Below are 72,089 nucleotides of genomic sequence, written 5' to 3'. Positions count from 1 at the left end.
GCCAGGCGGTCCCTTACATGGTCTCTCTGACATAATGGCATCCACAGCCAAAGGCAGGCCTACGCTGGTACTGAGAGGAGGGCCACACCTGAATGTCAGTGATGTCAGGTGGGTCTTTATGAAACATTATGGAAATGGGTGGCAGTGTGCATGTGGGGAATGCCAGGCTTTGTAAATAGTAGCCTAGTAAGTTGTCAATTACAGCCTATGGCAATAGTAATACTATGTTTGAACTAAGCAAGGGATGACCAGGGGATCCTCTGGTGGGTCAGTTCATGCCTGAGAGTATGCCTTGTGATGATCCATTGTCTGCCCACCTTGACATGCATTGCCTATTCTTGACATTTATTTATATATTTCAGGTACTTATATAGCACTGTCAATTTATGCAGCACTTTACATATATATTGTACATTCACATCAGTCCCTAACCCTCAAGGGGTGTACAATCTAAGGTCCCTAACCCTCAAGGGGCATACAATCTAAGGTCCCTAACCCTCAAGGGGCATACAATCTAAGGTCCCTAACCCTCAAGGGGTGTACACTCTAAGGTCCCTAACCCTCAAGGGGTGTACAGTCTAAGGTCCCTAACCCTCAAGGGGGGTACAATCTAAGGTCCCTAACCCTCAAGGGGCGTACAGTCTAAGGTCCCTAACCCTCAAGGGGTGTACAATCTAAGGTCCTAACCCTCAAGGGGCGTACAATCTAAGGTCCCTAACCCTCAAGGGGCATACAATCTAAGGTCCCTAACCCTCAAGGGGCATACAATCTAAGGTCCCTAACCCTCAAGGGGCATACAATCTAAGGGCCCTAACCCTCAAGGGGTGTACACTCTAAGGTCCCTAACCCTCAAGGGGTGTACAGTCTAAGGTCCCTAACTCACATTCCTACATACACATACTAGGGACAATTTAGACAGGAGCCAATTAACCTACCAGTATGTCGCTGGAGCATAGGAGGAAACCAGGATGCCTGGAGGAAACCCATGCAGGCACAGGGAGAACATGCAAACTCCAGGCAGGTGGTGCTGTGGCTGGGATTTGAACCAACGACCCCAGTGTTGCCAGGCAGAAGTGCTAACCATTTAGCCACTGTGATGCCCATAATTGGTAGGACAGCATTTTCAGAAGAGGTGGTCAGCAGTGCAGACTCAGTATTAGTACAGGACTCCTTTAACGGCCGGTGTGGACAGACTTTGGGTTTGTGTCGACGACATCAGTTTGAGATGTTTGGCGGTCGGCAAATTCATTGAGTATTTTTGACCTGCAGTTGACCAGGTGTACATTCCCATAGACTTGTATGGAAATGCAGAACCTGTCTGAACCTTTTATTTATTTATTTTTAATTTTGGCGGTTGGGGTTCACCTTAAAATCTATACCAAACCCGAAGGGTGTTTTGGTGAACAATTTTGGCGCCCTTGCTTTGCTCCAAAGATGATGAACATTTTGCTGGTTGGTATGACCACTCAATCTCCTGGTGGAGTCTCCGTAGCAGAATCCACTTTAGAGAAGGTGAGCCGGGAGCTTCACGTACCGTAATGCTCTGGGTGTCAGAAAAAAGATGAACCTCTGAAAACATGGACACAAAGGCAATAAAAACCATAAAGCCGTTTTACATCCTTTCCAAAACATAAAAGTCAACTCTAGCATGTTGTAATAAATACAGTAAGGTATAAAGATGAAATAAGATGATGATTCCTACTTTTGGTGTTTGAATGGAGGTGGGTCCATCAGAAATTCTAAATCGTAATGAACTAATCTGAAATTAAATTTGTTCCATTTGTTCTTTTGAATGCACGTGGCTCCAGTTGATATCGTCCAATCAGCTCATTCCATAGTGAATGGTGCTGTGGTTGGGATTCGAACCAGCAACCCTTGTACTACCAGGGGGAAGTGCTAACCATTTAGCCACTGTGCTGCCCCATAACCCCTCCCCACTCTACTAAAATTGTGTTTTTGTCTGTGTGCCATTTGCCGATGATTCTAATCACTACTTGTCCTATATGTAAGTAAAAGGAACTCTTCCCAAGAAAATCACAGATGGCAATAGAAACCTAACAGAAGATGTAACCTTTCCCTACTTTATACAAAACAAAACCTTTTGGCTGGAGTTGGGCTTTAGGACATTTCCAGCTTTTCCTGGCTACATGCCTGTTCTAGGTGAGGCTGGCCATACATTCTACAATTTTACTGAGATTTTTGCTTTAGATTTACCAAAAACCATATAATATGAGGTCAAACCTAAACAACACTTTCAATTGTATCCAATTAGGCCGGCCCTTGCGCTACATAATGGAAGGTAAATCTAAAGGAAATTGGGCAGAAAACTGTAAGAAAATTGTATAGTGTATGGCCAACCTAAGCAAGCCAATAGCCTATGCAATAATTATATCTAAAGACAGCATTTTTTTTTTGTTTGTGATAGTGTTAAGGGGTTAGAACATATGTCAGGTTTTCTGCATCTGAAATGCCCTGAAACTGCGAGCACTGATGTGAACTATGACATTGACAACCATATAACCTACTTTCTGTGCGTTTTGGATGCAGAAAAAAAGCAACTGAAACGCATGTAGTGTGAATTGGCCCTTCACGCCAGATGCAGTTCAGTACGTTTTTTTTTTTCTACATCACAAATGCATGTGCAGTGTTTTCCATGTATTCCAATGACCCTAGTTCACACCAGTGCAATCAGTTCCGGTGCAGAAATAAAAGTAGAACATGTTGCATTTTTTCTGCACAGCCATGCAAAGCAGTGTACAGGAGTAGACAGGGGAGAGAACTGTATTCAGAGGCGGACTGACAACTCATCGTGCCCACACTCAAACCACACCCAAAAAAGCCTATGAAAGGTACCAGGGGCATCTCATGGGGCCCCCTACTGACCCCGGGCCCTCGGGCAGTGCCCGAGTTCCCAAATGTATGTGTAAAACACTACTATTCCCAACTATTTAATAAGCACACTTCACCTCTACCCTTAGAGGTGTACAATTATAAATACAAATATGCTCGGTGATCACTAATAAATACTTTTCCCTATATAATCTCACATCTATAAATAAAGTCCAATTTTAAATTAAAGTCCAATAAAGCAAATACGTGTAGTCCAAAAAAATAGTTTCCAATATAAACCAACGAAAACTCTTCACTGCTTGTAAACCTTGATTACCTCAAAAAAACAAAAAGATTCACATAGTGCATTATCCTTTATAAAAATCTCATTACCCTATAAGGTTAATACAATCTTATTCACCCAAGTGAGAAAACACGTGTATATATCCAAAACGCATACACATGTGATATATTGTGCAAAACCATGCAAGTGAGACACTCTACCGTGCTACAGACTCCTAGCACAGTGCACACTTCTATTGGGGTAAGGAATATATACCCTTACCAATATTTAAGATAATATATGCTTTATTATCTTAATCCTCAGAAAATTTCTCTGGTGGTGTAGATCTTTGTATGGATATCCTCCGGATTAGCTTTATAAGGATCCTTCCACCCTAGCAGCCTGGAAATGCTTTCACCAAACACATCAGCCCGATTTCCATATATAAGGAACAGATCATAGCATAATACTGCCACATACTTTGATCAAAAACTTTTAATTATCTTGCTTACATTTAAAATCATCTTTAACCGCACATAATAAAAAACCTGTCTGCCATCCGGAATGGTTTTTTATTATGTGCGGTTAAAGATGATTTTAAATGTAAGCAAGATAATTAAAAGTTTTTGATCAAAGTATGTGGCAGTATTATGCTATGATCTGTTCCTTATATATGGAAATCGGGCTGATGTGTTTGGTGAAAGCATTTCCAGGCTGCTAGGGTGGAAGGATCCTTATAAAGCTAATCCGGAGGATATCCATACAAAGATCTACACCACCAGAGAAATTTTCTGAGGATTAAGATAATAAAGCATATATTATCTTAAATATTGGTAAGGGTATATATTCCTTACCCCAATAGAAGTGTGCACTGTGCTAGGAGTCTGTAGCATGGTAGAGTGTCTCACTTGCATGGTTTTGCACAATATATCACATGTGTATGCGTTTTGGATATATACACGTGTTTTCTCACTTGGGTGAATAAGATTGTATTAACCTTATAGGGTAATGAGATTTTTATAAAGGATAATGCACTATGTGAATCTTTTTGTTTTTTTGAGGTAATCAAGGTTTACAAGCAGTGAAGAGTTTTCGTTGGTTTATATTGGAAACGAGTTCCCAAATGGTCAGTCCGCCCTTGACTGTATTGTTTACATACAGGTCTCTCCCCCGTTGGAGATGCTCGGCAATCACTGGGTGCCGGCGAGTAATCACCGGTCTGGACTCGGTGACTGACAGCTGCAGCAGCGAATTGCCCCACACAGCGCCCCCTACCTGGAAATGCAAAATCATGTATACTGTATATATGTAATTTTACGCACCCGCACCACCCTGTAGCAGTACTCTTGCAATAGGGCGGATGGGAAGCGGTTAGTTGTTGTTAGAGGGACCGTACTAAGAAGTTTTGACAAAGTGAAGAGTGTCCTGGTGTCCCTACGTTGTGTTGCTGGAGAATCTTACAGCTTCCCTGCATATTATTCAATTTCAGCTTTCAAAAAGGCATCAAAAAGATACCCCTAGACTGTTCATTGACATTAGGCTCTCCATTCACATTAGGGCAATGCAAATCACGGGCGGAATCGCCATGATTCTGCCTGCTATTTGAAAACACAGTGTAATCATGGAGCAGCACAGTGACTAAATGGTTAGCACGTCTGCCTGGCAGCACTAGGGTTGTTGGTTCAAATCCCAACCACAGCACCACCTACCTGGAGTTTGCATGTTTTCCTGTGCCTGCATGGGCTTTCTCCAGTTTCCTCCCACACTCCAAAGACATGCTGGTAGGTTAATTGGCTCCTGTCTAAATTGCCCCTAGTATGTGTATGTATGACTGTGAGTTAGGGACCTTAGATTGTACGCCCCTTGAGGGTTAGGGACCTTAGATTGTACACCCCTTGAGGGTTAGGGACCTTAGATTGTACCCCCTTGAGGGTTAGGGACTGATGTGAATGTACAATATATATGTAAAGCGCTGTGTAAATTGATGGCGCTATATAAGTACCTGAAATAAATAAATAATCATGTAAAAACACACAATTGCATTTGGAGGTGCCATTCATTTCAACAGCCCATGAAAACACAGGGCATGTTTGCCATGATCACAGCGCATTTTTCCATGCGACAAACACACAGCGATCATGCAACAAAATCGCCGGATGCGCGATGCCCAAAAAAGGTTTTGGAACCGATTTTGTTTGCGCGATCGGGGAAAAACACCCCGTGTTCTCGGATGCCATTGAAATTAATGACACCTCCAAACGCAATCACATGTTTTTACATTGTCACACTGCGTTTTTCAAATTGCAGGCAGAATCACAGCGAATCCACCCGTGATTTGAAACGCCCAAATGTGAATGGAGCCTCAGTGGACAGTCTAGGGGTATCTTTTCGATCCCTTGTGGAAAGCTGAGCTTGGAGGGAAGCTGTGAGATCCTCTAAAGTGTATGATATTCTAATGTGAGTGGAGCCCTGTGTGTGTCTGTTGCAGCACACGTTCGGGAAAAGACCCTGGGGCAAAACAGCGGGCCCTTTCGGGGGTGAGCGCTACAATTAAATAAAAATTACATTACAAAATAGCAATGAGCCCACATGTGTGCCCTCACAGTATGTTCCTAAAGGGACAGTTTACTAAATATTCCATCAAACTTCAACAGGTAAACGGGAAATAAGAGAAAACCTATCCAAAGTCAGGGAACTCATCACTTAGAACAGGAACAGGTTCCCCCATTCCAAGATTTCTCCTCTATTCCTGTTCTGGTGACAACTTAAAAGTAAACTCTGGCAAAAGAAATTATTGTATACAAGAGTCACGTGTATTCCTCCTTAAATCTAGTGGTGCTTTGTGTATTTCTTCCAGATCTGTGCAGTAATCCAGTGTGAGACCTTACCTGCTTCCTGTAATAAAGACCGCTCACTGCTGCTCTCTCTGCTTGTGCAGCGTGACTGGTCTTGTCTCCACCCACTTCGGTAGTTTTCCGCAAGTAGCCTGTAGTGGGTGGAGCCAGCAGAGCCCCTCCCACAACTCTGCTCTCCCTACCTATGCAGGGTAACTGGTCTCATCTCTGACCCCTCCTGTAGTTTTCTGCAGGTAGCCTGTAGTTGGTGGAGCCTGCTGAGCCCCTCCCACAACTCTGCACTCCCTACCTATGCAGGGCAACTTTTCTCATCTCCGTCCCCTCATGTAGTTTTCTGCAGGTAGCCTGTAGTGGGTGGAGCCTGTTGAGCCCCTCCCACAGCTCTGCTATCCCTACCTGTGCAGGAAAACTGGTTTCATCTCCTCCCCCTCCTGTAGTTTTCTGCAGGCAGCCTGTAGTGGGTGGAGCCTGCTGGGCCCCTCCCACAGCTCTACTGGCTGAACAGGTTATGTCACTGCTACTATTAGAAGGTAATATCTGGGTTTAGAAAGGCGTTTGTACGCACAAAGAGGATTTATATTCTTATGATTACATAAAGGTTTTTATGTCTGGAGTTAAAATGTTACTAAACCCCGGACCCTGCATTCACTCTATCCGGTCTCCCCGGACCCTGCATTCACTATATCCGGTTTCCCCGGACCCTGCATTCACTATATCCGGTCTCCCGGGACCCTGCATTCACTATATCTGGTCTCCCCGGACCCGGCATTCACTATATTCGGTCTCCCCGGACCCGGCATTCACTATATCCGGTCTCCCCGGACCCTGCATTCACTATATACGGTCTCCCGGGACCCTGCATTCACTATATCTGGTCTCCCCGGACCCGGCATTCACTATATTCGGTCTCCCCGGACCCTGCATTCACTATATCTGGTCTCCCCGGACCCTGCATTCACTATATCCGGTCTCCCCGGACCCTGCATTCACTATATCCCAGGGGCGGACTGACCATTCGAGCACTTGGGCAGTGCCCGAGGGCCTGGGGTTAGTAGGGGGCCCCATGAAATGCCCCTGGTACCTTTTTTATAGGCTTTTTTTGAGTGTGGGCAAGGATACAGGGGCCCCATGATCCTCTATTGCCCGGGGGCCCCATGAGTTGTCAATCCACCCCTGCTATATCTGCTCTCCCTGGACCCTGAATTCACTATATCCAGTCTCCCCGAACCGTGCATTCAATCTATCTGGTCTCCCAGGACCCTGCATTCACTATATCCGGTCTCCCCGGACCCTGCATTAACTATATCTGGTCTCCCCGGACCCTGCATTCACTATATCTGGTCTCCCCGGACCCTGCATTAACTATATCTGGTCTCCCCGGACCCCGCATTCACTGTATCCGGTCTCCCCGGACCCTGCATTCACTATATCCGGACTCCCCGGACCCTGCATTCACTGTATCCGGTCTCCCCGGACCCTGCATTCACTGTATCTGGTCTCCCCGGACCCTGCATTAACTATATCCGGTCTCCGCGGACCCTGCATTCACTGTATCTGGTCTCCCCGGACCCTGCATTAACTATATCCGGTCTCCCCGGACCCTGCATTCACTATATCTGGTCTCCCTGGACCCTGCATTCACTACATCTGGTCTCCCAGGACCCTGCATTCACTATATCTGGTCTCTCAGGTCCCTGCATTAACTATATCCGGTCTCCCAGAACCCTGCATTCACTATATCTGGTCTCTCAGGTCCCTGCATTCACTATATCCGGTCTCCCCGGACCCTGTATTCACTATATCCGGTCTCCCTGGACCCTGCATTCACTATATCTGGTCTCCCCTGACCCTGCATTCACTATATCTGGTCTCCCCTGACCCTGTATTCACTATATCTGGTCTCCCCAGACCCTGCATTCACTATATCCGGTCTCCCCGGACCCTGCATTCACTATATCTGGTCTCCCCGGACCCTGCATTCACTATATCTGGTCTCCCTGGACCCTGCATTCACTATATCCGCTCTTCCAAGACCCTGCATTCACTTTATCCACTCTCCCAGGACTATATCCGCTCTCCCGCAGTACACAGAACATGGAAATGCAATTATTTTAGTAATTATAAACTGCTAAATACCTTTCTCATCAGCAGTTCGAGCAGTCTTGTAACTTCTATCAGTGTTCAGCCAAGCACTAGTTAAAGCTTGTAGGAGGAGTTTTCTTTCTGCTCTAGGAGGATGCAGAACCCCTGTCCTCTGTGTGGACAATGCTGATTGGCCCTGTGCTGATCACATGCACTGTCCTAAAAAAAAAAGACCTCTCTAGCAATACACACCAAACTGAGCATGTGCAGTCTGTCTTATCAGGAGATAAGATGCGGGCATTTGAACAACAGGAGGATTAGAGAAGACAGGATCAAACAGCCTATTTACACAATGCAGAGGATTGAACTCTTAGGTTCCACAGTGAGTATAACAAGCATGCTTTACTGCATATACAGACTGATTTTACGGTTGCGTGTTTAGTAATACTTTAAGCTTTAAAGTTTTGAATTTACCTGGTTTCAGGGACAATCAGGGCTGCTGTTAGAAACCGCGGGGCCCCATACAGCCAACCCGACAGGGCCCCCCTCCACCCAAAAAAAAACCATACAGTTTTCTATGCTTCAATTATGAATGAATCGGTACCGATCTTTCATTGTGTTCATTCAAGAAAGAAAGGGGCTGGTAAATCTGACATATTTACTGGACCCTTCTCCCCAGTCTCCATCCTGAAGGATCCTACTGTGTGCCTGAAGCTGGCCGTGAAAAGGAGAGGAGGGATGCCGGCAGCACTGTGGGGTGGGGCAACACAGGGTGGCCTGAGCAGCCGGGGGAAACGTATGGTGTACAGGGAGGGTGATGGGTATGGGGGGGGGGATTACTGGAACCAATCCTCTGCATGGCTCTCCCTGCAGCAGCTAAAAGCCATCTGGAGGGAGAGGAGAAGAAGCCAGCTTTCAGCAGCTGCTGCAGAGAGAGCCATACAGGGGACTGGTTCCAGTAATTGCCCTACTACTGTGCTAATCACCCTCCCTGCCCACATCCCATTCACCCAGCTGCCTGGGCCCCCCTGCTAACCTGGGCCCCGTACAGGAGGACTGGTGGTACCAACTTATCCACGGCCCTGGTGACCATGGTCAGCAGGACAAATTGAAAGGGTGAAGTTCACCAGCAGGAAACACAGACAGCAATAACACCTGACAGAGCTTCTAACACCTATCCAAAAAAAAAGTTTTGGCTTTAGATGCATTTTATAGAGTAACTCCACTTTTGTGGAACACTCTCCTTTGGATGATCTATTTACATTGCAGGGATTTTAACAAACTCTTTTGCAAAGTACTTTTTGTTATTCTGAAGAAATAGCTGTTTGTTTGTTTGTTGTTTGTTTGTTTGTTTGTGTGCATGTGCAAAATGAATGTAAATGGAAGTGATTTTATCATTATCAATCAGCTGCTGCAATTTCAAGGTTCTAATGAAGAAAGTGGCAGGGTCTGCATTCCTCTAGATGTGATTTCCCTTGGGGCGTATCTCCCCAAAAATGTCATTTTTGTGGTGGGGATGCCTAAAGTCTGACTTGTATCTTAGTGCAGTCTTCTAGGAAAATCAGTGAGCCAATCACACAATCAGAAAATGACATTTCTGGGGGCGTTCTGTATGCCATCTGTGTACAGCATGCCTCCCGGTTGCCATATTGCATTGCAGTTTATAGAAAATTGCAGATTGGAAAGGAAAGGTAGTTTTATTACCATTCAATAAGCAATTGTATATGCTATATTAATTTTTTTTCTTCCTTTCATAATTTTTTCCCCACGAAAGCGGACTTACCCTTTAAGCATTTCATCAAAAATAAAATGGTTCATTTCCTCTTGTACATGTTAGTACATCTATAAGTACATTTCCCATCTTTGTTTATTTTGGGTTAGTTAAGCACTTAATCATTTCAGCATTGCCCCACACAGGCGCACCGTCATGGCAGCATGTTGTGCGCCAAACGGGGCGGGTGGGGTTGGGGGTGGTTGGAGGCTTTAGATCAGGAACGGTAAATCTCTTGGTCTCGGGAAAAAAACAGTGAGTCATCCCAGCAGTGGAAGAGATGTGTTTATGTTCCTAGCTGTGAAATATTGTTCTCCTAGCGATCGTTTCATGATGCCGTCCTCTACGCGTTCAACATCTGGTACATATGTACAGATCGCCGTTATGATTCACACGGTCACGTGACCTCTACAGACACCAGAAAAAGAAAACAGGACAGGCCCGTGTTAGGTTTTTTTTCCGAGAGAGTTGACAGGAACAGGAATCGTTGTCTGGAAAGAACAGAGTTCTGAACATTGTGCAGAATAATGAGCAGGAATCTCCATTACTGGAAACAAAATGGCGCTTGTCTTGCCTTAGGCTATATTCATGTAAAATGTTGCATATGCTTTATTCATGTCTGGATGATTTATGTTTTCACCAAAGTAATTACCTGTTGTCAAAGAGTGTGAGGATGCTGGGCCGGGTCTGAGAGGAACAGATGTTCAGTCAAGAAATGCGTTGATCCCCAACCAACCCATGAGGCCTCACCTTGGTTGTGCAAATGCATTCAGCATTGGAGCTGCATGGCTGCTCTCCTTAGGGTTGTCATCCTTTCAAAGGAAGGTTTATGCTTCCGTGTATGCTGAATGTGGGATGCCACCTGCCTTCTGTGTATGCCGAGAAATGAATGCCTCCTGCCTTCTGTGTATGCTGAGAAATGAATGCCTCCTGCCTTCTGTGTATGCTGAGAAATGAATGCCTCCTGCCTTCTGTGTATGCCGAGAAATTAATGCCTCCTGCCTTCTGTGTATGCTGAGAAATTAATGCCTCCTGCCTTCTGTGTATGCTGAGAAATGAATGCCTCCTGCCTTCTGTGTATGCCGACAAATTAATGCCTCCTGCCTTCTGTGTATGCCGAGAAATTAATGCCTCCTGCCTTCTGTGTATGCCGACAAATGAATGCCTCCTGCCTTCTGTGTATGCCGAAAAATGAATGCCTCCTGCCTTCTGTGTATGCCGACAAATGAATGCCTCCTGCCTTCTGTGTATGCCGACAAATGAATGCCTCCTGCCTTCTGTGTATGCCGACAAATGAATGCCTCCTGCCTTCTGTGTATGCCGACAAATGAATGCCTCCTGCCTTTTGTGTGTGCCGACAAATGAATGCCTCCTGCCTTCTGTGTATGCAGAGAAATGAATGCCTCCTGCCTTCTGTGTGTGCTGAGAAATGAATGCCTCCTGCCTTTTGTGTATGCTGAGAAATGAATGCCTCCTGCCTTCTGTGTGTGCTGAGAAATGAATGCCTCCTGCCTTTTGTGTGTGCTGAGAAATGAATGGCTCCTGCCTTCTGTGTATGCTGAGAAATGAATGCCTCCTGTGTATGCTGAGAAATGAATGTCTCCTGCCTTCTGTGTGTGCTGAGAAATGAATGCCTCCTGCCTTCTGTGTGTGCTGAGAAATGAATGCCTCCTGCCTTCTGTGTATGCTGAGAAATGAATGCCTCCTGCCTTCTGTGTATGCCGAGAAATGAATGTCTCCTGCCTTCTGCATGTGCCGAGAAATGAATGCCTCCTGCCTTCTGCGTGTGCCGAGAAATGAATGCCTCCTGCCTTCTGTGTGTGCCGAGAAATGAATGCCTCCTGCCTTCTGTGTGTGCCGAGAAATGAATGCCTCCTGCCTTCTGTGTGTGCCGAGAAATGAATGCCTCCTGCCTTCTGTGTGTGCCGAGAAATGAATGCCTCCTGCCTTCTGTGTGTGCCGAGAAATGAATGCCTCCTGCCTTCTGTGTGTGCTGAGAAATTAATGCCTCCTGCCTTTTGTGTGTGCTGAGAAATGAATGCCTCCTGCCTTTTGTGTATGGTGAGAAATGAATGTCTCCTGCTTTCTGTGTATGCTGAGAAATGAATGCCTCCTGCCTTCTGTGTGTGCTGAGAAATGAATGCCTCCTGCCTTTTGTGTGTGCTGAGAAATGAATGCCTCCTGCCTTCTGTGTGTGCTGAGAAATGAATGCCTCCTGCCTTCTGTGTGTGCTGAGAAATGAATGCCTCCTGCCTTCTGTGTGTGCTGAGAAATGAATGCCTCCTGCCTTCTGTGTGTGCTGAGAAATGAACACCTCCTGCCTTCTGTGTGTGCTGAGAAATGAATGCCTCCTGCATTTTGTGTATGCTGAGAACCGAATGCCTCTTTCCTTCTGTGTATGCTGAGAAATGAATGCCTCCTGTCTTCTGTGTATGCTGAGAAATGAATGCCTTCTGTGTATGCTGAGAAATGAATGCCTCCTGTCTTCTGTGTATGCTGAGAAATGTATGCCTCCTGCCTTTTGTGTATGGTGGGAAATGAATGCCTCCTGTCTTCTATGTATGCTGAGAAATTAATGTCTCCTGTCTTCTGTGTATGCTGAGAAATGAATGTCTCCTGCCTTCTGTGTATGCTTGCCTCCTGCCTTCTGTGTATGCTGAGAAATGAATGCCTCCTGCCCTCTGTGTATGCTGAGAAATTAATGTCTCCTGTCTTCTGTGTATGCTGAGAAATGAATGCCTCCTGCCTTTTGTGTATGCTGAGAAATGAATGCCTCCTGCCTTCTGTGTATGCTGAGAAATTAATGTCTCCTGTCTTCTGTGTATGCTGAGAAATGAATGCCTCCTGCCTTCTGTGTATGCTGAGAAATGAATGCCTCCTGCCCTCTGTGTATGCTGAGAAATTAATGTCTCCTGTCTTCTGTGTATGCTGAGAAATGAATGCCTCCTGCCTTCTGTGTATGCTGAGAAATTAATGTCTCCTGCCTTCTGTGTATGCTGAGAAATGAATGCCTCCTGCCCTCTGTGTGTGCTGAGAAATTAATGCCTCCTGTCTTCTGTGTATGCTGAGAAATGAATGCCTCCTGCCTTTTGTGTATGCTGAGAAATGAATGCCTCCTGCCTTCTGTGTATGCCGACAAATGAATGCCTCCTGCCTTCTGTGTATGCCGACAAATGAATGCCTCCTGCCTTCTGTGTATGCCGACAAATGAATGCCTCCTGCCTTCTGTGTATGCCGACAAATGAATGCCTCCTGCCTTCTGTGTATGCCAACAAATGAATGCCTCCTGCCTTCTGTGTATGCCGACAAATGAATGCCTCCTGCCTTTTGTGTGTGCCGACAAATGAATGCCTCCTGCCTTCTGTGTATGCAGAGAAATGAATGCCTCCTGCCTTCTGTGTGTGCTGAGAAATGAATGCCTCCTGCCTTTTGTGTATGCTGAGAAATGAATGCCTCCTGCCTTCTGTATGTGCTGAGAAATGAATGCCTCCTGCCTTTTGTGTGTGCTGAGAAATGAATGGCTCCTGCCTTCTGTGTATGCTGAGAAATGAATGCCTCCTGTGTATGCTGAGAAATGAATGTCTCCTGCCTTCTGTGTGTGCTGAGAAATGAATGCCTCCTGCCTTCTGTGTGTGCTGAGAAATGAATGCCTCCTGCCTTCTGTGTATGCTGAGAAATGAATGCCTCCTGCCTTCTGTGTATGCTGAGAAATGAATGCCTCCTGTGTATGCTGAGAAATGAATGTCTCCTGCCTTCTGTGTGTGCTGAGAAATGAATGCCTCCTGCCTTCTGTGTGTGCTGAGAAATGAATGCCTCCTGCCTTCTGTGTATGCTGAGAAATGAATGCCTCCTGCCTTCTGTGTATGCCGAGAAATGAATGTCTCCTGCCTTCTGCGTGTGCCGAGAAATGAATGCCTCCTGCCTTCTGCGTGTGCCGAGAAATGAATGCCTCCTGCCTTCTGTGTGTGCCGAGAAATGAATGCCTCCTGCCTTCTGTGTGTGCCGAGAAATGAATGCCTCCTGCCTTCTGTGTGTGCCGAGAAATGAATGCCTCCTGCCTTCTGTGTGTGCCGAGAAATGAATGCCTCCTGCCTTCTGTGTGTGCCGAGAAATGAATGCCTCCTGCCTTCTGTGTGTGCTGAGAAATTAATGCCTCCTGCCTTTTGTGTGTGCTGAGAAATGAATGCCTCCTGCCTTTTGTGTATGGTGAGAAATGAATGTCTCCTGCTTTCTGTGTATGCTGAGAAATGAATGCCTCCTGCCTTCTGTGTGTGCTGAGAAATGAATGCCTCCTGCCTTTTGTGTGTGCTGAGAAATGAATGCCTCCTGCCTTCTGTGTGTGCTGAGAAATGAATGCCTCCTGCCTTCTGTGTGTGCTGAGAAATGAATGCCTCCTGCCTTCTGTGTGTGCTGAGAAATGAACACCTCCTGCCTTCTGTGTGTGCTGAGAAATGAATGCCTCCTGCATTTTGTGTATGCTGAGAACCGAATGCCTCTTTCCTTCTGTGTATGCTGAGAAATGAATGCCTCCTGTCTTCTGTGTATGCTGAGAAATGAATGCCTTCTGTGTATGCTGAGAAATGAATGCCTCCTGTCTTTTTGTGTATGCTGAGAAATGTATGCCTCCTGCCTTTTGTGTATGGTGGGAAATGAATGCCTCCTGTCTTCTATGTATGCTGAGAAATTAATGTCTCCTGTCTTCTGTGTATGCTGAGAAATGAATGTCTCCTGCCTTCTGTGTATGCTTGCCTCCTGCCTTCTGTGTATGCTGAGAAATGAATGCCTCCTGCCCTCTGTGTATGCTGAGAAATTAATGTCTCCTGTCTTCTGTGTATGCTGAGAAATGAATGCCTCCTGCCTTTTGTGTATGCTGAGAAATGAATGCCTCCTGCCTTCTGTGTATGCTGAGAAATTAATGTCTCCTGTCTTCTGTGTATGCTGAGAAATGAATGCCTCCTGCCTTCTGTGTATGCTGAGAAATGAATGCCTCCTGCCCTCTGTGTATGCTGAGAAATTAATGTCTCCTGTCTTCTGTGTATGCTGAGAAATGAATGCCTCCTGCCTTCTGTGTATGCTGAGAAATTAATGTCTCCTGCCTTCTGTGTATGCTGAGAAATGAATGCCTCCTGCCCTCTGTGTGTGCTGAGAAATTAATGCCTCCTGTCTTCTGTGTATGCTGAGAAATGAATGCCTCCTGCCTTTTGTGTATGCTGAGAAATGAATGCCTCCTGCCTTCTGTGTATGCCGACAAATGAATGCCTCCTGCCTTCTGTGTATGCCGACAAATGAATGCCTCCTGCCTTCTGTGTATGCCGACAAATGAATGCCTCCTGCCTTCTGTGTATGCCGACAAATGAATGCCTCCTGCCTTTTGTGTGTGCCGACAAATGAATGCCTCCTGCCTTCTGTGTATGCAGAGAAATGAATGCCTCCTGCCTTCTGTGTGTGCTGAGAAATGAATGCCTCCTGCCTTTTGTGTATGCTGAGAAATGAATGCCTCCTGCCTTCTGTGTGTGCTGAGAAATGAATGCCTCCTGCCTTTTGTGTGTGCTGAGAAATGAATGGCTCCTGCCTTCTGTGTATGCTGAGAAATGAATGCCTCCTGTGTATGCTGAGAAATGAATGTCTCCTGCCTTCTGTGTGTGCTGAGAAATGAATGCCTCCTGCCTTCTGTGTGTGCTGAGAAATGAATGCCTCCTGCCTTCTGTGTATGCTGAGAAATGAATGCCTCCTGCCTTCTGTGTATGCCGAGAAATGAATGTCTCCTGCCTTCTGCGTGTGCCGAGAAATGAATGCCTCCTGCCTTCTGCGTGTGCCGAGAAATGAATGCCTCCTGCCTTCTGTGTGTGCCGAGAAATGAATGCCTCCTGCCTTCTGTGTGTGCCGAGAAATGAATGCCTCCTGCCTTCTGTGTGTGCCGAGAAATGAATGCCTCCTGCCTTCTGTGTGTGCCGAGAAATGAATGCCTCCTGCCTTCTGTGTGTGCCGAGAAATGAATGCCTCCTGCCTTCTGTGTGTGCTGAGAAATTAATGCCTCCTGCCTTTTGTGTGTGCTGAGAAATGAATGCCTCCTGCCTTTTGTGTATGGTGAGAAATGAATGTCTCCTGCTTTCTGTGTATGCTGAGAAATGAATGCCTCCTGCCTTCTGTGTGTGCTGAGAAATGAATGCCTCCTGCCTTTTGTGTGTGCTGAGAAATGAATGCCTCCTGCCTTCTGTGTGTGCTGAGAAATTAATGCCTCCTGCCTTCTGTGTGTGCTGAGAAATGAATGCCTCCTGCCTTCTGTGTGTGCTGAGAAATGAATGCCTCCTGCCTTCTGTGTGTGCTGAGAAATGAACACCTCCTGCCTTCTGTGTGTGCTGAGAAATGAATGCCTCCTGCATTTTGTGTATGCTGAGAACCGAATGCCTCTTTCCTTCTGTGTATGCTGAGAAATGAATGCCTCCTGTCTTCTGTGTATGCTGAGAAATGAATGCCTTCTGTGTATGCTGAGAAATGAATGCCTCCTGTCTTCTGTGTATGCTGAGAAATGTATGCCTCCTGCCTTTTGTGTATGGTGGGAAATGAATGCCTCCTGCCTTTTGTGTATGCTGAGAAATGAATGCCTCCTGCCTTCTGTGTATGCTGAGAAATTAATGTCTCCTGTCTTCTGTGTATGCTGAGAAATGAATGCCTCCTGCCTTCTGTGTATGCTGAGAAATGAATGCCTCCTGCCCTCTGTGTATGCTGAGAAATTAATGTCTCCTGTCTTCTGTGTATGCTGAGAAATGAATGCCTCCTGCCTTCTGTGTATGCTGAGAAATTAATGTCTCCTGCCTTCTGTGTATGCTGAGAAATTAATGTCTCCTGCCTTCTGTGTATGCTGAGAAATGAATGCCTCCTGCCCTCTGTGTGTGCTGAGAAATTAATGCCTCCTGTCTTCTGTGTATGCTGAGAAATGAATGCCTCCTGCCTTTTGTGTATGCTGAGAAATGAATGCCTCCTGCCTTCTGTGTATGCTGAGAAATTAATGTCTCCTGCCTTCTGTGTGTGCTGAGAAATGAATGTCTCCTGCCTTCTGTGTGTGCTGAGAAATGAATGCCTCCTGTCTTCTGTGTATGCTGAGAAATGAATGCCTCCTGCCTTTTGTGTATGCTGAGAAATGAATGTCTCCTGCCTTCTGTGTATGCTGAGAAATGAATGTCTCCTGCCTTTTGTGTATGGTGAGAAATGAATGCCTCCTGCCTTCTGTGTATGCTGAGAAATGAATGCCTCCTGCCTTCTGTGTGTGCTGAGAAATGAATGCCTCCTGCCTTTTGTGTATGCTGAGAACCGAATGCCTCTTTCCTTCTGTGTATGCTGAGAAATGAATGCCTCCTGTCTTCTGTGTATGCTGAGAAATGACTGCCTCTTGCCTTCTGTGTATGCCGAGAAATGAATGCCTCCTGCCTTCTGTGTATGCCGAGAAATGAATGCCTCCCGCCTTCTGTGTATGCTGAGAAATGAATGCCTCCTGCCTTTTGTGCATGCTGAGAACCGAATGCCTGTTTCCTTCTGTGTATTCTGCAAGCTGAAGGTCTCCTGCCTTCTGTGTATTGTGATCTTGGGGGATTGTCAGTGGTAAAAGCATTTGTAGGGAGTCCATGCCAGTCAGACCTTGGTTTTTGGGCTGATTAAAACTCAGTTCCTATTGGGGAATTTTTCCAGCAAAACGAGTATCAGGAAAATGCCAAGCCACCTGGCTCTCTCTTCAGCAGTGTCGTCATTCTTTTCACTGGTCCCTCAGACTGTTTCACCCAGCTTTCCTGTCTCTATGGGTTCTCCTGGCACTCTCAGCCTTTAGTTCTGCATGGGTCAATGCCCTGGCCCCTCAATAGGGGATATCCAAGCTCTTTCACTTGTTCTAGACTTACAGACTCGCTCAGTCCCCTCAACCCATCAGGTCACCACAGGTTCTCCAGACTGACTTGGCTGATCCAAATCTCTCAGTCCTGTGGGCAAGGAATTTCTCCTCCAACATGGAGTGCTGTCTCCTACGCAGAGCACCTCTAGTAATGGCTGTATGCCTGTCTCCTGAAGGAAACCTTGCAGTATGGTCAGGTCCATGCTTATATGAATCTGCAGGTCTCCAGGAAGAATGGACACAGGGCTGAAGGCTTTGTTCCACCCAAGACTCTTTGAAGCCTTCAGACTCTGAACCCTGATCTAGGATTACAAAACACAAAGTGCTGAAAATCTCCTGCCTTCTGTGTATGCTGAGAGATAAATGTGTCCTGCCTTCTGTGTGTACTGAGAGCCAAATGTCACTTGCATTCTGTGTATGCTGAGAGCTAAAGAACCGATTGCCTCCTGCTGAGAGATGAGTGTTGGGGAGGTGCACCTGCAGTATAGACACAATGTCCAGTTGCAATAAACCTTTTTTTGCAGAGAATGCTAAGCTACAAACACCCTAGTGTGAGAACACCACTTAGGGAAAATACTCACAGTACAGTTTAAATGCAGAGATGCAGTGGGAAGATATGCACCAACAGCGTCTGTTTCAGAGGATGGAGTGTAGCCTGGCCAGTCCGGTCCCACAAAGGGGAAGCTTCCTTGAGGACAATAACTCCCTAGCCTGTCCCTACTCATCAGGAACCTTTCCCGGTCACTAATCACTTTCTCTGTCAGACGGGATCTTTTTCCCTGCTGACCCAAGACAGCTGCCAGGGGTAACATGGATGCAGCATAGCCAACTGGGAACACTGCTCTATGACCCAGGAAACTACAGAGAACCCAGGTTTCCCTTGACCTCCTCTCCAGGCTGCACTACCACTCGGGTGAGTGCCTCCTTCAGTGGAGAAAACAGACTGCACCTGCCTACAAGAGTCTGCTGTTGTCTAGGTACGCTGAAAGCTGAACATTTCCTACCCGCTGGGTGTACTGAGATTTAAATATCTCCTACCTTCTGACCCACAATAAATGCTGAGTGGTCCCCTCTCAAGTCTGATGTGTATGGTGAGAGCAGAATACCTTGTGCCTGCTGTGTATGGTGTCTGTCTCCTGCTCTGTGTATGGTGAGAGCGGAATACCTCATGCCTGCTGTGTATGGTGAGAGCAGAATACCTCCTGCCTGCTGTGTATGGTGAGAGCAGAATACCTCCTGCCTGCTGTGTATGGTGAGAGCGGAATACCTCCTGCCTGCTGTGTATGGTGAGAGCGGAATACCTCATGCCTGCTGTGTATGGTGAGAGCGGAATACCTCATGCCTGCTGTGTATGGTGAGAGCAGAATACCTCCTGCCTGCTGTGTATGGTGAGAGCGGAATACCTCATGCCTGCTGTGTATGGTGAGAGCAGAATACCTCCTGCCTGCTGTGTATGGTGAGAGCGAAATACCTCATGCCTGCTGTGTATGGTGAGAGCGGAATACCTCCTGCCTGCTGTGTATGGTGAGAGCGGAATACCTCATGCCTGCTGTGTATGGTGAGAGCGGAATACCTCATGCCTGCTGTGTATGGTGAGAGTGGAATACCTCCTGCCTGCTGTGTATGGTGAGAGCAGAATACCTCCTGCCTGCTGTGTATGGTGAGAGCGGAATACCTCCTGCCTGCTGTGTATGGTGAGAGCAGAATACCTCCTGCCTGCTATGTATGGTGAGAGTGGAATACCTCCTGCCTGCTGTGTATGGTGAGAGCAGAATACCTCATGCCTGCTGTGTATGGTGAGAGTGGAATACCTCCTGCCTGCTGTGTATGGTGAGAGCAGAATACCTCCTGCCTGCTGTGTATGGTGAGAGCGGAATACCTCCTGCCTGCTGTGTATGGTGAGAGCAGAATACCTCATGCCTGCTGTGTATGGTGAGAGCGGAATACCTCCTGCCTGCTGTGTATGGTGAGAGCGGAATACCTCCTGCCTGCTGTGTATGGTGAGAGCGGAATACCTCCTGCCTGCTGTGTATGGTGAGAGCGGAATACCTCCTGCCTGCTGTGTATGGTGAGAGCGGAATACCTCATGCCTGCTGTGTATGGTGAGAGCGGAATACCTCCTGCCTGCTGTGTATGGTGAGAGCGGAATACCTCCTGCCTGCTGTGTATGGTGAGAGCAGTCCATTTCCTGCTCTGTGTATGCTGAGAGCGGAATACCTCGTGCCTTCTGCGGTGTGTTTTTTCTGAGGGCCAGTTCACACTACATGCGTTTCAGTGAGGGGGGGGGTTCTGCATCCAAAACGCACAGAAAGTAAGTTACTGTATATGGTTGTCAATGTCATAGTTCATCAGTGCTTGCAGTTCCGGTTGCAGAAAAGAAAAAGTAGAACAGGCTGAACTGTACTGGAACGCTCATGTCCCTATATGAATTGAAGAAACAGAGAGGGGAAAAAAATTAATCAGAACACATCAAAAACGCACTGGAACGTGCCAAAAACTCTTATAGAATGCGCATGCAGAAACGCATTCGGAACGAATCCAGACTGCGTTTCTAAGGTGTGAACTGGCTCTGAATGATTTATGTCTATTCATTTAGTACCGTGAATGAGCTAGTACATTAGAATTCACCTGTGCTGGTCCAGCCTTATCACACCAATGGACCCAACATACCTCCCAATCTATTGTCCCTGATTTTCCCAACTTTAGTTTTAAAATTCATGATATTTATATATTCTTTATGTTATTCCTGAGATTTATATATTGTTTATGTCATTCCTGAGATTTATATATTGTTTATGTTATTCCTGATATTTACATATTGTTTATGTTATTCCTGATATTTACATATTGATATTGTTTCTTCTCCAGTGGAACTCGGAATGAATAAAATACGGATCGCTGAGCGGCCTCCACAGTGATGCATTAATAGCTACATGGCGGCATTGCCACTAATTCCATCGTAACTAAGGGAGTCGCAGAGTCATGTCTCCTCTGCAACAACAAGGGCGATGTCTAATACACAAATGTTTATTGTCCCCTTCCATGTCATTTGTTTCTCGAACACTTTCCTTTAGCTGTGTTATTAGCACAGCCCGTCTCATTAGGAGAACAAAGCACAGAGTTGTTTTAGGGAAGGTGTAATTATATATGGCTACTACAGAGAGATTACCGAGCAACTCTGAGCTGTCTATGGCAAAAAAAAAAAAATTCAGAATGTGAAAATGAACTAAAGGTTAAAGCGGAGCTCCACCCAAGAGGTGAAGTTTCGCTTTACAGATTGGTTCCCCGCTCCCCATTAAGGATTGGCACCTTTGAAGAGTGGGGGGGAGTGGGAACCCGAAATTGACAGGTACCCGCTCCCACTTCCACTGCGACCGCCTCGCTGATCGGAAATGGAAGTTGTCCTCCTCCCTCCCTGAAGTCTTGTGGGACACGTGACAGGTCCCAGAAGACGACGGGACCATTCAGGAAACGTAGAGCTTCTCGCGCATGCGCAGTGGGTGCCCGGCTGTGAAGCCACAAGCTGTCACAGCCGGGTGTCCACACTGAAGATGCCGGAACCTGTAATACAGGATGGCCGGTGAAACGGGCTGCGGCGGGGGCAAAACGGGATCAAGGGACAGGTGAGTGACTGTTTTTTAAAAGTGAGCAGCTACAGTTTTTGTAGCTGCTAACTTTTATTTTTTTACAGTGAGTGGAACTCCACTTTAAGGACTGGTCCCCCGCTTCCCGGTAAGGACTGGCATCTTTGGGGAGCAGGGGGGAGTGGGAACCCGAAATTGGCAGGTAGCCACTCCCACTTCCGCTGCGATCGCCTAGGAGAGGGGTGTCAAAATGGTGGCCCTCCAGCTGTTGTGAAACTACAAGTCCCATCATGCCTTTGCCAGTCATGCTTGTAACTGTCAATCTTGCAATGCCTCAAGGGACTTGTAGTTTGCCAACAGCTGGAGGGCCGCCAGTTAGACACTCGTGATCTAGGTGATTGGAAGCAGAACTTGTCCTCCCTCCTTCTCTCCCCATAGTCTTCTGGGACACATGACAGGTCCCAGAAGAATACGGGGCCATTCACAAAGCTCAGCGCTTCTCACGCATGCGCAGTGGGCACCCGGCTGTGAAGCCGCAAGCTGTCACAGCCGGGTGCCCACACTGAAGATGCCGGCGCCAGGAACACAGGGCAGCTGATGAAATGGGCTGCAGATGGGTGGGGGGGGTGACACTGCTGGATCAAGGGACAGGTAAATGTCCATTTTTTAAAAGTCAGCAGATACAGTTTTTGTAGCTGCTGACTTTTATTTTGTTTCTATTTTCACTGGAACTCTGGTGCAGCTCTGCCTAGAAACCAATCATCTTCCAGGTTTTAGTCTTCGGACACAACAAGTCCGACTTAGATTTCGCACGATGTCAAAGTCGGATGTCAGTGCGACTTCAGGTGCCCCGTGGAAGACATCTATGCGAGTTAATGCACATGTGTCTATGCAAGTCACACCTGAACATGCAAAAAGTAGTGCATGAAGTACTTTCTAAATCGATGCGAACAATAGGGTGCCTAAAGGGACTGGTATGGCTTTTAGGGGGAACCCCACACACTCCCCCCCCATTTTTGGAGGTGGGGTTCCTCTTAAAAGTCCTACCAAGCCTAAAGGACCTGGTATGGCTTTTAGGGGGAAACCCCCCCCCCCCATTTTTGGGAGGTGGGCTTCCCTTAAAAGTCCTACCAAGCCTAAAGGGACTGGTATGGCTTTTAGGGGGAACCCCCCATTTTTGGGAGGTGGGGTTCCCCTAAAAGTCCTACCAAGCCTAAAGGGACTGGCATGGCTTTTAGGGGTAACCCCAAGCACTTTTTCTTTCATTTTTTACTGTGGGGTCCCTCTTAACCTTCCTACCAGACCTAAAGGGTATGGTATGGATTAGAGGGGGGGACCCCATGCTGTTTTTTTTGTTGTTTTTTTTTTTTTAATAAAAATTGCATTTAACAAATATCAGTCCTGCTGCAGGTTGTATACATTGTACAGATGTGCAACTTTGCAGGGAGTTTAAGGGGACCCCCCTCCCCCAGGCATGATATTTAACCGCCTCTCATCTACCATATAAGGAAATGAAGGGCGGGCGGCAGTTCTCTCGTTCTGGGAGGACATCATATGACATCCTCCCACTCTATCAGCAGTCCTCTCTTCACGCTGACAGCACGTGAGGAGAGGAGAGCCGGTAAGCGGCATTCCTCAGAGGGGACATCTACACTGATCATCAGGGCAATGATCATTAGTGCCCTGATGATCAGTGTAGCCCCATCAATGCCACCAGTCAGTGCCCATCAGTGCACATCAAAGACACATATCAGTGCCCATCAGTGGCAACTATCAGTGCCAGTCAGTGCCGCCCACCAGTGCCAGTCAGTGCCGCCCATCAGTGCCACCTAACAGTTCCAATCAATGCCACCTATCAGTGCCGCCTATCAGTGCCATATATGAGTACTGGCTTTCAGTGCCCATCAGTGATGCCTGTCAATGGTCATCAGTGACTGCCCCTTTAAAAATTGTACTTTTTGAAAAACCAATTCACTGATTCATGTCCCTCAGGGCAGAACCCGAGTCCCCATACCCCTTTTGTAGCCAATAACTTGCATATAAGCCTTCAAAATGGGCACATTTGAATTTACAAGTTCGAGTCCCATAGACTTGCATTAAGTTCAAAGTTCACGGTCGAACATCAGGTGTTCGGCTCATCACTAATACTTCCCATTAACTGCTTTCCCGCCACCCTATATCAGATATACTGCTACAGGGCGGCAGGGGTGCGCAAAATCACATATGTATACATGATTTTGCATTACTGGGTAGGGGGCGCGCGCACGCCCTACCTGTGCCGCCATTCGCGGCCACGGCTGTCTTGGCCAGTGATTACCAGCTGGCACCTAGTGATTACCGAGCATCTCCAATGGGGAGGAGGACTGTTATTTTACTAACAATTCTCCTCCCTGTCAGTTTGGGCACACTGCACAGCACAGGAATTCAGAGCAGTGTGATTACAGTGAAGCACACAGACACCGCCCCATAGTAAAACACTCCCAGCACACAGTTAACCTTTTCATCACCCCTCATGTTAACCCCTTCCTGCCCAGTGCCATTAGCACAGTATCAGCTCTTTTTTTTAGCACTGATCACTGTATTGGTGTCACTGGGGATGTCAGTGAAACCAAGTCAGTCCCCCCCCCCCCCCCCCCCAGTGTCAGAATGTCTGCCGCAGTCCCGCTATAAGGTCGCTGATCGCCGCCATTATTATTAAAAATAAAAAAAAATCCCAGTATCTATATCGCCATTTGTAAACGCTATAACCTTCACGTAAAACAATTAATTTACACATATTGGGATTTTTTTTAGCAAAGACATGGAGCAGAATACATTTTGGCCTAAATTTGTTTACTGGACATGTTTAATAGCAAAAAGTCAAAAATATTGTGTTTTTCTCGAAATTGTCGGCCTTTGTTTTTATAGCACAAAAAATTTAAAATGCACAGGCGATCAAATACCACCAAAATAAATCTCTATTCGTGGGGAAAAAAGTAGGTAAATTTCATTTGGGTGCAGCGTTGCATGACTGCGCAACTTCAGTTGAAGTGATGCAGCGCTGTATCGCAAAAAATGGCCTGGTCAGGAAGGGGAGTAAATCCTCTGGAGGGCAAGTGGTTAAGGAACATTCTTCCCAATGACCACCAATGTAAGGAGCATTCTTCCCACTGACCCCCAATGTAAGGAGCATGCTTCCCACTGACCCCCAATGTAAGGAGCACTCTTCCCACTGACCCCCAATGTAAGGAGCATTCTTCCCACTGACCCCCAATGTAAGGAGCATTCTTCCCACTGACCATCCCACTGACCACCAATTTAAGGGACATTCTTCCCACTGACTACCAATGTAAGGAGCATTCTTCCCTCTGACCACCAATGTAAGGAGCATTCTTCCCACTGACCACCAATGTAAGGAGCATTCTTCCCACCGACTACCAATGTAAGTAGCATTCTTCCCACTGACCACCAATGTAAGTAGCATTCTTCCCACTGACCACCAATGTAACAGACTTTCTTCCCACTGACAACCAATGTAAGGAGCATTCTTCCCAATGACCTCCAATGTAAGGAGCATTCTTCCCACTGACCACCAATGTAAGGGACATTCTTCCCACTGATCACCAATGTAAGGAGCATTCTTCCCACTGACCACCAATGTAAGGAGCATTCTTCCCACTGACCACCAATGTAAGGGACATTCTTCCCACTGACCACCAATGTAAGGGACATTCTTCCCACTGACCACCAATGTAAGAAGGATTCTCCTCACTGATCACCAATGTAAGGAGCATTCTTCCCACTGACCACCAATGTGAGGACATTCATCCCACTGACCCCCAATGTAAGGAGCATTCTTCCCACTGATCACCAATGTAAGGAGCATTCTTCCCACTGACCACCAATGTAAGGGACATTCTTCCCCCTGACCACCAATGTAAGGATCATTCTTCCTGCTCTCCATCCAGTACTAAAAAGGTTTTGCCTAGAGATATACATCAAACATTCAGTATTGCCTGGAGTATAACTAAGTGATTTTCCTAAGTGGCCCATCCTTGAGTAAACCTAGTTTTGCTCTAACCTTGTGATTATGGGCACATATGCACCCAGCTGGTCTTGTGGGAGGAATGTTCCAGCTCACACAGTGTCTAATTCAAGCCCCTGGCACTAATCCGAATGTGAAGGTCTCCACAGTGTACCAGCTGCACCCCAGGGGGGTCAGGACCGAGGCACCTGTTCTATGTAGAAATGTTTTACCCCCCCCCTCGCACCAACAGCACATGCACACCACCCAGCAAGCGCTTAAAATGTTATTATTTTATCTTGTGAGAGGCACATTTGATACCCAGAAATAATTTGGGGATTCAGACATTCCTATGTTCCTTTTGTATCGCATTAGATCCTCCGGCATGCTACAATTTAAAGGGGAACACCATAGTGCATTTTTATATAAATAATACTGTGACATTTCCAGAAAGTACATTTGTACTTTTATATAGTCTGAAGGACAGACGTCACTAAGGAAATTCCACATTTTGCATGAAATATTCTAAGTACATCTCGCTTTTCTGTATTTTGTCATTGATCCGTGTATTTAGCAGCCATGAAAAGGTAATGATGATGGGAAAGAACGTCCGCTGAGATGGTTCTGTAGATGATCGCCTGAGATCCAAATCATTTTTCTCTTTTTTGATTCCTTTGTAAAGTGGCAGGAATACATTTCTGACCCGTCACAATACACAGCAACATTATCATTTTCCTGAAAAGCTTCAACTTTGATCATTAAAGAGAAGTTAAGGATTTAAAAAAAATTTAATGATACTTACCTAGGTGGATGCAGCAAAGAACTGATGCTGCATCTGCCCCCCCCCCCCCCCAACTGCCTTCCATGGCTCTCTTGTCCCGCCAAGAGACCCCATTGCTCAGCCAGAGGTTCTGCTGGCTGACCATAGAGCTGATTGGAGACAAGAACGGCTCTGATCATCTCTATGGTCTAAGACAGTGTTTCTCAACCTTTTTTCAGTCAAGGTACCCTTTAAAATTATGGACACTCCCGAGGCACCCTTTAAAAAATATGGACGGTCTTGCGGCACCCTTTAAAATTATGAACAGTCTTGAGGCACCCCATTCTAAAATGGGGTGCCTTGAGACTATCCATAATTTTAAAAGGGCACCTCATTCTAAAATGTGAAAAACTATTCCAATAGTTTTATATAATGCAGCAACATCCACACATGTAGGACACCCAACATTAGAGGTGATTTATTCTTCCAAAGCAAATACACTTTTGCACACTGGTACTGACTAGTATTCCAATGTTTCTCCTCTCCCTCACTGAGCTAATGTGACCCCAGCACTGATGGAGAGGGGCAGGGGAGGGTCAAACTAGGATGCTAAAGAGTACCTGTTGCTGCTAATTGCTATCGCAGGGTATATTTATATTCCCAGTGATTACAATAAAAGTGATCAAAAAAAATTTTTTTTAAAAGGGACAGTGTAAAAATAATAAAAAAATAAACAATCTGAAAAAAATGTAATGTGCCCCCGTGCTTGCTTTGGCGAACGCATGCTTTGGTCCAACACGTATGTAAACAGCAATAGCACCGGACATGTGAGATATCACTGTGAACATCAGATCGAGGGCAGTAATTCTAGCACCAGATCTCCTGTGTAAATCTAAAGTAGTAACCTGTAAAGGCTTTTAAAACATCGCTTATGGATAATAATATGTTTGCAGTTTGTCGCTCCTGCGTTGGCGTGTGCAATTTTAAAGCATGACATGTTTGGTATCTACAGTGGATATAAAAAGTCTACAAACCCCTGTTAAAATGTCAGGTTTCCATCATGTCAAAAAAAAAAATGAGACAAAGATAAAACATTTCAGAACTTTTTCTACCTTTAATGTACCTTTATACCACCTTTAACTGAAATCTTGTAGGTGGAGGGAAGTAAAAATAAAAAACTATAATATGGTTGCATAAGTGTGCACACCCTTACACTAATCCTTTGTTGAAGCCCTTTTTGATGTGATTCCAGCACTCAGTCTTTTTGGGGAGGAGTCTATCTACATGACACATACTGACTTGCAAAAGCACTCCAAATCTGTCAGATTGTGAGGACGTCTCCTGTGCACAGCCCTCTTCAGATCACCCCACAGATTTTCCATCGGATTCATGTCTGGTCTCTGGCTGGGCCTTTCCAAACCTTTCATCTTCTTCTGGTGAAGCCATTCCTTTGTTGATTTGGATGTATGCTTTGGGTGGTTGTCATACTGAAAGATGAAGTTCCTCTTCATGTTCAGCTTTCTAGCAGAAGCCGGAAGGTTTTGTGCCGATATTGACTGGTATTTGGAACTGTTCATAATTCCCTCTACCTTGACTAAGGCCCCAGTTCCAGCTGAAGAAAAACAGCCCCAAAGCATGATGCTGCCACCACCATGCTTCACAGTGGGTATGGTGTTCTTTTGGTGATGTGCAGTGTTGTTTTTGCACCAAACATATCTTTTGGAATTCTGTCCAAAAACTTCAACCTTGGTGTCATCAGACCAGAACACATTTTCCCATGCGCTTTTGGGAGACTTCAGATGTGTTTTTGCAAAATTTATCCAGGCTTGGATGTTTCTCTTTGTAAGAAACGGCTTCCATCTTGCCAATCTACCCCATGGCCCAGACATATGAAGAACACGGGCGATTGTTGTCACATGGACCACACAGCCAGGACTTACCAGATATTCCTGCGGCTCCTTTAATGTTGCTGTAGGCCTCTTGGCCGCCTCCCAGACCAGTCTTTTTCTTGTCTTTTCATCAATTTTGGAGGGACGTCCAGTTCTTGGTAATGTCACTGTTGCCCCATTTTTTTACATCCTTTAGCAATGCAAAAACAGGCCGTATGCCTGTTTTCATACGTTTACATTTAAATTTCTCATCTGTTTACATCTCTTCTTCATTCATTCCGTTTTACTTTTTTTACGGAACAAAAATGACTGTTAACAGATGCGGACATTAACGGATGTAAACAGATGATCATCCGTTTACATCTGCTATTCCATAGAAATACATGGCGGTCCGTAAAGGACAGATGAAAAACGGACATAGGAAACACCCGAGCCTAAAGGTGAACTGACACTTGGTGGCCATACACTGTTAGGTCTCTTTCACACAGGCGGTTGCTCTGTCGCTTGTAAATGCTTTTTTTTATATTTTAATTCCAACACTCCTGGCGCTTGCGTTTGTACACTGCGTCTATCTGCGATTACATGCGGCTGCCTTTAGCTGCGGTAGTAAATTCTTGCCTTTTCTATAGCAACTGTTTACTTATTTTTTTTTTATTTGTACTGCGATTAATTGCGTTTGCGTATGGATAGCTGCGGTACATCGCTCCTGGATGCTGTCAACTTTATTTTTCCTAAATGCAAAAAAACGCATGCTATGAAAATGTTGCTAAACGCAGTGTGTGAATGGAGCCATAGGGATGCATAGTCTGCATTTAGCTGCAGTAAATTAATTCCTCTAAACCCAACTAAGGCTAGGTTCACACCTATGCAGTTTGCGTTTGACCCGTTCCTGCGTTGCCTTTTTGCACCTGCATTTTTGATGCGTTTTTTTAAAATTTATTTTTTCTTGTTGCTAGGCAGATTTAAAACGCATCAAAGCCGTGGCAAAAACGCACTACATGCTCTTCTGCAGCGTTTCCATTGAAGTCTATAGAACCAAAAAAGTCCCTGACCCTTTCCAAAGAACACACCGGGTGAAAACGTCAACCTGTCCCATAGGAAATCATATAGTGCGTTTCTGCAAAACACAAAACGCTTAGGTGTGTACCAGGGGCGGACTGACAACTCACGGGGCCCCCGGGCAATAGGGGATCATGGGGCCCCTACAGGGGCGGACTGACCATTTACAAACTCGGGCACTGCCCGAGGGCCCGGGGTCAGTAGGGGGCCCCATGAGATGCCCCTGGTACCTTTTTCATAGGCTTTTTTGAGTTTGAGCAAGGACACAGGGGCCCCATGATCCCCTATTGCCCGGGGGCCCCATGAGTTTTCAGTCCGCCACTGGGCCCCTGTATCCTTGCCCACACTCAAAGTACACCCAAAAAAAAAGCCTATATAAGGTACCAGGGGCATTTCATGAGGCCCCCTACTGACCCCAGGCCCACGGGCAGTGCCCGAGTGCTCAAACGGTCAGTCCGCCCCTGGTCTGTACCTAGAGTTAAAGCTGAAATCTAACCACCCCTGTGAAAGGGGCCTTAGAACTTCAGACAATTCCTGATGAACTGGCCAAAATCCGCTCAGTAGCTGGCCCTGGCGGCCGCCTCCCACTTGACATCCCTCGAAATAAAAGTAGCGGCTGCATCCAACCAGATTTTCAGGTCTTTTTGACAGAAGGCGGGGCCGGCTGTCAAAGTACGATTGCCGCAGCAGGATATCTGTCTATCTGTGCCATGGATGGAGGAATCAGATTGTTTGGGGGGTTCAGCCTGGCCGGTTGACGTCATTTTTTAGCTCCCAATGTACCTTCTATATCGCTGCTGCACTCACATGCTGGAAATGAAGGGATTGCCACGACCGAATTCTGCATTACCAATGTAATGACATTATTATGGGCTTACTGCTGGCAGCTGATCAGTGACACCATGTGACACCATAGCTAACAAAGATAATGCATCAGGGTGGGGACAAGACAGAAGAAGATCATCTACAGATTACAGCAAGAACGTTGATACCAATAGAGACAATGTCAGGGATAGGACTTCAGAGACTATGGGCCCAAAGCCAGCCATAGGTTGTGCGATTTCCTTTCCTGCAACCACAGCTTGATTCCACTGTCAACAGTCAGTGTTGATGGGGGAATCCCTCCCATGGAGGTATTGTGTTCTCCCGGCGGTGGAGGGGGGGGGGGGGGGCCATCCCTGCCTTGAGAACACAATGATTATTGCTAGCGGCTGTAGCCGCTGGCAAAATTTCATGAAAAATCCAACAGGCTGGTTGTACGACAATCGAATTGGGTACAGTCAGCCTGCCCATAGATGGTTCAAATCTCGGCCGGTCCCTGCTGAACCAGCTGAGGTTCAAACCATCTACGGCCAGCTTAACCCCTTGATGCCGAGCGCACGCAAATATGCGGCCTCTCTGCGTCTGGGCCTTGACAACCAGCGGCCGCATATTTGCGTGCAATTAGAAAATACATATGTGCTGAAATTGCATGCTCCCAGCCAGGGGCGGACTGACAACTCATGGGGCCCCCGGGCAATAGGGGATCATGGGGCCCCTGTATCCTTGCCCACACTCAAAGCACACCCAAAAAAAGCCTATAAAAGGTACCAGGGGCATTTCATGGGGCCCCCTACTGACCCCAGGCCCTCGGGCATCGATCAGCAGCAGCCACTGATCAGTGTATTCTGACGGGTCGTTGGAGCTGCCAGAATACAATGTCCTGCTTAGCACAGTCTTCTATAATTCAATGGGGGGGATTTACTAAAACTGGAGGGTGAAAAATCTGGTGCAGCTCGGCATAGAATCCAATCAGCTTCCAGGTTTTATTGTCAAAGCTGAAGTTAGAAGCTGATTGGCTGCCATGCACAGCTGCACCCAGGGGCGGACTGACAACTCATGGGGCCCCCGGGCAATAGGGGATCATGGGGCCCCTGTGTCCTTGCCCAAACTCAAAAAAGCCTATGAAAAAGGTACCAGGGGCATCTCATGGGGCCCCCTACTGACCCCGGGCCCGCGGGCAGTGCCTGAGTTTCCAAATGGTCAGTCCAGCCCTTGCTTCCAGCACATATGTCCGTGACTCACGGAAAGGTCCCAATCTCCCCTTTCGATCGGGAACCTTTTCCGATCAGGAACCTTTTCCGATCATGTGACCACCGTGACGGCGAATCACCTGACCCTAAAACCCCGCCCGCCTCCCGGCTTCTGAGACTTGTAAAGGACCAAGAGGCACCAGCGTGAAGTGGTTAGGACACTTCTGCGCAGCTGATTGATTTACATCCAATTGTACATTATTTGTGCATTTCATGACCAGGCCTTTTTTTTTTTGCTGTTCAGTACTGTGCTACTTTACCTGGCAATTGTGCGATCATGCAACACTGTACCCAAATGACATTTTTTATCATTTTTTCACACAAATAGAGCTTTTTTTTGGTTGTATAGGATCACCACTGGGTTTTTGATTTTTTATTATTAATATTATTATTATTATTGTGTGCATTTCATGATCAGGACATTTTTTTTGCTGTTCAGCACTGTGCTACTTTACCTGGCAATTGTGCGATCATGCAACACTGTACCCAAATTACATTTTTTATCATTTTTTCATACATAATAGAGCTTTTTTTTGGTTGTATAGGATCACCACTGGGTTTTTGATTTTTTTATTATTATTATTATGTGCATTTCATGACCAGGCCATTTTTTTTGCTGTTCAGCACTGTGCTACTATACCTGGCAATTGTGCGATCATGCAACACTGTACCCAAATGACATTTTTTATCATTTTTTTTCACACAAATAGAGCTTTCTTTTGGTTGTATAGGATCACCACTGGGTTTTTTATTTTTTTATTATTATTATTATTATTATTATTATTATGTGCATTTCATGACCAGGCCATTTTTTTTGCTGTTCAGCACTGTGCTACTATACCTGGCAATTGTGCGATCATGCAACACTGTACCCAAATGACATTTTTAATAATTTTTTCACACAAATAGAGCTTTTTTTTGGTTGTATAGGATCACCACTGGGTTTTTGATTTTTTTATTATTATTATGTGCATTTCATGAACAGGCCATTTTTTTTTGCTATTCAGTACTGTGCTACTTTACCTGGCAATTGTGCGATCATGCAACACTGTACCCAAATTACATTTTTTATAATTTTTTCACACAAATAGAGCTTTCTCTTGGTGGTATAGGATCACCACTGGGTTTTTGATTTTTTTTCTATTATTATTATAAAACCAAAAAAAAGACCGCAAATGAAAAAATAAATATTTTACACTTTCTGATATAAAAGTTATCCAATTAACCTCCCTGGTAGTATGATTATTTCAGATTTTTGATGCTGAAAGCGGTACCATTTTTTTGCATGGAAATATGTTTTTTTTTTTTATTGTGGGCCTGTAATTTAGGAATAACTCACTGAAATCTGCCTGAACAAGAGTCTAGTAAACATTCCAGATATGATAAAACTTGAAACACAAAATCATAAATTATAATTGAATAAATAATCATAAAAAATAATAATATAATAATAATTAATTTAATTAAATAATGTAATCAAACCAAAAACACTGAAATTTGAAATATAGCGCCAAGTTCGCACATCACTGAGCAAAGTCGCAGCATCGTTTTCAGTGTCTGATGAGGAATTTCCCCCACGAATCATTATCACTCAATTCTGCAAGTGGTTCTGATTTACTATCGCTGTTCTCTAGCCGGTCTAAAACCGCTTTTGACCTAAAGGGACGCTTTTTGACCGCCATGGACGTTTCTCAGTTTCCAGGCAGAAAGAACAGTAAAAATGCAGGCAGGGCGCCGGACAAAGCACTCGGGACAAAATGTATGTGAAATTGTTTGATACAGGAATGTTTTACTATGTAATAATCATTTTTTAAAAAATGACATTTTTTAAAAAATTTCCAATTTCCGGCGCCCGTACGTCCCGACATCACAGGGACCGGAACACAGAAGCCGGATGCCGGCATCGGCCGGAGGAGATGGCCGGGGACGCTGCAGGGGACACATCGCGGGAGCGAAGGACAAGGTAAGCTCTGCAGGGAATCCCTATGCAGCGCCGCATGGTAAGCCTGAGTGTAGCTCGGGGTTACCGCTTTTGGTACTGAAACTTTACCCCGAGCTACACTCGGGAATACCGCCAAGGAGGTTAATAAAATTTTTTTTTTATTAATTCCCAGTACCTCAAAAACCCTTGCTCTGAACCACATGGTGCTACGGCCCCATGGAGTTTGGCGTGCATTAAAAAAATATGTGCAGGATTGCCGATACTTGGAGTATCACTAAGAATTAATAGCATCCCAGTGCATCTGCTAAAGAGCAGAGGATTTGTGCGTGTGTGCCGGGAAAGCGTGCAATTTTGCGCACATCATGCATGGATGTGAGCCAGACGGTAAGTGGAGGAAACCTACACTGACATGACATACACAGGCAATCATTTTTTTAATGCTGAATTCATATTGTGGGAGGGGCATATGATATTATAGATGTTACCAGTACATGACCAGGGCATAGATAAAGCAGGGTGTGTAACTGCAAACACAGCGCACTGATAAAACTTTGATTTGTGTGCTGCTGGCCGAATCTGTGGAATGACTGGCTGCTGATACACTGCCAGGGACGGGGGAAGAAATCATCAACTGATTGATTTACATCCACTTGTACATTAAGGAATCTCAGGAAAGCATTGTTATTCTATTGATCTGAAGACGAAGGAAATGCTACTGCAGATTAATTTTAAACAGCCGTTAATGCAATGAAACAAAAGCTTACACTTAACCTCTGCAAGGTTTTACCCCCTACACAACCAGGACATTTTTTTTGCTATTCAGCACTGTGCTACTTTACCTGGCAATTGTGGGGTCATGCAACACTGTACACAAATGAAATTTTTATCATTTTTTTTCACACAAATAGAGCTTTCTTTTGGTTGTATACGATCACCACTGGGTTTTTGATTTTTTTTTATTATATAAACAAAAAAAGACCACAAATAAAAAAAAAATATTTTACACTTTCTGTTATAAAAGTTGACCAATCAAAAACAAAAATCTAATTTTTTTGTAAATTTAGGTCAAAAAGTATTCTGCTAAATGTCTTTGGTTAAAAAACAAATTCCAGTAAGTGTATATTAATTGGTTTGTGTGAAAGTTATAGCATCTACAAATGATGGTTTACATTTGAAAATTGATCAGTCCCAGGGCCGGACTGACAACTCATGGGGCCCCCGGGCAATAGGGGATCATGGGGCCCCTGTGTCCTTGCCCACACTCAAACCACACCCAAAAAAGCCTATGAAAGGTACCAGGGGCATCTCATGGGGCCCCCTACTGACCCCAGGCCCTCGGGCAGTGCCTGAGTTCCCAAATGGTCAGTCCGCCCCTGATCAGTCCTGATGTACTGACAGCATATCTCGTTTCGTGAGGCCCTAAAATGCTAAGACAGTTCAAATACCCCCAAATTACCCTTTTTTGGAAAGTAGACAGTCTGAGGTATTATTTACATGCATGGTGAGTCACAAAGTTTTGTAAAATGAAGATATTAAAAAAATGTATTATTATTTTTTTTTAATATACTGCCACCAGTGCAGTACAACGTCATCATATGACTGATATGGTGGTGATCAGGGATATTGACTGGTGACAGGATGTAAAAAAAAAAAAAGTATCCATTTTTTAAACATTTTTCTCTTTTAATTTTTTTTTACATCCTGTCATCACAGTAGCTCAGTGTCACCATAGTGACACTGTATTCCCCGGGGGGGGGGGTGTTTAATAAACATTTATTGCTTCTACAATGATGATTTTAGATTGTAAGCTCACAGGATCAGGTCCTCCTAACCCTCTTGTATTGAACTGTATTGTCTCCCGTTATATTGTAAAGCGCTGAGCAAACTGTTGGCGCTATATAAATCCTGTATAATAATAATAAGCAATAATTTTAGCTGTCATAAATGAGTTTCCCATTCATGAAGAGCTTGCTTTTGGTTGTGACCTGTGATTGGCCCACAGCTAATCACATGGTACAGGTAGCAGTGTACCATGTGATTTCTGTGGGCCAATCACAGATCACAACAGTAGGAAAGCTGTTCATAAATGTAAAGCTGTTCATGGCAGGTTGTTTACATTGTTATCATGTGATCGCTATGACCAATCATAGTGATCACAAGATACCGGGTTACTAGTAAGAGTAATCAGCTATGTCCAATGGCACACCGGTGGAGGGGCGCACTGCACACTGCTAACCTAGAAGAAGCAGAATCACGCATAAACCCAACAGTCAGTCCCTGCTGAACCAGCCAAATTTCAATCCATTTATGTCCAGCTTAAGAATTTTATTGTATAGTAACATTTATAAATCGAGGCTTAAACATCTTACACTCAGTAGTATCTGGTGCAGGGGCAGACTGACCATTTGGAAACTCGGCACTGCCCGAGGGCCTGGGGTCAGTATGGGGCCCCATGAAATGCCCCTGGTACCTTTTTCATAGGCTTTTTTGAGTTTGGGCAAGGACACAGGGGCCCCATGATCCCCTAATGCCCGGGGGTCCCATGAGTTGTCAGTCCGCCCCTGATCTGGTAATAATACACTGATTGCCATTCTCTTCCTGGGCCTGTGTTGAGCGGATGCCCTCCAGCACAGTGAACGAGGGGGGGGGCTTGTAGGGGTCGTTTGCTTGGCACAACTGCCACTGACAGAATGCCTTCTATTTTTGAACAATACAAGGCATTCTCTGACTGGACGTGGTGGGGATTGTGACATCACCTCCGCTCCTCTGCACCTTGTCAGAGGACACCTTGTATTCGATGAAAAAAAAGTGTTCTGGGAATGGCAGCCATGCTGACTGAGCGACCTCCTGTTTCCTAGGACTCATTAGAAGTGGCTGGGAAAATCTATAAAACATTATAGGACATATTCAGCTGAATGTGTGATCAGTAGAAATGTGTCATTGTAGATTTAGTTTAATTCCCTGTTATTAATTAGATAAGTGTTCAGTATTCAGTCAGAGACATATGTTCACCAATTAGCATCTCCTAGATTGTAAGCTCCCAGGATCAGGGCCCCCCTTTCCCTCTTGTATTGAACTGTATTGTTGCTGTATTGTCTCCCTTTATATTGTAAAGTGCTGAGCAAACTGTTGGCGCTATATAAATCCTGTATAATAATAATATATAAATCCTGTATAATAATAATAATGGGACCAGGGGCGGACTGACCATTTGGAAACACGGGCACTGCCCGAGTGCCCAGGGTCGGTAGGGGGCCCCAAGAGATGCCCCTGGTATTTTTTTCATAGGCTTTTTTGAGTTTGGGCAAGGACACAGGGGCCCCATGATCCCCTATTGCCCGGGGCCCCCATGAGTTGCCAGTCCGCCCCTGAATGTGACTAAACCGCCACTAGCTATACCATGACCTGGACACGAGAACCTTCACAGACGGAAATAGTGGCAGTTTGTGCTGCGTTTGCAGGCTGCCATCTACTGTACAAAGAATATATTGCACATGACATCAACGCTTTGTAAAGGACATTGAGGGAGATTTAAATCTGGTGCAGCTGTGCATGGCAGCCAATCAGCTTCTAACTTCAGCTTTGACAATAAAACCTGGAAGCTGATTGGATTCCATGCCGAGCTGCACCAGATTTTTCACTCTCCAGTTTTAGTAAATCTCCACCATTGAATTATAGAAGACTGTGCTAAGCCGGGACATTGTATTCTGGCAGCTTCAACGACCCGTCAGAATACACTGATCAGTGATTGCTGCTGATCGATGGAAAATTTTTCAACATGTCCCTTTGACAGAAATTGATTCCTGTTCAGCAGGGACAGTGACACACTGGTCCAGGGGTGGACTGACAACTCCTGGGGCCACCGGGCAATAGGGGATCATGGGGCCTCTGTGTCCTTGCCCAAATTCAAAAAAGCCTATGAAAAAGGTACCAGGGGCATCTCATGGGGCCCCCTACTGACCCCGGGCAGTGCCCGAGTTTCCAAATGGTCAGTCCGCCCCTGCACTGGTCACAATTCGTCCAGTTCCTGCTGTAATTCGATTGGTGTAAGGCCAGCTTTACTCTGTAATCCAAGATAAAAGCGAGGACTAATTAGACTGAAATAATGCAGGAAGTGAGCACTGGACAAAACAATTTAAATGGTAAATTTAACAAAGAGACGTTCATTGGCAGAAATGCAGAGCCAACCGCCCCCAAGCCCCGAATCAGGTCATTCTCTATACGGGTGCTCAATCTTGAGAGGGGCTCACAAACCACACCAGGTTGGGAATGAGGTAAGAGCCGGCTGCACCATGAAAAGGATCAAATGCTGGACAAACAAAGACTGCCCATCTGGGATCTTCTCCTCTGACACACCATCATTAGTGAAAGGTATTTATGTGTATATTATGTATTAAGCTCTGCTGGTGAGAGATGAAGTGTAATAATAAAAAACACCTGCTAAAAGATCTTTTATTACAGACGAAATTTAAAATCAAGAAATGCATAAATACCGTATTTTTCGCTCCATAAGGTTTTAGAGGAGGAAAACAAGAAAAAAAAATATTCTGAACCAATGGACTGCAGACACAGTACGGGAGATGACCAGAGACTGCGGACATAGTACAGGAGATGACCAGAGACTGCGGACATAGTACAGGAGATTATCAGAGACTGCGGACACAATACAGGAGATGACCAGAGACTGCGGACACAGCACAGGAGATGACCAGAGACTGCGGACATAGTACAGGAGATTACCAGAGACTGCGGACACAATACAGGAGATGACCAGAGACTGCGGACACAATACAGGAGATGACCAGAGACTGCGGACACAATACAGGAGATGACCAGAGACTGCGGACATAGTACAGGAGATGACCAGAGACTGCGGACATAGTACAGGAGATGACCAGAGACTGCGGACATAGTACAGGAGATGACCAGAGACTGCGGACACAATACAGGAGATGACCAGAGACTGCGGACACAGCACAGGGGATGACCAGAGACTGCGGACACAGCACAGGGGATGACCAGAGACTGCGGACATAGTACGGGAGATGACCAGAGACTGCGGACATAGTACGGGAGATGACCAGAGACTGCGGACATAGTACGGGAGATGACCAGAGACTGCGGACATAGTACGGGAGATGACCAGAGACTGCGGACACAGTACGGGAGATGACCAGAGACTGCGGACATAGTACGGGAGATGACCAGAGACTGCGGACACAGTACGGGAGATGACCAGAGACTGCGGACACAGTACAGGAGATGACCAGAGACTGCGGACACAGTACGGGAGATGACCAGAGACTGCGGACACAGTACAGGAGATGACCAGAGACTGCGAACACAGTACATGAGATGACCAGAGACTGCAGATATAGTACGGGAGATGACCAGAGACTGTGGACATACTATGGGAGATGACCAGAGACTGCGGACACAGTACAGGGGATGACCAGAGACTGCGGACATACTACGGGAGATGACCAGAGACTGCGGACACAGTACAGGGGATGACCAGAGACTGCGGACACAGTACAGGGGATGACCAGAGACTGCGGACACAGTACAGGGGATGACCAGAGACTGCGGACATACTACGGGAGATGACCAGAGACTGCGGACACAGTACGGGAGATGACCAAAGACTGCAGACACAGTACGGGAGATGACCAGAGACTGCAGACAGTACGGGAGATGACCAGAGACTGCAGACCTTTGGGGAGGGGGGAGGGGAGCGGCTACCCGAATTTGACAGGTACCCACTCCCATTTCCGCTGCGATCTGAAGCTGTCCTCCCTTCCCGTAGTCTTCTGGGACACGTGACAAGTCCCAAAAGACTACCGGGCCATTCACAAAGTGCAGCGCTTCTTGCGCATGCGCAGTGGGCACCCGTCTGTGAAGCCACAAGCTGTCACAGCCGGGTGCCCACATTGAAGATGCTGAAGACAGCCGGTGAAACCAGCAGTGATGAGGACACCGCCAGGACGGAGGAGCAGGTTCTGCTGCACGGAAGAGCCGAGTGGCCGGCCCGGTATTCTAAAACGGTGTCGACGATAGAGGGGGGAATACCGGGCTGGCCGCTCTATATTTGCTCCATAAGACACAGACATTTTTTCCCATTTTTTGGGGGAAAAAAGTGCGTCTTACGGAGCGAAAAATGCGGTACATAAAAATGATGTCCTAATTTCAGTAATAATGATGGTGGTAGATGTAATATGAGTGTTGCTGTACGTATGTCTCTCCACTCCTCACCTCTATGATAAAGCCCAATTTTTGGGTGGAACAAGCCAGGGGAGTTCCCAGGTGGGACTCTTTGTTTGTCAGGAACAATAAAGTTGCCAGCATCTGAATCTTACTGGAGTCCAAGTTGGCTCTTTCTTAAAGAGAAGTTCATTGTTAGGGTTCATTCATATAGATGTACCAATACGTAGGCCCACGCAAAGGGCCATCTTCTGCTGCCTGAGATGCACAGGTATTAGGTGCAGGCACTAGAAAAAATATTTATGGAGGGAAAGCCCCCTAAAAACAGAAGGTACAACTAATAGACCCACGCAATTTAACTAACAAAATAACTTTATTGAAATCGCACATACGAACATCATGCAAATGCATATACAAAAATCAATTCCCCCTATGTGGTGTCACTGTATGTATTATACAGTTTCGCCCCTTTTTTTACTTTTTGACATGTTAGATGCAGGCAGCCTATTAAAATCAATGACAGGCGGTTGGCTGCACAGACCTGCATGCCCATCCCAGAGTCTGACGCACAGATTGGAACGCAGTCTGTCTGCATTTCAAGTCATGTGTCAGACCTGCAAGGAAGTACAATTTGGGATGTGAGTGGAGGTCTCTGCAGCCGGCTGTGTGTTGCTGATTTCAACAGGCAGCCAGGACGCCCCTGTATGGAACACCTATGCATACTCGGGTGGTTGCAGATTGGTACACCCCCGTGTGAATGAGTCCTTAGGGTTTACATAGGTCTCCAAATATCACCCAAACCGTCCTCTCCGCTCCTCGCACGACCTCCTGCTCTCTAGCTTCCTTGTCTCCTCCTCCCATGCTCATCTCCAGAGCCTCCCCCATCCTCTGGAACTCTCTACCCCAATTTATCAGACTATCGCCTACTCTGCTCACTTTTAGGTGATCTAAGAAAACCTATCTCTTCAGGAAAGCCTAGCCCGCCTTCAGCTAATAATGGAATCTTCTATTCCTCTTGCCAGTCCATCCCTCACAGTTCTTACCTTTTGTACCACTAGCCCCTCTCTCTTAGATTGTAAGCTCCCAAGATCAGGACCCTCCTAACCCTCTTGTATTGTTTCCCTTTATATTGTAAAGCGCTGAGAAAACTGTTGGCGCTATATAAATCCTGTATAATAATATCTTCATGTTGTCCAATAGGAAACAAACAATCTCTATATCTCCTCCTCCCATGCTTCTCTCCAGGACTTCTCCAGAGCCTCCCCCATCCGCTGGAACTTTCTACCCCAATCTATCAGACTATCGCCTACTCTGCTCACTTTTAGGTGATCTCTGAAAACCGATCTCTTCAGGGAAGCCTATCCTGCCCTCAGCTAACAATGGAATCTTCTACTCTTCCAACCAGTCCATCCCCCACAGTTACTACCTTTTGTACCATCAGCCCCTCCCTCTTAGATTGTAAGCTCCCAGGAGCAGGGCCCTCCAACCCTCTTGTATCGTTTCCCTTTATATTGTAAAGTGCTGAGCAAATTGTTGGCGCTCTATAAATCCTGTATAACAATATCTTCATGTTGTCCAATTGGAAACAATCTCTGTAGCGGAGACTAGGATAGTTCATAATCTGGTATATAGTTTCCAGTGGCCCTGCACTTGACTTCATCCCTGCAGACACTACACACAGCGTTTTGTAGTCCCAACCATCTCCTAACTGTGCAGATTTGTGTATTTCAAATGCTGAAACCCAAATCATCGGGTCGATTGTATGGTCCTACTCTTCATGATCAGAGGCGAGTGTCTGTGAATATTTTTTCTAAAAATTTTCCGGCAATAAATAAAACCTGGAATTCGGCCTCTGGAAGGCAGAGTCCGAACATGCTTGGGGAGATAAAACACTGCTTTGAATTTGCTGGCCGAAGCTCAGTCTTTTAAAGGCTCTTGATGGACCGCAAGTCAGAGAAACTCAGTTCCGGCATTCGGAGGAAGTAGGGCTGCGTACGCTGGACATCAGGTGCGATTTGTAGGTCTTGCTGAGTCCCGTCATCCAAAACTTTAGCAGCTTGATGTTGTCCTCCTCTGAAGCCCCCAAAATGCCAAGCAGTTTCTGGGTGTCTTCTTTGGGGCGGCTGTCCACTTTGGTGAACTTAAACAGGACCTTCACTTTACTGAGGAGAAAATGACACTCGGTTACAAGACATACGCATATCGGCTGCAAAAGTGAAGATATAGAAAGGCTCCAATATTAACCCTTCGCCCTCCAGAGGATTGCCCCCCCCCTTTCCTGACCAGGCCATTTGTTGCAATACAGCGCTGCGTTACTTTAACTGACAATTGCGCAGTCATGCAACGCTGCACTCAAATTAAATTTACGTCCATTTTCCCCCACAAATGTATTTATTTCAGGTACTTATATAGAGTCATCAGTTTACGCAGCGCTTTTACATATATATTGTACATTCACATCAGTCCCTAACCCTCAAGGGGCGTACAATCTACGGTCCCTAACTCACATTCATACATACACATACTAGGGCCAATTTAGACAGGATCCAATTCACCTACCAGCATGTCTTTGGAGTGTGGAAGGAAACCAGAGTACCAGGAGGAAACGCACGCAGGCACAGGGAGAACATGCAAACTCCAGGCAGGTGGTGCCGTGGCTGAGATTCGAACCAACGACCCTAGTACTGCCAAGTGGAAGTGCTAACCATTTAGCCACTGTGCTGTCTTTTGTTGGTATTTGATCACCTGTGCGGTTTTTATTTTTTGCGCTATAAATAAAAAAAGGCCGACAATTTTGAGAGAAATACAATATTTTTGACTATTTGCTATTAAACAGGTCCAATAAAAAAATTAAAAAAAAATCAAATTTCATCATAAATGTAGGCCAAAATGTATTCTGCTCCATGTCTTTGCTAAAATAAAATCCCAATACGTGTAAATTAATTGGTTTATGTGACAGATATAGCGTTCACAAATGGCGGTGTATATACCAGAATTTTTTTTTTTTTTACTAGTAATGGCGACATATAGCGGGACTGTGGCGGGCATTCTGACACTGGAGGGAACTGACGATGTCACTGACATCCCCAGTGACACCAATACAGTGATCAATGCTAATAAAAAGCACTGACACTGTACTAATGGCACTGGGCATGAAGGGGTTAACATCAGGGGCGATCAAAGGGTTAACTGTGTGCTCTTTTACATTGTGTGGCTGTGTTTGTGCTTCACTGTAAGTACACTGCTTTGCGTGGCTATGCAGAGCCATACAAAGCAGTGTGCAGGAGTGGACAGGGGAACTGTATTGTTGACATATAGGTTTCTTTCCCTTCGGATATACGTGGCGATCAAAGGGTTAACGGTGTGGTGTTCCACTATGGGGGCTGTATGGGCGCTTCACTGTAAGCAACCTGCTTTGCCTTATTAAAGGCTTACCTGTAGATAAAACAGGTAAGTGTGGGTGCAGCGTTACATGACCGCACAATTATCAGTTAAAGTAATGCAGCGCCGTAACGCAAAAAATGGCCTGGTCAGGAAGGGGGGGGCGGAAATCCTCAGGAGGGCAAGTGGGTAAAGTGTAAGTCAGTGTTTCTCAACCTTTTTTCAGACAAGGCACCCTTTTATGTACAATCTTAAGGCACCCCATTCTAAAATGTAAAAACTAAACTAATAGTTATACATAATGCAGCAACATTCACACATGTAGGACAATCAATGTCAGAGGCGGCAAAGGAAACATGCCTTTGCACACTGGTACTGACTAGTATTCCAATGTTTCTCTTCTCCCTCAGTTTCTCTCTCTCACTCAGCTAATGTGAACCCCAGTGCTGATGGGGAGGGGCAAACAAGGATGCTGTGCCCAATGTCCTGCTTATCAACGGATGACATCATTGGTTGTTAGGACACTGGTGGCTAGACGGTTGTAATGGTGCACAATGAAAACCTGTGGCTTTATGTAATTAAAAGGCAGGCTTGACCCACCTGCTGGCTGATATATAATTGTTGGGCAATTTTAGGCATTTTGCCAGGGCACCCTAGATGAAAAAGGCTGGTTATGAGGCATCAACACAAAACATACAAGTTAGTTATTTTAAAAAGTTAGGCTTTGGTCACACAGGTCCTATGGCTTGTTCCACATGAATGGACCACTTGTTGATGGAGCTGCATGCAGGCAGCCCATGTTAGGGCTCATGTACACGGGGCGTTTGGAAAACTCTTCTGAACGATGGAAACTGACTGCTGGAAAACGTAGGTTAAAAAACGTCAGTTTAGCCGCGTTTGCATACCGCGTTTATGCGCGTTTGCATTTAGAAGCATTTTTTTAACATAACCTCAGGAGACCTTCCAAAATGCCCAGAATGCACTGAAAAACAGTAAAAAATTAACTATTTCAGACATTTTGAGAGGAATAGAGAGAGCAGAAGCAGAGAGAGCAGTATGTGTTGAGATGACCGGTCTTTTCTGGTTGTATGCACTATGGATCCCATCATGAGCATAATGTGGCGCGTTCTACCATTGTTTCCTTCACGTGAAACCTGGAACTGACTGCGCTGGTGTACCGGGTCCATTTGAATACATGGAAAACGCTTCACATGCATTTCTGATGAAGAAAAAAGGCTCTGGACAGCATCTGGATATGGAACAGTTAAAAAATGCTTCTAAACGCAAACGCTTATGAACGCGGTTTGCCGCGTTTACAAGCGTTTGACATGCTCATAAAATCTACTCCTGAACGCAAGTTTGGTGCATTAAAAAAACACAACTGTAAACCCAACTGCCTGTAAAGGATGTGTACAGGACACATAGGAGAACATTAGGGAGAGTTCAGGGGCTGCTGAAAAAAAACAAAACAAAACACAGAAAAGCTCCTAAACGTCCGTTTATCAGCTGCAGTGTACAAGGAATCTTATTCTAGGAGGAAGCAGCGGCAGTCTATTAGCAAAATAAAATTCTTACTTCATCCACTCTTCTTTCAGGCAAACTAGACACTGGTCCACTACATCCATAGACAGGTTCTCATTGTTCAGGGCAGCTTCGATCTTGTTCAGGATGGTCAGTCCCACTTGCCAGAAGTAAAAATACATTTTAGATACTTCATCAGGGTAAAGAGATAAACGAATGATCAGAATATCACTTCCTATTATTAAACGAGATTTATTCGGCACTAACAGCTTGCACAATGCTTTACTATATAAAGGGAGGCAGTACAGTTATCATGCAACTCGTGCCCCAACAAAGTGGCACAAAGATTCTCAATGACATCCATGATGGGGCACTATTCCTCCCACTGATACCAATGATGGGGCACTATTCCTCCCACTGATACCAATGATGGGACACTATTCCTCCCACTGATACCAATGATGGGGCACTATTCCTCCCACTGATACCAATGATGGGGCACTATTCCTCCCACTGATACCAATGATGGGGTACTATTCCTCCCACTGACACCAATGATGGGGCACAATTCCATCCACTGACACCAATGATGGGACACTATTCCTGCCACTGACACCAATGATGGGGCACTATTCCTCCCACTGATACCAATGATGGGACACTATTCCTTCCACTGATACCAATGATGGGGCACTATTCCTCCCACTGATACCAATGATGGGGCACTATTCCTCCCACTGATACCAATGATGGGGCACTATTCCTCCCACTGATACCAATGATGGGACACTATTCCTTCCACTGATACCAATGATGGGGCACTATTCCTCCCACTGATACCAATGATGGGGTACTATTCCTCCCACTGACACCAATGATGGGGCACAATTCCATCCACTGACACCAATGATGGGACACTATTCCTGCCACTGACACCAATGATGGGGCACTATTCCTCCCACTGATACCAATGATGGGGCACTATTCCCCCCACTGATACCAATGATGGGGCACTATTCCTCCCACTGATACCAATGATGGGGCACTATTCCTCCCACTGACACCAATGATGGGGCACTATTCCTCCCACTGACACCAATGATGGGGCACTATTCCTCCCACTGACACCAATGATGGGGCACTATTCCTCCCACTGATATCAATGATGGGACACTATTCCTCCTACTGATACCAATGATGGGGCACTATTCCTCCCACTGACACCAATGATGGGGCACTATTCCTCTCACTGATACCAATGATGGGACACTATTCCTCCCACTGATACCAATGATGGGGCACTATTCCTCCCACTGACACCAATGATGGGGCACTATTCCTCCCACTGACACCAATGATGGGGCACTATTCCTCCCACTGATACCAATGATGGGGCACAATTCCATCCACTGACACCAATGATGGGACACTATTCCTCCCACTGATACCAATGATGGGCCTCTATTCTTCCTACTGATACCAATGATGGGGCACTATTCCTCCCACTGATACCAATGATGGGGCACTATTCCATTCACTAACATCAATGATGGGGCGCTACTACATCCACTGACACCAACAATGGGGCATAATTCCACCCACTGACCCCAACAAAGGGGCACAATTGTTTCCAATGACACCAGCAGTGGGGCGCAATTGTTCCCAATGACACCAACAGTGGGGCACAATTGTTCCCAATGACACCAACAGTGGGGCACTATTGTTCCCAATGACACCAACAATGGGGCACTATTGTTCCCAATGACACCAACAATGGGACACAATTGTTCCCAATGACACCAACAATGGGGCACAATTGTTCCCAATGACACCAACAGTGGGGCACAATTGTTCCCAATGACACCAACAGTGGGACACAATTGTTCCCAATGACACCAACAGTGGGGCACTATTGTTCCCAATGACACCAACAATGGGACACAATTGTTCCCAATGACACCAACAATGGGGCACAACTATTCCCAATTACATCAACAATGGGGCACTAATCCTCCCACTGACACCAAAGATGGGGCACTAATCCTCCCACCGACACCAAAGATGGGGCACTATTCCTCCCACCGACACCAAAGATGGGGCACTATTCCTCCCACTGATACCAAGGATGGGGGACTATTCCTCCCACCGACACCAAAGATGGAGCACTATTCCTCCCACTGACAGCAAAGATGGAGCATTGTTTGCTTCCACCTTTGGAAGGACATTTTCTACTGCCGCTGACTACAATCTGGCCCCCCTAAAGTCTGAAGGACAGTAAACTTGTTCTTTGTTTAGAAAGTTTGAAGACCCAGACTTACAATTTACCCAACCTATGTACTTACCACGGTCTGTAGCTACCGGGCTCCCACTGGCCACCACAAACTCATACTTGCTGAGAGGCTCTTCCTCGAACAGAACAGGGTAGAGATTGCTACGTGGGGCAGTGCGGACGTCAATCATTACTGCAAATTCTGTCACAAAGAAACCGCGAGGGGTCTGATTAGTTTGCTGCCAATAATTCATACAGAAAGGTAAAACAATACGATAACATTTTCTCTTTTTATATAGAGCTGATATTAAAGAGGTGTCACTTTTGTATATTATTAAGTTTCTGATGGGAAAAAATACATGTAATACTTTGTACCTTCTGTCTGTCTATGTGCCCTGTATTGTCAGATGCAATGTCGGCAAGGGCACACCCCCTCGGCACACAGCCACTGGCGCATAGCTGATTTGCTAAGAAGCTCCTGTCCTTGTCTCCGGTTCCCAGCATGTGCACAAGGACTGCACAGGGAGGTGAGGCCGACACATCTCTTGGTATTCCTTGGGCAAGTGCTGGGAACCAGAGACAGCAAGGGAGAATGTCACCAGCACACCGAGGACCACCAATATGGGTCCAAAAGTTTAAATGAATGATCACATAGTTACAGAAAAGCAACATTTCGGAGTCTCGCAGGACCCTTTCATCAGGTCATGTGCCGAGGACCACCAATATGGGTCCAAATGTTTGAATGAACGATCGCATAGTTACAGAAAGGCAACGTTTCGGAGTCTCGCAGGACCCCTTCATCAGGCATGTGACCACATTCTGTGAGACTCCGAAACGTTGCCTTTCTGTAACTATGTGATCGTTCATTAACTAGTTGCCGACCGCAGATAGCCGAATGACGGCTAAACTGCGGCCGGCCAGTTCTGAGTGGACGTCATATGACGTCCTCCCAGAACGCGCTCTCCTGCGCGCCCCAGGGGGCGCGCACCCGGCGATCTCCATGATCGCTGTGTCCTACGGACACAGCTGATCACGTGATGTGGTAAAAGGCCAATCATACCGGCCTTTTACCACGTGATCAGCGGTGTCCAATGACACGCTGATCACAGGGAAATGCAAGTGCCGGTTCTCGGCTGCACTTTCCTCACGCTGTCAGATCGTGAGGAAAGTACTGCCGAGAACCGGCAGTTGTCAGAGCGGGGATTGGCACCGATCATCAGGGCACTGATGATCAGTGCCCTTATGATCGGTGCCCAGCAATGCCACCCGCAAGTTCCGCCCACCTGTGCCCAGCAGTGCGCCCACTAGCTCCGCCCACCTGTGCCCAGCAGTGCACCCACCTGTGCCCAGCAGTGCACCCACCTGTGCCCAGCAGTGCACCCACCTGTGCCACTCTGCAGTGTCACACACCTGTGCCCAGAAGTGCCACCTACCTGTGCCCAGCAGTGCCACCCACCTGTGCCCACCCACCTGTGCCCACCAGTGCCACCCACCTGTGCCCACCCACCAGTGCCACCCACCAGTGCAGCCCAGCAGTGCTGCCAGTCAGTGCCACCAGTCAGTGCCCAGGGGCTGTGCCAGTCAGTGCCCAGCAGTGATGCCAGTCAGTGCCGTCTATCAGTACCCATCATCAGTGTCACCTATCAGTGCCGCCTATCAGTGCTGCATATTAGTGCCGCCTATCCGTGCCACCTCATTAGTACTGCCTATCAGTGCCCTTTGTAATGAGCAGCAGCTGTACACCAGAAAAGGCACCGTATCAGACCTTCAATAGCATAAATGTAAAAGAGGAGGTGCAGCGCTATATAACTAAACACAATACTAAATAAACCACTAATGGTACACAATAGTATACTTTTGCATGTCAGTTTTCCTGCTATCCTGTACCTCTAATAAAGATACCTGAGGATATTACACTATGTGGCCCTTTCTATTTATTTGAGCATTGGTGAAAACCGGCCAAATCTACGGAAAAGCTACATCTATGTGGATACCAGGCCTTGAGGGATATGCTGACCAGATCTGACCAGACCAGGATGAGGATACAGGAGGTCCAGTGATATTTTATACAAATGCGCATAAAGATTGCGTATCTGGTGAGTGCGCAGTCTTCATATTTTATCACCTGTTGGTCCTTCATATAGGACGTTTGAAGATCATCCCGGATCTCAAGAGCACTCCTTCATTGGACTGTTTCACTCTCTTCACTCTATGGCCACCATTTAGTGGCATTATTAATTTCAGTCACTGTTTATCACTATTGTGTACCATTAGTGGTTTATTTAGTATTGTGTTTAGTTATATAGCGCTGCACCTCCTCTTTTACATTTATCAGTGCCCTTTAGTGCTGCCTATCAGTGCCGCCTATCAGTGCCCATCAGTGCTGCCTCATCAACGCACATCAGTGAAGGAGAAAAAATACCTGTTTGAAAAATTTTATAATAGAAACAAAGAAACTTTTTTTTTTTTTTTCAAATTTTTTGCACTTTTTTAATTTATAGCGCAAAAAGTAAAGCGCCCAGTGGCGATTAAATACCACCAAAAGAAAGCTCTATTTGTGAGAAAAAAATGATCAAAATTTCATCTGGGTACAATGTTGCATGACCGCGCAATTGTCAATCAAATTGCGGCAGCGCTGAAAGCTGAAAATTGGCCTGGTAAATAAGGGGGTATAAGTGCCTGGTAGGCAAGTGGTTAAAACCTTTGGATCCATATTGGTGGTCCTCGGCATGTGCCTGATGAAGGGGTCCTGCGAGACTCCGAAATGTTGCCTTTCTGTAACTGTGTGATCGTTCAATAAAACTTTTGGACCCATATTGGTGATCCTCAGCATGTGCCTGATGAAGAGTTCCTGCGAGACTCCGAAACGTTGCCTTGCTGTAACTATGTGATCAGGGGCGGACTGACCATTTGGGAACTTGGGCACTGCCCGAGGGCCCGGGGTCAGTAGGGGGCCCCATGAGATACCCCTGGTACCTTTTTCATAGGCTTTTTTGGGTGTGGTTTGAGTGTGGGTGAGGACACAGGGGCCCCATGATCCCCTATTGCCCGGGGGCCCCATGAGTTGTCAGTCCGCCCTGCATGTGATCGTTCATGAAACCTTTTGGACCCATATTGGTGATCCTCGGTGTGCTGGTGACATTCTCCCTTGCTGATTCTTTTCGGTTCCAGCCGACGGTCGCTGCAGCACTTTATATGTTTATTGTAACATCATTTACTACTGCACTTTATATCACGGATCACCACGGACATTGTTGTATTTAGATTCTGCCCGTGATACACTTTATTGTTTGGTATTTGCTTTTTGAGCTGTTTAGCTGATATTTTCATGCTTTTACTTGATGCACTTTACTGCTTCACTCAGCTCATTACATTCATGATGCACTTTACCATATTGTTTGATTTTTATATTTCGCATTTACTAATGTTTTTTGCACTTTTATGTATTGCACTTTACCATTCCGCAATAAAGTTTTTTTTTTTTAGCGCTGCACTTTCTGACATCTACTATTGTAGGGGATTGTTACCTTCACCTTGTGTTCTAGCTGCTCCCCAGATATCGCCAGTGCTCACCTATATATTAGATTCTATCCCATAGGATGTGATGTCGTAGATAAGATGGTACTGTTGGACAGACTTACCGGAACTTTGCACATGTGGGGGAATCTCAGCTTGTGGGCTTAATCCCAGAAAGTTACATCGATAGGCATCCTCATACTTCTCACTGTATGGGATTATACGAACACAGCCCACAGGAAGCATGGCCTGACAGCAACAAGAGAAAGGATTAGCTATAGGGGTTGGTTTACTAAAAGGTAAATATACTGTGCACTGCAAGTGCAGTTGCTTAGATCCAAGGGGAAGCTCTAAGATGAGGTGAACCTCTGCCGAATTCTGTCATCTAATCATGTGCAAGCAAAAATGCTGTTTTTTAATTTTCTTCCATGTTCCCCTCAGATCTACAGCAACTGCTCTTTCAGTACAATTGCAGTGCACAACCTATTTGCCTTTAGTAAATCAACCCCATTGTATTCATAACCAGCTAAAAATGCACAGAATTGTTCTGCAGCTTCGTTCAACAGGCCATTAGGCATTCACCTTCCCTCATTATGTTTAAATCTTATCCAAACCCAACAACAAAAATGTAATCTTTTGCAGTTCACCAGTCCTTAGATGTGGTGGCTGCTTTAGATGACTTCTTTTCCCTTTCTTTTCACCTGGTGATCCAGCCAGTAACATTCTTCCTATCTTAGGCTACGTTCACACTAGCTTTGTCAGCAGGCGTCAGACAGATGTTTGGGAAGCATTTTAAATGAAAATTCTGCACATGTCAGCACACAGTGCTGTTCACACTGAAGCGTGTCGAGTCAGGAGGAGTTGAAGCCTCCCATTCAAGTCTATGGTGTCGCTCCGCAAACGCCTGGCAGGCGTTTGCAGTGCGGTTGCGATGCGGTTCCAGAGAGTTAATACCATTTAACTTCATTATAGGAGTTTGTGGTGTGGTTTTAACGCTTGGCAAACGCCTATCAACCGCCTCAAAAATGCACATAGGGCGTTTTGGGAGTGTTTGAGGAGCGTTAAAAATGCTTCACAAACGCTTGTCTAACGCCTGTCAAACGCTATAGGGGCGTTTGGCAAGAGTTAGAAATAAAGCTGTGACGGGAGTGACTTTGGGTGGGGGGCCCATGGAAACCAGCTCACTTTGAAGAGGTGGGCAGACCCCTGTCTCAGCTCCCCATATCCCTCTTATGTGTAAGTCACCCTGTGCCTGTTAGGGGTGCAGGGTGATCTGTCCTAATATTGTGTAGATATGTCTAGGAGATAGGTGGGGTGGGGGGTTGTGGATTGTTTGGTGTTATGTGGTTGCATCCCATTGTTCTACTATTATGGGATGTATATGTTTATGTGTATTATCTTAGTGGTGGGTGGGGGGGGGGGGGGTGTCTCCAGCAGCCCTCCCTCCTGATGGGACTGTCTGTTGGTGTGTCTCGTTACTAAATGTAGATTGCCCCACACGGTGTCATTATGCAGGGAAGGGGGACTGTCCCCTAAGTGTATATATCTTGCATCTGTGTTAAAATAAACTAGTCTACTTTCTGGATTACTTCAAGATTGGTGTCGTCTAGTCTTGTATGGTCAGCTGTGGTGTCTGTTGGAAGTACTCACCTGAAGTACTCACCTCAACGGAAGTACTCACCTGCAGTTTGGGTCGGTTCCGTTACAAAAGTCAAGTGTGAACGAGCCCTTAGGGTGACAATACTCTCTCATTGTACTGTATCTATAGATCAGCAGTGTTGTCCCCTCTACTCTTCTAAATAAAATGGGGAGGGGGAGCCGTAGTCTGTAGTAGAGGAAGAGAGCACAGGAAAGCAGGCCATAGATTATGCAATTTTCCTTCCTTTCCACTATGGCTGGTTGTACACAAGTCAATCAATAGATCGACAACTGTACAACCAGGGTGTCCCATACATGGATCGAAACTAGTCCGGTCCCTGCTGAACTGGACTAGTTACGATCCACGTATGGCCGGATGATGTCACCAGCTAAGTATTGAACAAATATAATGAAACGTTTGCTCAGAACCAAGCTTTTCAGAAAGGCATACAACTTTTGATCTCCCTCTCCCATCATCTTAAGGTTTCACTCAACCACATAGCCACTGCTGCCAAATCTGCTTTACCTCCCATAGCTACACACTATATACGTCAATACCCATAATAGTAGTAGTAAATATTATCCTACACTCAGATATCTGTAACAGGAACAATAGACAGACCTGGAGGACATCGAAAGCAGACTGGATGAGCTCTTGGTTGTGCCCCTTCCATATGACTTGATTTCCCATCAGAACATGCCAGGCCAGCATACGAAAAGCAGACGGGCCGAGGACCTAAACGAAAGACATCGGCGATATCACAATCTCTCTCTGCATCAAGCTATATGCAGTAATTTGCGCACTCCTGGCCCAGTACTTATTGGACGACAACATCTTTTACATTTAAAGTGGAACTAAACTCACAGAAATATAAACTTTCTCATTCCAGCGAAGCGGCGGTTAAGTTCCTCATTGACTGCTGTCATCTTCTCCCTGAATACTTCTGGGTGCAAGGTTTTCAGCCTCTTGTTTGGTTGGTTGGGGAAATGATGTCATCACGCACATACGTAAGGGAGCCTGTCATTCCAGCACAGCCAGAGTGTCCTGGGAATGCACGATGAGCTGCACATGAGCAGCCCAGCATGCATTCAATAGAAGACTGCGATCAGGCAGGTGTTTGTTACTGCAGAAGAGACATGGTATATCTCTACTGCAATAAAGAGCTACCTGTTCACAGATTCTTGTTAGTTCAGTTCCGCTTTAAACACTTCCCCCCTGTAGGACATCATATGACATCCTAGACTTGAAGTGGTGATATCTGGATGATGCCTATAGCTACAGGCATCATTCAGATATCTTTCTTTTCAGCCAGCAATGATTCCCTCTTGTGTAAAAGCAATCCTAACAGCTGATTTGCCGCTGGATGGCTTTTACAGGCAGTGGGGGGGACCTACCACCCCTCCACCTGCCCACCGGCACCTCTCTGGGCTATCCCATGATATCAGCAGGGAGCCCGGGATCCGATCCGGTGATGGGGATGGGTTACCACACAGCTGGCTGGGGACCGGATGATACCTGGCCATCTCTATTATCCTGGGAGGCTGAAAGCAATGTCATGACTTCACTTCCGGCTCTGAGGAAGAGGCAAGTCCTCGAAATGCGTCAGCCTATTAGATGTCTAGCCTCCCTGTTGCGGACTGTCACATAGCACGGTGTTGACCAAGCTGTTCTTTTATGATGTGCCTTTGACTTTACTGTCGTTTGTGAGTATAACACCTACTTTTATTTCTTATTAAACTTTTTTTATGGTAATGCACGAAGCCCGTGCGCCCTCTGCTCTTTCTTCATTCAGTATATTTGTATTTCCCCGGTCTTTTGAGGGCAGCAAGGTGTGCATATTCCAGGACATTCATGATGTGGTTCTAGCCTACATTGAGTCCATCCGCAAGCGCAGGAGCATTTGTGTTTGCTGATATCTGGATGATTCCTGTAGCTACAGGCATCATTCAGATATCTTTCTTTTCAGCCAGCGATGATTCCCTCTTGTGTAAAAGCAATCCTAACAGCCGGTTAGCTGCTGGATGGCTTTTACAGGCAGTAGGAGGGGACCTACCACCCCTCCACCTGCCCACCGGTGCCTCCCTGGGCTATCCCATGATATCAGGGAGTCCGGGATCCGATCCGGTGATGGGTTACCACACAGCTGGCTGGGGACCGGATGATACCCGACCATCTCTATGATCCTGGGAGGCTAGAAGCAATGTCATGACGTCACTTCCGGCTCTGGCAGTTGTAAATACTGCCATTTTTTTCCCCTGGAAAGCAGAGATTAATGTTTTTTTTTTATCTCATTCTTTCCAGGGTAGAGGGGATATCTGGGGTCACTCCATAATGAGGACCTGTCATCCTTTATTTCTGTCACAAGGGATGTTTACATTTCTTGCAATCGGAATAAAAAAAAAGGTAAAAAAATAAAAAATTAATTCAAAAAAAGGGACAGTGTGTAAGAAAAAAATATATATAAATGGTTTTTGTTTTTTGTTTTTTAAAGTGCCCTGTCCTCTCGAGCCCGCATGCAGAAGAAAACCGTAGGCCACGCCTGCACATGTAAATCATGTTTGCAACACACGTGAGGTATCGCCGTGAATATTGTAGCAAAAGCAATAATCTTAGTGCTAGACTTCCTCTATAAATTTTTACAGGTTACCAGTTTAGATTTGCAAAGCATCACTTATGGAAATTTTTAAGTACTGTAATTAGGTGTCATTCCATGAGTATGACCAATTTTAAAGTGTGACGTTAGCTGTCTATTAACTTTGCGTAACATCACCTTTTATATTTTACCAAAAAATGTGGTTATATATTGTGTTTTTTGCATAAATATATTATTTTTTCCCAAAAAAATTGCATTTGAAAAATTGCTGCGCAAATACCGTGTGACAAATGACCGCCTTTTTTTTACATGTAGGAGAGAAGTGCCAAAATTGGCCTGGGTGGGAAGTTGATAAACCTCATCCATAATTCCTTTTATCCTGCAGAACTTTCAAATTAAAATCTCTCCTTGTACTGTTACCATTCAGGAAATAACACCTGTCTCATGTGGCGCAGAGATCTGAACACGGCCGTCCTGCAGGTCCAGCTACAATCTGAGAGCACAGAGGATTCTGTGGGGCACTTTAGCAGTTCCCTGCCCTCCAAGATGTCAGGTACGGGACATGGCCTTCCCTCCTCTTCTTCACGGCTTTCCCAGGCTGCACATTCTTCCTCCAGGTCTACAAGAAAAAGAGTAAGGTTGAAATGAAAAAAAATAATTAAAAAAGATACATGATAAAGGCTAAGCTGTCCAGAAAAGATTTCCAGGTTTGTAACAAACCAAATGGCACCGCTGGGGGAGCTTAGAACCATTGATTTTTATTCACATAGTTGAAAGATTAAATTTTGTAAATTGTATTTTTTTTTGTAATCAGCACAGGGAGGACAGAGCTTACATTAAGTGAGATGTGTCCCTGATCTGTTGACTGCTCTCTTCATTTAACTAGTTGCCGACCGCAGATAGCCGAATGACGGCTGCACTGCGGCCGGCCAGTTCTGGGTGGACGTCATACGACGTCCTCCCAGGACGCGCTCTCCTGCGCGCCCCAGGGGGCGCGCACCCGGCGATCTCCGTGATCGCTGTGTCCTACGGACACAGCTGATCACGTGATGTGGTAAAAGGCCAATCACAGCGGCCTTTTACCACGTGATCAGCGGTGTCCAATGACACGCTGATCACAGGGAAATGCAATTGCCGGTTCTCGGCTGCACTTTCCTCACGCTGTCAGATCGTGAGGAAAGTACTGCCGAGAACCGGCAGTTGTCAGAGCGAGGATCGGCACTGATCATCAGGGCACTGATGATCAGTGCCCTGATGATCGGTGCCCAGCAGTGCCACCCACAAGTTCCGCCCACCTGTGCCCAGCAGTGCGCCCACTAGCTCCGCCCACCTGTGCCCAGCAGTGCACCCACCTGTGCCACTCTGCAGTGTCACACACCTGTGCCCAGAAGGGTCTCCTACCTGTGCCCAGCAGTGCCACCCACCTGTGCCCACCCACCTGTGCCCACCAGTGCCACCCACCTGTGCCCACCCATCAGTGCTGCCCACCAGTGCCACCCACCAGTGCAGCCCAGCAGTACTGCCAGTCAGTGCCACCAGTCAGTGCCCAGCGGTTGTGCCAGTTAGTGCCGCCAGTCAGTGCCCAGCAGTGATGCCAGTCAGTGCCGTCTATCAGTACCCATCATCAGTGTCACCTATCAGTGCCGCCTATCAGTGACACCTCATTAGTGCTGCCTATCAGTGCCGCCTATCCGTGCCACCTCATTAGTACTGCCTATCAGTGCCCTTTAGTGCTGCCTATCAGTGCCCATCAGTGCCGCCTATCAGTGCCCATCAGTGCGGCCTCATCAACGCACATCAGTGAATGAGAAAAATTACCTGTTTGAAAAATTTTATAATAGAAACAAAGAAACTTTTTTTTTTTTTTCAAATTTTTTGCACTTTTTTTGTTTATAGCGCAAAAAGTAAAGTGCCCAGTGGCGATTAAATACCACCAAAAGAAAGCTCTATTTGTGAGAAAAAAATGATCAAAATTTCATATGGGTACAATGTTGCATGACCGCGCAATTGTCAAAGTGCGGCAGCGCTGAAAGCTGAAAATTGGCCTGGTAAATAAGGGGGTATAAGTGCCGTTAGGCAAGTGGTTAAATCTACAGTCCTCTGCACTCCCAACATACCAGTAATCTACTGGTTCTGCGGGTGGTAATAAGAGCCGCTGGACCTGTTTTGTTTTTTTTCAATTTAGAGGTCTAAATGGTCTCTATAGACAGTTACAGACTCAGAGGACACAGAAAAGTGGTGGGGAATATATCCTAGCTCATACTTTTTCACAAACTCTGGAACCCGCAAGACCCCATTAACCAAAAAGCTTAGCAAGGTGTGCCCAAAAACACGCACAATTTGCTAAATCATGTGCAAATCTACAAATATCTATCTTAAAAGGTACATTATGCAGAAAAAATTAAGATTTTTACAAACCTTACTAAACAAAACACATTGTGGGAATAGAGAGGAAAAAATTGTATAACATTTAGCATTCTTTCAACATGGCCAGGAAGCAGGGGCGGAGTGACCACTCGAGCGCTCGGGCACTGCCCGAGGGCCCAGAGTGAGTAGGAGGCCCCATGAGATGCCCCTGGAACCTTTCAGAGGCTTTTTCATAGGCTTTTTGGGTGTGGGCAAGGACACAGGGGCCCCATGATCCCCTATTGCCCAGGGGCCCCATGAGTTCTCAGTCCGCCCCTGCCAGGAAGGTTGGACACTTACCTGCCTGCTTCTCCATCTGCACCAGAGTGTCCTCTGTTGGGGCCCCTTCAAGAAGCTTTTCAGTAAGGCGACACCCACAAGCCTTTAACAACCTGCAGAAGAAATATGAAAGTGTAGTAAGTCAATACAATGAAAACACAGTGCAAGAAATCTAGAGATAACAGTCAGAGTGTCATAAATGGTGTATACTATTCACGATGATAATTATATTACAAAGTGCTAATATTTATCCGAAGTCTCACGCCCCCCCAAAAGGAGATTTAAGCTGAGAATATATACAAAGATTTCTTTTTCTTAGCTCAGCAGACAGCATGATATGAAATCTAGAAATTTTCCAATCTATTGTATGGATGGAGGAATCTCTCCTGCAGGCTACTGTATTTAGACAGCTGGGACCCTTGGCTGTCAGATCAGCAGAATAGCAACTGCAGATGATTGCCTGACTGGCCGCAGTCTTGTTCAGCCGACTGTTTTTTCCACCCGGCTTCAATTTCTCAATTCACCCACAGCTTGAATTTTGGCCAATTCAGTGGCGTTGTTCCTGGAAGAGCAGGAAAGGGTAAGAACCTCCACTAGGATATATCCCTTCCTATCCCAGCAATGTAACAGGAAGTGAGAGGAAATCTCCTTTAGGAGAAGCAATATTCTGCTCCTATGTAACCGCCCCACACACACATACACACTTAAAGTGGAGTTCCACCCAAAAGGGGAAGTTCCGTTTTAAGACTGGTCCCCCGCTCCTCATTAAGGATTGGCACCTTTGGGGAGCGGGTACCAGAATTTGACAGGTACCCGCTCCCCCTTCCGCTGCGATCACCTAGGCCAGTGGTCGGCAAGCCGCAGCTCGCGAGCCACATGCGGCTCTTTACACACTAAAATGCGGCTCTTCTGTGTGCCGGGCGCCCGCTCCCCTCCCTCCTCTCGGGCGGCCGCCCCAAAAGTCAGGACAATGCAGCTAGCCCAGCAATGGTCAAACTACGGCCCGCGGGCCGTATACGGCCCGGCGGACCTTTTAATCCGGCCCGTGGAGCGTGGCAAACATTGGCTGTCAGGATGTAGGCGGGGCAGCGTGACAAACTCCTCTCCTCTCACAGTCCGCCCTGAAGACCGGAACGGCGCGGGAACACGGCGAGAGGAACGTGCGGAGCAAAGGTAAGTGAATTGACACAATATGGGGAATGAATTACTATAGGGGGGATGAATTACTATAGGGGGGATGAATTACTATAGGGGGGATGAATTACTATAGGGGGGATGAATTACTATATGGGGGATGAATTACTATGGGGGATTAATTACTATATGGGGGATGAATTACTATAGGGGGGATGAATTACTATATGGGGGATGAATTACTATGGGGGATGAATTACTATATGGGGGATGAATTACTATAGGGGGGATGAATTACTATGGGGGATGAATTACTATGGGGGATTAATTACTATATGGGGGATTAATTACTATATGGGGGATGAATTACTATATGGGGGATTAATTACTATGGGGGATGAATTACTATATGGGGGATTAATTACTATGGGGGATGAATTACTATATGGGGGATGAATTAATATGGGGGATGAATTACTATATGGGGGATGAATTACTATATGGGGGATAAATTACTATATGGGGGATGAATTACTATGGGGGATGAATTACTATATGGGGGATGTATTTTCAGTATTAAAAATGTGGCTCTCAAAATAAATTTCAATCGTGGTTTTGGCGAGATTTGGCTCAGTTGAAAAAAAAGGTTGCCCACCACTGACCTAGGCGATCAGAAGTGGAAGGTGTCCTCCCTCCCGGTAGTCTTTTGGGACACCTGTCAGGTCCCAGAAGACGACGGGGCCATTTAGGAAGCGCAGCGCTACTCGCGCATGCACAGTGGGCACCCGGCTGTGAAGCCGCAAGCTGTCACAGCCGGGTGCCCACACTGAAGATGCCGGTGCCTGGAACACAGGATGGCCGGCGAAACGGGCTGTGGGGAGGACACCGCGGGATCATGGGACAGGTAAGAGGCTGTTTTTTAAAAGTCAGCGGCTAGAGTTTTTGTAGCTGCTGACTTTTATTTATTTACAGTGTGAGTGGAACTCCGCTTTAACTATTTCAGCCTCAGACCAATTCTAACATTCCTCTCCTACTTGTTAAAATTAGCTTTTTTTTTTTGCTAGAAAATTACTTAGAACCCCCAAACATTATATATTTTTTAAGCAGCGGCCCTAGAAATTACACTTTAATGGATTTTAATGCACAAAAACACAATATAATACCCAATTGTTTGGTAAAATATAAAAGATGATGTTAAATCAAGTAAATAGATACCAAACATACCATGCTTTAAAATTGTGAACGCCTGTGGAACGGTGACAAACTAAACTACATAAAATTATCCATAGGCGACACTTTAAAAGCCTTTGCAGGTTAGCACTTTAGATTTACACAGGAGATCTGCTGCTAGAATTATTGCTCTTGCTCTGACATTTGCAGTAATACCTCATACGTGTGGTGTGATCGCTGTTTACTTATGCATGTGGGACCGGCGTGTGCATTCGCCTTTGAGCACGAGCAATGGGGGAGACTTTAAAAAAAAAATTATTTTATTAATTTTTTTTTTTATTTTAACATTATACCTTTAAATTTTTTAAATCACTTTTATTGCTATCACATAAAATGAACAACATCCCTTGTGATAGAAGTGGCCATGACAGGTCCTCTTTATGGAGAGTTCTGGGGTCTATGAGATCTCAGATCTCTCTTCTGGCCACCAAAGCAGCAGACAAAATCAAGGTTAGATTAATCCACTTCTACACAAGCCGGCAATAGCTTATAAAGAAATGAATCCTCATCGCTTCTGGTTTCTGTTGACACACAGTGGGAGGATCAAGATCAGTTCCTCTCACTGTGTTCAGGGAAGCTGATACCGCCAGTGGCATCCGTACTGGGCTCCACGATCGCTCAGGAGAACAGTAAAAACAACAGCAACAGGAAGGGGCTGGGACCCCCTTCCTCTGCCTGTAAAAGTAATCCAGCAGCTTCTTAGCCACTAGGGTTACTTTTATATGGAAGGTAATTGCCAGATGAAAAAAATATCTTGGACATCACTGCATGGATACATCACCCTTCCACCCTGGTCATCAAGTGGTTAACTTTTGTGCTGGGTTATCCACAAAAGACACTCACATACCAAGAGAATCCATGATGGTCTTCTGCTGCACACCCATTCCCGTGCCACCACATCCTTTTTTGACATCATGGGGAGCCGGCTGTCTCTTCTGTACTCTTGCAGTTGGCCCCGTGATGACACACATGCGCCATCTGTGTATCATCTGCAAGAACCGGAAGGAGACAGTCGGTCCCTTCGTGATGCACCACAGCGTTTGAGTTGTAGGGTACCCAGAGTCTGCTTGGGATGCATCACATGGGCATCCCAGGAGGCCACAGGCAGCTGAATGTCATTCTTGCCTAGGAAAGAATCCAGAAAGCGGAGGAAAGTGTTCCCCAAAAATAAAAGCATTAAAAAAAAAAATCTGATTGTGAGAGAGGAGGGGGCAGGAGTAGAATGACAAAAAGTGGGTGGGATGGGGTGGTGAAGGCCCACTTTAATGTCAAGGGAAACCAACCTTTGACAGTTGTCACCAAAAGGTGTCCCCACTGGAAGATATTCCTACTAGGTCTCTACAATTAAAATGATGTGTATCCCCTAAGCCTCTGTTCAACAATCAACACTATAACATATAATGAGAGTGGATATTTCTGCAGGCAACAATAAAAAGCTGACAGAGTTCCAGTCCTTCCCCGCTCTAACACTAAAAAAAAAAAAAAAGTTTTGGCTGGACTTCTGCTTTAACCACTTGCCTACAGGGCACTTTCACCCCCTTCCTGCCTAGGCCAATTTTCAGCTTTCAGTGCTGTCGCACTTTGAATGACAATTGCGCGGTCATGCAACACTGTACCCGTATTAAATTATTTTTTTTCCCCACACAAATGGAGCTTTCGTCTGGTGGTATTTATTTTTTGCTAAACAAAAAATTTCTTAGTTTTTCTTATAAAATTCTGCAAACAGGTAATTTTTCCTCTTTCACTGATGTGTGCTGATGAGGCTGCACTGATGGGCAGCACCGATGAGCACGGATGAGACGGTACTGATAGGCAGCACTGATGGGTACTCATAGGGCTACACTGAGGAGTTGGCATTGATGAAGAGGCACTGGTGAGCACTGATAGGCAGCAATAATGGGCAATAACAGGAGGTACTGATAGTCACTAATCAGAAGCACTGAAAAGCATTGATGGGCACTGATTGTCAGCACTGACTGGCATTGATGGGCACTGATTGTCAGCACTGACTGGCATTGATAGACAGCACTGTTGGGGCTGCACTGATAACCAGGGCACTGATCATCAGTGTAGATGTCCCTTTTCACACTGGCTGGTTATCGGCAGTACTTTCCTTACGCAGTGACAGTGTGAGGAAAGTACTGCCGATAAGTGCGTTTACATCATGATCAGCTGTGATTGGACATAGCCGATCACGCGGTAAAGGACCGCTGTGATCACAGAGTCAATAGACACCCTCCCATAACTGGACGGCGATAGTGCGGTTGGCAAGTGGTAAAGCAGCCTTTGCTTTCATAACCATTTTGGAGACTATATACGAATTTTACCATCAGAATGAATGAGTACACTTCAGGAAGCACTTGCACTAAAACACCCACTGAACCTCACAATTGGCATCATAAGAAAAAACTGCCTGCTGGCTTCCATCTGACTGCTATCTTGATGTGTATGGCCAAGGAAGACATTGAGAAACCAATCTACCATGCAAAAGAAGTGTGCAGACAGGCCCAGAGGTTGTCGTCATTGGTGAGCGAGGTCAAGGAGCGAGCTGCATTTCCATTCCTCTGGTGCATGTATGGTGTGAAGGCCGTGTTAATCCTTAAAGGGCGCTGTGGGCATCCGTACTGCTCTGCTTCAAACACCTGCAAAAGATTTCCTTTTTAAATAATGCAAGAAACAATAAAAATTGCACTTAGCTACAGGGGGGACTGACAACTCATGGGGCCCCGGGCAACAGGGGATCATGGGGCCCGTGTCCTCGCCCACACTCAAAACCACACCCAAAAAAGCCTATGAAAGGTACCAGGAGCACTTTTAATGGGGCCCCCTGCTGACCCTGGGACCCATGAGATGCTCCTGGTACCTTTCATAGGCTTTTTGGGTGTGGTTTGAGTGTGGGCAAGGACACAGGGGCCTCATGATCCCCTATCGCCCGTCACCTCCCCCAGAGCCTCCACCACTCCCAGCCCGAGTGACGTCACCTCCCCCAGAGCCTCCACCACTCCCAGCCCGAGTGACGTCACCTCCCCCAGAGCCTCCACCACTCCCAGCCCGAGTGACGTCACCTCCCCCAGAGCCTCCACCACTCCCAGCCCGAGTGACGTCACCTCCCCCAGAGCCTCCACCACTCCCAGCTCGAGTGACGTCACCTCCCCCAGAGCCTCCACCACTCGCAGCCCGAGTGACGTCACCTCTCCCAGAGCCTCCACCACTCCCAGCCCGAGTGACGTCACCTCCCCCAGAGCCTCCACCACTCCCAGCCCGAGTGACGTCACCTCCCCCAGAGCCCCCACTACTCCCAGCCCCCCATCCCCCCCACCCTTCCAGCTGCTCTGAGATGGAGAAACTCCTGCACATCACCCATATGGGTCTGCTGGAATGACTTTAAAAAACTCTCAGGACTATAAGCATAAGGACTCTTCTGGTTAGATGCGGATTTCTCCCTCAGCTCTAATACAGCTTGTCATACATAGCACAAATTATAATTGGTTCCTAATAAACCAGATGAAATGCGTTCAGTGGTAGGCTCTGTCGCTACCTCTCGCCCAACACCCCTTGATTGAAAAAGTCCAGGTACTGTATTTTGATAGCGGCTGGCTGTCCAAATACATTAGACACAGCGGAAGCTTTGTCCATATTTACCGTGTAGAATAGATGGAGAAATCAGTATGTATGGCCAATTTAAAGGATAAGTTCATCTTTTAACAAAAAATAATAAATGCCCATTTTTTTTGCATTTATTATTTTTTGTTTGTGGATCCTTTAAATCATTGTACTAGCGATCAGAAGATTGCTGGTGCCATGCAGGTCTTCCCCTGACCTGCCAGTATATCTGCCTGCTAGTACATCCCGTACAAGCAAGCAGATACTACTGACAGGAAGGCTCAATGAACTACTATGGCACCGTGGTAGTTTTCTGTAAACTACTAGCCGACAACCGCAAAGGCTGCCAGGACTTGTAGTTTTCCCATTCACAAAAAGCTGTAAATGAAGGACGCGGAGCCCTGCACGGACACATTTTTTTAAATTGTGACAGCTAGTGGGGAGGAGAAGATAACCTGCTGTCACAGCAGGGACAGGGGTGGTGCAGGGGCTAGTCAGTTTGTGACATGTTACATCCTGAATATGGGAGTAACATGTTACGAAAGGTGAACGTATCCTTTAACTAGACTGGAAGCCTTGGCAGAGAGACCAGGTCTCCTAGAGAGGCAACTCTGTAAAGGCTCCTGCTCTCCCCTTCATCATTTCCCTCCTTCCCATGACTGCATCACCCACCACCCTCCCCATAGTGCTTTGCCTGGTGTGACGGGAGTCACTTTGGGTGGGGGGCCCATGGAACCCAGCTCACTTTGGAGAGGTGGGGAGACCCCCGTTTCAGCTCCCCATATCCCTATTATGTGTAAGTCACCTGTGCCTGTTGGGGGTACAGGGTGATCTTTCCTAATATTGGGGTGGGGGGTTGTTGATTGTTTAATGCCATGTGGTTGCATCCCATTGTTCTATTGTGTGTCTGGCCTGGGAGCAAACTATTATGGGATGTATGTGTTTGTATATTGGCTTGGTGGGGGGTGTTTCCAGCAGCTCTCCTGATGGGACTGTCTGTTGGTGTGTCTCTTGTTAATAAAGGTAGATTGCCACGCCCTGAGTCATTATGCAGGGAGGGGGGATTGTTCCCTTGAATGTATATATCTTGTATCTGTGTTAAAATAAAGTAGTCTATTTTCTGGTTTACTTCGAATCTGTGGTCGGTGTTCAGATGGGGAAGCGGTATTCTAACGGAAGTACTCAGCGCAGGCTGGGACGGTTCCGTTACACCTGGAATTAAACTTGAGCTCACCTTCAATGCCTTCCCCTGTAGCTCATCTATCACCCCTCTGATCTTAGCCAGCAGAAAGGGCCAGGAGTTGATTAGGTAGATTCTGTCCATCATGATGACGATAATGCTGTACCAGCGCTGGAAGCCTCGTGCCAAGCTGTCCTTTATGAAGAAAGTGTGGCTGAAAACGAAGCCATGCTGCTCATCACCAAAGAAAATGGGACCTTCGCGGCCAGGGCAGACCTGGACAATGCAGAGAAAGCAGCCAGATTGTTATCCAATAGAATTAAAGCTGAACTAGCCAACATTAACTATTTGTAATCCTTATGCTGCGAGATAGGAAGGTATATTATATTTACTTGTTTAAAACTTTATTTTTACAAGTTGAATGAATTCTAACCAATCAGAAAATCATTCCTCAGTAAACTTTTTACAGCATACATGTTTGCAAACTTCAGTTGGTGCTCCTCGATGGTGCCGACTCCAGACTGCAGAACGCTTCTCTGAACTTCCGCTTCAGGGAGAACTCGCTGTCGCATCAGGTGATCTCGCCTCACCTTTAGTCCCGATGCAAGAGGTGCTCCTGCATACAATGTCCAAAGAATACACACACCCAGCCCATAGTGAGCATGCATGCCCATTCTATCAGTCTTCTGCTTCTTCATACCCAGACCATACTGTGCATGCATGCTCAAGCCTTCAGAGTCCCTGCCGAGAGTGTGTACATCGGGGTGGCTCCAGCATGGCAGTGGTGCCACCCTACAAGCGGCAATACCTTGGGCATGGACATTGAAGACTGAGATGCAAACACAGGTAGCAGAGATGAAGGGGATAACAACATAGCATGACAAAAGGTATAGTGCTACATAGTCACCTTATGAACAAGAGTTCAATAACACCTAACACTAAAAGAGACCCTGTCACCAGACCATTCAATAAACATCTTATCATTAGACTACATGTGCACTTATATCTTAGGCAACTTCTGTACATCAAAAATCCTTCCTTGTGTAAACATCCAAACCCCCCTGAGACTACTGCTGGGTTCCGCCATCTTGGATGTGATATCAGCAACCCCAGTAGACTCAGAGCTGTCACTCAAGTGACACTCTATAGCAGGGGTCTACAAACCCTCTAAAGAAAGGGCCAGTTTACTGTCCTTAAGACTTTGGGGAAGCTGGACTTTATTGGAAGGTCCAGGTGTCAGTTGGAAAAAGCAATGCCCCATCTTTGGTGTCAATGGAAGGAATTGTGCCCCATTGTTGGTGTAATTTGCAAGAATTGTGCTTCATCATTGATGTCATTAGAAGCAATTGTGTCCCATTGTTGGTGTCATTCTGAGAAATTGTGCCACATCACTGCTGTCGTTGGGAGGAAATGCGCCCCATCGTTGGTGTCATTCTGAGAAATTGCGCCCCACCGTTGGTGTCATTGGGGGGAACGGCGCCCCACCGTTGGTGTCATTGGGGGGGGAACGGCGCCCCACCGTTGGTGTCATTGGGGGGGGGGGAACGGCGCCCCACCGTTGGTGTCATTGGGGGGGGGGGGAACGGCGCCCCACCGTTGGTGTCATTGGGGGGGGGGGAACGGCGCCCCACCGTTGGTGTCATTGGGGGCGGGGGAACGGCGACCCACCGTTGGTGTCATTGGGGGCGGGGGAACGGCGCCCCACCGTTGGTGTCATTGGGGGCGGGGGAACGGCGCCCCACCGTTAGTGTCATTGGGGGGAACGGCGCCCCACCGTTAGTGTCATTGGGGGGAACTACGCCCCACCGTTAGTGTCATTGGGGGGAACTACGCCCCACCGTTAGTGTCATTGGGAGGAACTACGCCCCACAGTTGGCGTCAGTAGGGGAAATTATGCCCCATTGTTGGCGTCAGTAGGGGAAATTATGCCCCATTGTTGGCGTCACTCGATGAAATTATGCCCCATTGTTGGCATCACTCGATGAAATTATGCCCCATTGTTGGCTACACTCTAAATTATGACCCATTGTTGGCTACACTCGATGAAATTATGACCCATTGTTGGCTACACTCAATGTAGAGAACTAATACCTCACAACTCAGGCTGCGCACACAGGCTTGGCGTACGATGCTGAACAGCTGCGGGTGATTGGGGTGCTGGTGGCTGACATACTTAATGGACGTCTCCTTGTCGTGGCTAATGTACCCAGGATGCCCAGCAGCCAAAGATCGGCAACCCTAAAAACAAAAAACACAGGGAACACTGTATTAAGGAGGAGAGTATTAGTACCTTAAGGATGCACATTTTTTTTTTAGTTATTATTGTGGTGTATATATTATGTGATTTTCACATTTTTAAATTCTTGTTTTTTTATTACTTTTATAATCATTGCAGAGATTTCTAGTAGCAGAGTAGATGAACCTTTTTGCTGCCAGAGCCGCTTTTGCATTTTTTGCACACGTTTAAAAAAATCATTTTAGGCCTGAAGATTACACAAGACCCTTAAACATGATATTTTTTGAACGCAGACACCCTAGACCACATGTGTCAACTGGCGGCCCTCCAGCTGTTGCCAAACTACAAGTCCCATGAAGCATTGCAAGATTGACAATTACAAGCATGACTTCCAAAGAAGAGGCATGATGGGACTTATAGTTTCGCAAGAGCTGGAGGGCCGCCAGTTTGACACCCCTGCCCTAGAGAATAAAACAGAGGTAGTTACAATTTTTACGTCACATGACATTACCGCAAAAGTCTAGGAAACGCGAAATTGCAGTAACAAAACACACTAAAGTGAATTTTAGGGCAAACAAACACAATAAATTACCAAAATTCTTGGTAAAATATAAAAGATATATAAAAGTATAATAAAAGTAAAAATATAAAAGATGAGTAAATAGATATCCAACATGTCAAACCCTAAATTTGCGTGCGCCTGTGAAATGGCAACAAACTTCAGTACCCTGTATTTTCTATAGGTGACACTTCAAAAGCCCCCTACAGGCCATCAGTTTAGTGTTTCGGAGGAGGTCTGATGCTAGAATTATTGCTCTCACTCCAGCGTACGCGTCGATGTGTGACGTGTATCGTAATCATCGTTTGCACGTGTAGGTGCCCCGACGCTTGCGTTTACATTTGTATATGTAGGGGTGGGCTCACTTTTTTTTGGGGGGGGGGATATTATGTGCTTAGGTGTAACTTTATTTTTTTGCACATATTTTACTTAACTTTTTTCTCATCACATGTCCCCTATGTGATGATTTTTAGGTGACAGGTTCTCTTTAATGAGACTTGCAGGGTCTAAAAGGCCCTGCATGTCTCCTCTGGGCTGCATTGCAATACATTTCATACTCCCAACTTTGTGGGAAGAGTTTGGGGATGGCCCCTTCCTGATCCAACATGACTGCACACCAGTGCACAAAGCAAGGTCCATAAAGACATGGAGGAGCCAGTTTGGGGTGGAGGGACTTGACTGTCCTGCACGGAGCCCTGACCTCAACCCCATAGAACACCTTTGGGATGAATTAGAGTGGAGACTGTGAGCCAGGCCTCCTCCCCCGACATCAGTGCCTGACAAATGCTCTTCTGGAAGAATGGTCCAACCTTCCCATAGACACCCTCCTAAACCTTGTGGACGGCCTTCCCAGAAGAGTTGAAGCTGTTATAGCTGCAAAGGGCGGGGCCAACTCAATACTGAACCCTACGGACTAAGACTGGGGGGGCCATTAAAGCTCATGTGCGTGGAAAGGCAGGCCGACCAATACTTTTGGTAATATAGTGTATGTCAACTCTGTATTAGTGGAATTCTTGAGATTGAAGAGCAGAGCCACAGATCCAGAACAAGTATAATGATAAGATCTTCAGACTTCACGTGCTGTGTGACCCAGAGTAATAAAGCCAGGGACAGCCAGGCAACTAGCATCTTCAGCCATGGCAGTCACTGTACTTCTCCTCGAAAGGCTTACTTGAAATGCAGCCCAAAGCAGAGCTACATGTTACCTTTAATGTTACTCACTTCACACATGTCAGATTTCCTGAGCCTCGGGCTGTTGGATCCTGCACTTGCCCCATCCGCAGGGCTGTGTGAGCGAATCCTGCTGCTCATCTGGATCCCCCCTTCTTCCTCCTCGACCTGCTCCCCCGTACCCAAACTATCCCCACAGCCGGCTCCCTGGGGGATGGGCGAGTGCAGGGCCTCTGTACAGAAAAGGGTGCGCGGCCCATGGAGTTCACAGAAGTGGCACAGAGCTACGATTGCGTTCATTTCCACTGCCCGGAATCTGCCAAACCACAAAGTGCCGGCTTCAAAGACGTCTAAAGATCTAGAGGGGGATTCACAGGAAGAAGTCAGCAGACAAATACAAAGAAGAAATACAATTGAATTTGTTTTATTTATTGCATAAAGTGACACAAACCACAAAATAAAGCGACACAAACCACAATTACAAAGACATAGGTGTGTAAATACAAAAATACAGGCGTGCCTCGGTTTACGAACGCCTCGGGTAACATAATTTTCGGCGTCTACATACGAAGACGGGTGATGCATTTAGCAGTGTACACAAAAATGGTAGGACAGTAGCCGTGTCCAGAGCTGCAGATTTCACAGCAGACACCGGTGGAATGAAAGAAGAATTGTACACATCTAAACGTCAGTACTTTCGGCGCGTATTTTACGCAGGATCCTCTACTAGATCTGCCAGAGAGAACCTGTATTCCATGCAGAGAATACGTATGTCTGTGTGAATGAGCCCCTTCACTCCAAAGAATAACTACACATGTATGTGCGTACCAGGGGCGGACTGACCATTTGGAAACTCGGGCACTACCCGAGGGCCCGGGGTCAGTAGGGGGCCCCATGAGATGCCCCTGGTACCTTTTTCATAGGCTTTTTTGAGTTTGGGCAAGGACACAGGGGCCCCATGATCCCCTATTGCCCGGGGGCCCCATGAGTTGTCAGTCCGCCCCCTGGTGTGTACACGTTTATGAGTGAACATGCCTAAAATCTGCAAGGCCCTGGATGCACAGGTGCGCAACTAAACGCAGAATACATCTTCACATGTGCATGCAGCTGTGTGTGAGGGCGCATTGATTACCGCAGTGCTGCATTTACATCGGTACAGAACTATAGACTGTGCGCATTTAAACGCAGTGATTGTTTTTGCCCAAGTGAATGAACCTTTAAGCTAGGTTTCGATGTGTGGCTGGGATCTGTGGTGGATTGTTTTTCAGAGGAGTGTGATAGGCAGGGAGGAGACAAGAGGTAACCTCCTCATCTCCTCCTTTAATCCCGTGAATGCAGCACCCCTGCAGTGTAATTGGGTGCATTGCATGCGATGGAAGCACAGTTTGCTCGAACGGGTCGTGTTTAGAGGTGGCACTGCCAGCCAAACCCAACAGAGGGGATCATTTCTGCTTTACATCGAGGCCGCAGCATATGCACACCCTGCCTTTGCAGATAAAGGGGGGGGGGCAATAAAAATGCAGCTCAACTGTCTGGTTTTACCACCGCCCCCCCCCCCCCCCAACAAGAAGTCTAAGCAAGCCCTTAGTTGTCCCTGGAATAAGGTGCCGCAAACTGAAAGATGCACTATCACAACCCCCAAAATACCCTCTACCACCCTAACCCCCCGTTATCCCCCCTACCGCCCTAACCCTCTCACCACCCAAGCCCCCTCAGATGCCTATTACCCCTCCTACCAACCCAGCCCCCCACTATCCCAGCATCCACCTCAGACCTCCATTATCCCTCCTACTAACCCATCCCCCACTATCTCCCCTAGCATTGCAGACCTCCAATATCCCATCTACCAACCGAGCCCCCCCCCCCCCACTATCCCTCCTTCCACCTCAGACCCCCATTTACCCTCCTACCAACCCCCCACTATCCCTGCATCCACCTCAGACCCCCCATTATCCCTCCTACCAACCCCCCATTATCCCTGCATCCACCTCAGACCCCCCATTATCCCTACCAACCTAGCCCCCCACTATCCTTCCTTCCACCTCAGACCCCCATTATCCCTCCTACCAACCCAGCCCCCCACTATCCTTCCTTCCACCTCAGACCCCCCATTATCCCTCCTACCAACCCAGCACCCACTATCCCTCTTTCCACCTCAGACCTCCATTATCCCTCCTACCAACCCAGCCCCCCACTATCTCTGCATCCACCTCAGACCCCCATTATCCTACCTACCAACCCAGCCCCCCACTATCCCTGCATCCACCTCAGACCCCCATTATCCCTCTTACCAACCTAGCCCCCCACTATCCCTCCTTCCACCTCAGACCCCCATTATCCCTCCTACCAACCCATCCCCCCACTATCCCTGCATCCACCTCAGACCCCCCATTATCCCTCCTACCAACCCAGCCCCCCACTATCCCTCCTTCCACCTCAGATCCCCCATTATCCCTCCTACCAACCCCCCATTATCCCTCCTTCCACCTCAGACCCCCATTATCCCTCCTACCAACCCCCCATTATCCCTCCTTCCACCTCAGACCCCCATTATCCCTCCTACCAACCCAGCCCCCCACTATCCCTCCTTCCACCTCAGATCCCCATTATCTCTCCTACCAACCCAGCCCCCCATCATCCCTCCTTCCACCCCAGGCCCCATTAACCCCCACCCAAACACACACCACCACCCCAGCCCCTCTCCTCCCCCCACAAGCTCAACCTCATTATTCATTACCCCCTAACGCCCCAATACCCCCTCCACCTAGTTCACAGACCCACCTGTCAGCTCTCCATGTTTACATCACATGACTCCCTGCCTTCCTGCTCGCTGGGCGATCACATGGGTCCTGTAATGCGGGGGGTGAGTGAACTCGGTCCTTACAAAAAAAAGGAAGCATAGCCATAGAGATACAAATGTACCGGTCTGTCATGTCTTCAGTCTTACACGAATGAAATAAATAGCGACTCGCAGATCTATAGAGGAAATCGATGAGAGGATAACCAAAAGTGCTGTGCGACTCCCCCATCGGTCAGGAGAGAGTGGTATGACCCGCAGCAAATGTCACGAGACGAGTCATCTGATTCAGGGTATCATTTTCCCCTCCTATGTGTGTGAAGTGGTATCGCCCTATCATTTGTGTTATGCCCCGACTTGGACTGTACCATTAACATTATGGGGGTGAAAAAGTTATGAAAATTTAACTAAAAAGTTCGTTCATTTTAAAGAGAAAGTGCGGCATTCTGCATAGAGGAGTGTATAGTGACTGAGAGGATGACCCGGCGGGGTTTAGCGGAGGAGAATCATGTTTATTGCTCTCCTGAGGATTTCCCCCCTTCCTGACCAGGCCATTTTTTGCGATACGGCGCTGCGTTACTTTAACTGACAATTGCACGGTCATGCAACGTTGTACATAAATTAAATTTACATCCTTTTTTCCCCCACGAATTGAGCTTTCTTTCAGTGGAATTTGATCACCTGTGCGTTTTTTATTTTTGACTTTTGCTATTAAACATGTCCAGTAAAAAAATTTAAAAAATCAAATTTCGTCATAAATTTAGGCCAAAATGTATTTTGCTCCATGTCTTTGGTAAAAAAAAATCCCAATACGTGTAAATTAATTGGTTTACGTGAAAATTATAGCGTCTACAAATGGTGGTATATATACTGGGATTTTGTTTTTCATTTTTACCAGTAATGGCGGTGATCAGCGACTTATAGCGGAACTGCAGGATTGTGGTGGGTATTCTGACACTGGGAGGAACTGACTTGGTGTCACTGACATATCCAGTGATATCAATACAGTGATCAGTGCAAAAAAAAAAAAGCACTGACACTGTACTAATGGCACAGGGCAGGAAGGGGTTAACATGAGGGGCGATCAAAGGGTTAACTGTGTGCAGGGAGTGTTTTATATAGGGGGCGGGGTGTGTGCTTCACTGTAATCACACTGCTCTGGATGGCTGTGCATAGCCATCCAGAGCACTGTGCCCAAGCTGACAGGGAGAACTGTTAGTAAACAGAACAGTCCTCCTCCCCATCGGTGATCGTCTGCGAGTAATTACCATCCGGGACCTGGTGATTGACAACTGTGGCCGCGAATGGCGGCGCTACCCAGAAATGCAAAATCACGTGATATTGCACACCCGTACCGCCCTGCA

At 46.4% G+C, this 72,089-nt stretch overlaps 1 protein-coding gene across 1 annotated transcript; it reads right to left on the bottom strand.

Moving 5' to 3' along the window:
- Positions 1-39,566: 39,566 nt before the first annotated feature.
- FLCN (folliculin) lies at positions 39,567-70,869 on the bottom strand. Its single transcript, XM_089662957.1, has 12 exons — positions 70,710-70,869; positions 67,980-68,286; positions 66,055-66,201; positions 64,018-64,239; positions 61,662-61,822; positions 56,838-56,929; positions 54,569-54,750; positions 52,160-52,273; positions 50,025-50,148; positions 46,457-46,585; positions 44,169-44,274; positions 39,567-41,374 (listed from the first exon to the last, which is right to left on the bottom strand). Exons 2-12 carry the CDS (start codon positions 68,226-68,228, stop codon positions 41,173-41,175), a joined length of 1,728 nt encoding a protein of 575 aa, XP_089519083.1. The 5' UTR covers positions 68,229-68,286; positions 70,710-70,869; the 3' UTR covers positions 39,567-41,172.
- Between the last annotated feature and the right edge of the window lie 1,220 nt (positions 70,870-72,089).

The sequence above is a fragment of the Staurois parvus genome, unplaced genomic scaffold (genome assembly GCF_062004578.1).
Source record: "Staurois parvus isolate SC_StPar_1 unplaced genomic scaffold, SC_StPar_1.0 ptg001591l, whole genome shotgun sequence".
Taxonomy (NCBI): domain Eukaryota; kingdom Metazoa; phylum Chordata; class Amphibia; order Anura; family Ranidae; genus Staurois; species Staurois parvus.
The sequence above is the reverse complement of the archived record's forward strand: the minus strand, read 5'-3'. Positions and strand labels throughout refer to the sequence as shown.

Bases quoted from the DNA above. Each gene is read 5' to 3' on its own strand.
- FLCN (XM_089662957.1), bottom strand. From the start codon at position 68,228: ATGAACGCAATCGTAGCTCTGTGCCACTTCTGTGAACTCCATGGGCCG. The intron at 66,202-67,979 runs GTGAGTAACATT...TTTTGTTTTTAG, and splicing joins GGAAATCTGACATGTGTGAA to GGTTGCCGATCTTTGGCTGC. The intron at 61,823-64,017 runs GTGAGCTCAAGT...AATCTTTTGCAG, and splicing joins TACAGGGGAAGGCATTGAAG to GTGTTTGAAGCAGAGCAGTA.